At 48.9% G+C, this 67,750-nt stretch overlaps 7 protein-coding genes across 9 annotated transcripts in view; 4 read left to right on the forward strand and 3 right to left on the reverse strand.

Moving 5' to 3' along the window:
- Positions 1-5,986: 5,986 nt before the first annotated feature.
- LOC117796649 (putative hydro-lyase KRH_21160) lies at positions 5,987-20,701 on the reverse strand. Its single transcript, XM_034645051.1, has 4 exons — positions 20,681-20,701; positions 19,534-20,501; positions 18,559-18,633; positions 5,987-8,801 (listed from the first exon to the last, which is right to left on the reverse strand). The coding sequence occupies exons 1-4, from the start codon at positions 20,699-20,701 to the stop codon at positions 8,789-8,791; spliced, it is 1,077 nt and encodes a 358-aa protein (XP_034500942.1). The 3' UTR covers positions 5,987-8,788.
- Positions 18,630-22,453, reverse strand: LOC117796650 (translation initiation factor IF-2-like). Its single transcript, XM_034645053.1, has 4 exons — positions 22,039-22,453; positions 21,860-21,903; positions 20,526-21,774; positions 18,630-19,252 (listed from the first exon to the last, which is right to left on the reverse strand). Exons 1-3 carry the CDS (start codon positions 22,451-22,453, stop codon positions 20,803-20,805), a joined length of 1,431 nt encoding a protein of 476 aa, XP_034500944.1. The 3' UTR covers positions 18,630-19,252; positions 20,526-20,802.
- Positions 21,322-32,902, forward strand: PDIK1L (PDLIM1 interacting kinase 1 like). Of its 2 annotated transcripts, none has more exons than XM_034647087.1 (3): positions 21,322-21,450; positions 23,924-24,225; positions 28,854-32,902. In XM_034647087.1, the coding sequence occupies exons 2-3, from the start codon at positions 23,941-23,943 to the stop codon at positions 29,592-29,594; spliced, it is 1,026 nt and encodes a 341-aa protein (XP_034502978.1). In that variant the 5' UTR covers positions 21,322-21,450; positions 23,924-23,940; the 3' UTR covers positions 29,595-32,902. The 2 variants fall into 2 exon arrangements, with proteins under 2 accessions (XP_034502978.1, XP_034502975.1); XM_034647084.1 differs by lacking the exon at positions 21,322-21,450 and adding an exon at positions 21,519-21,947.
- Positions 32,903-50,910: 18,008 nt separating this feature from the next.
- On the forward strand, positions 50,911-54,048 carry FAM110D (family with sequence similarity 110 member D). Of its 2 annotated transcripts, none has more exons than XM_034647089.1 (2): positions 50,911-51,023; positions 52,800-54,047. In XM_034647089.1, the coding sequence occupies exon 2, from the start codon at positions 52,894-52,896 to the stop codon at positions 53,722-53,724; it is 831 nt and encodes a 276-aa protein (XP_034502980.1). In that variant the 5' UTR covers positions 50,911-51,023; positions 52,800-52,893; the 3' UTR covers positions 53,725-54,047. The 2 variants fall into 2 exon arrangements, with proteins under 2 accessions (XP_034502980.1, XP_019658900.2); XM_019803341.2 differs by having other exon boundaries at positions 50,931-51,037; positions 52,800-54,048.
- Positions 54,049-55,166: 1,118 nt separating this feature from the next.
- C2H1orf232 (chromosome 2 C1orf232 homolog) lies at positions 55,167-58,485 on the reverse strand. The gene is made up of 4 exons (XM_034647104.1): positions 58,402-58,485; positions 57,083-57,166; positions 56,898-56,995; positions 55,167-55,526 (listed from the first exon to the last, which is right to left on the reverse strand). Exons 1-4 carry the CDS (start codon positions 58,483-58,485, stop codon positions 55,223-55,225), a joined length of 570 nt encoding a protein of 189 aa, XP_034502995.1. The 3' UTR covers positions 55,167-55,222.
- Positions 58,486-59,880: 1,395 nt separating this feature from the next.
- ZNF593 (zinc finger protein 593) lies at positions 59,881-60,856 on the forward strand. The gene is made up of 3 exons (XM_002913300.4): positions 59,881-60,173; positions 60,402-60,464; positions 60,559-60,856. The coding sequence occupies exons 1-3, from the start codon at positions 59,974-59,976 to the stop codon at positions 60,698-60,700; spliced, it is 405 nt and encodes a 134-aa protein (XP_002913346.1). The 5' UTR covers positions 59,881-59,973; the 3' UTR covers positions 60,701-60,856.
- Positions 60,857-64,970: 4,114 nt separating this feature from the next.
- Positions 64,971-67,750, forward strand: part of CNKSR1 (connector enhancer of kinase suppressor of Ras 1) — a 9,626-nt gene continuing 6,846 nt past the window's right edge. Inside the window, exons 1-3 of the mRNA XM_034647167.1 lie at positions 64,971-65,190; positions 67,085-67,242; positions 67,347-67,528. Of these exons, the coding sequence (XP_034503058.1) occupies positions 65,139-65,190; positions 67,085-67,242; positions 67,347-67,528 (392 nt within the window). The 5' untranslated portion in view covers positions 64,971-65,138. The remainder of the gene's footprint in view (positions 65,191-67,084; positions 67,243-67,346; positions 67,529-67,750) is intronic.

Raw genomic sequence — 67,750 nt, forward strand, 5'->3', positions numbered from 1 at the left:
AGTCAACATTACTATGATTAATTCAATTATCTGACCAGTGCGAGGTTTCACTCCCCAAGAGTTCCACTTCTCTAGGACTAGGGAAAATTTTTAACCTTCCAGGATCAATCCAAGAGGTCTTCCTGAGAGAAGGGGCATTTTTGTCCCAGTTTACCCCGAGACCATAAGTTCGCTAGGTGTGGGTGTGGTTGTGGGGGGGCTGGGGGTGGGGGGTATTTGGGAGAAGGTGGAACAGCTGAGGTAGAGAGAATTACCTCAGTCTGGTGTGTAGGGGTCAGGTCAGGTCTAAACATGGGCAGGCCACCAGACCTCGTTCTCGGAGGATGTCCCAACAGCCTGCTTGGGCAACTTGGATGATAAACAGGTTGTCACCCTCCGAGCCCCAAGTGAACCTGATAAACCCTGGCAGGGCTGAGGGGAAGAGTGGAGGCCCATCTATAAATATTCCATGACTCAGGCTCAGCGTCCTGTTGAAAGAGCTGCTTGTGTTTATGGCTCTGTTGCTCTGGGGAGGCATTCCAGCACAGGGAGCAAGGTCTAGGCCACCCTGAGGTCTCAGACCACCCATTTTGCTCTGCTGGGGCCGATATGGGTCTGTGGCTTCATGTCCAGTCCATTACGGGATACGGGAAATCTCTCACCTCTGGGCCATCTTTTCTTTTCTCTCCTTTTTTTTTTTTTTAATTTAAGATTTATCTGTTTATTTGAGAGAGAGAGAGAGAGAGAGAGCCAGGGGAAGGGCAGAGGGAGAGGGGGAGAGAGAATCTCAAGCAGAGTCCCCACTGAGCACGAAGCCCAACAACTCGGGGCTTAATCCACGACCTCGAGATCATGACCCGAGCTGAAACCGAGAGTCCGACACCCAACCAACTGAGCCACCCAGGCGCCCCCACCTGTGGCCCTTCTGTCACCTGGAAATGAGACATATCTCTCGACGTTAGACAGATGGGCTCTGAGGCAGGATCGTCTAGTGGTTGGGCACACAGGGTTGGGTTTTTTTTTTCAAATAGTTTATTTTTTGTTAATTTAAGTTCAATTAATTAACACATAATGTATTATCAGTTTCAGAGGTAGAGGTCAGTGATTCATCAGTCTTATATAACACCCAGTGCTCATTACATCACATGCCCTCCTTAATGTCCATCACCCAGCTACCCCATCCCCCCACCCTCCTCCCCTCCAGCCACGCTGTTTCTTTCCTGAGATTATGGGGGGGGTGCTGGGTGGCTCAGTCAGTTAAGCGTCTGCCTTCGACTCAGGTCATGATCCCAAGGTCTTAGGATTGAGCCCCGTTGGGGGCTGGGGGGGGTCCCTGGGGTCCCTGCTCAGTGGGGAGTCTGCTTCTCCCTCTCCCCCTGACTGCCGCTCGGCCAGCTTGTGCTCTCTCTCTCTCTCTGTCAAAAAAAAAAAAAAAGTCTCTAGTGGTTTGTCTCCCTCTCTGATTTCGTCTTGTTTTATTTTTCCTTCTGGTCCCCTATGATCCTCTGTTTTGTTTCTTAAATTCCACATATCGGTGAGATCATACGATAATTGTTTCTCTCTGATTGACTTATTTTGCTTAGCGTAATACCCTCTAGTTCCATCCATGTCGTTGCAAATGGCAAGATTTCATTGTTCTGATGGCGGAGAAGTACTCCATTGTAAATACACACACCACATGTTCTACACTCATTCATCTGTTGATGGACAGCTGGGCTCTTTCCACAGTTTGGCTCTTGTGGACATTGTTGCTATAAACACTGGGGTGCAGGTGCCCCTTCAGATCACTACATCTGTATCTTTGGGGTGAATACCTAGCAGTGCAATTGCTGGGTCGTAGGGTAGCTCTATTTTCAACTTTTTGAGGACCTTCCATACTGTTTTCCAGAGTGGCTGCACCAGCTTGCATTCCCACCAACAGGGACACACAGGTTTTCATGGTGCCAGAAAACCATGGGCTCAAGTCCCAATTTCATCCCTAAACTAGCTATGTGACCTTAAACCAGTGACGTTACCTTTCTGAAATCTCAGTTTCCTGAACTATAAAATGGGCATAGCAATGGAAATTCCTTCATAAGTTTGTCATGAGGATGAGAAAAGAGGGTCTATAAGGCACTTAACACGGTAACCAGCATGTAGCAAACCTTCAGTTAATAGTCGGTATTATCCTGGGGCACCTGGGTGGTGCAGTCAGTTGAGTGTCTGACTCTTGGTTTCGCCTCAGGTGGTGATCTCAAGGTCATGGAATCGAGCCCTAGTTGGGCTCCGAGCTTAGCATGGAGTCTGCTTGGGATTCTCTCCCCTTTTCCTCTGCCCTCTCTCCTTTTCCCTCTGCCCCTCTTCCTCTGCCTCTCCCACTCATGCTCTCTCTCTCTCTGAAATAAGTGGACAAATCCTTTTTTTTTTAAGTAGGTATTATACCTACAAATTAAGCTATCTGTTTAAAATACTTGGCAAAGGGGATACTTGGGGACTTGTTTCCCTCAGAGAGATACTTAGGGAGTCGGTGGTTACCCCAGACTTTTACCATCTCTCTGCTTCCCAAATATGAAGAGCCAAGGTATGCAGAAAACAAGATGGCTCCCAAGACTGGTAGGGAAAGGTCAAAGCACTGTCGTTTATCAAATACCTGCTGTGTGCCAGCGCTGTCACTCACATCATCCTCTTGCTTGACTCCCCAGCCACCAGATAACACCCTGTAAACCACAGCCCAGTAAAATATACTCAGGCAGAGCTGAGATTTGAACCCACATCTTTGTGCCTCCGAAGTGCTTATTGTATGTGGCCCACTGCACGAGAGTACCTGGCTGCTTCCCTGGTCTAGGAAGGCGGCCAAAGAAGGGATGGAAGTGAGAGAATGAGGAAGGAAGAATCAAGAAGCTTGGCAACAGTCTGGGAGAGTGGAGAGAACAAGGACAACTGGAGATGGGAAGCTGGTTGGGGAAGACACATGACTTTGAGGTGACTGCTATGGGGTCAACCAGCAGACAGAGAACTGAACTCAGAAGAAAGATCAGCCTGGGGTGGAGAGAAGAGTCCTTTGTTCAAGACTGTCTGAAATGACTTCTGAATTTACAACTTCTCAAGACCCTCTTGTGCCTGGCGTTGAATGTCCTCTCTGTAGCACCCACCTCAGGGCCTTTGCAGGTGCCGTGTGCCCTGCCTAGGATAGTCCCCCCTTCTCAACTAAGATGTTACCTCTCCAAAGACGCCTTCCTTGACACTCTATTTAAATAAGTCCCCAACCCATTATTCCTGGACTCAGCACCTACTCTTTCCTAATGTTTCTCAAAATCTATAATTGTTTTACTCCGTTTCCTTGTGAATCGTCTGTCCCCACTCCCACCTAATAAAGTACCTGTTGCATGAGTGCAGGGATTGGATGGCCTTGCTCACTGCTGTGTCCACAGCTCCTGGCATACAGTAGAAGCCTAGCAAGTATTTATGGAATGAATGAACGATCCAGCCCCACCTATTTCCTCACAGCCCCTTTTCTCTGATTCTCTGCTCTTTTGAGACTGGTTTCCCCATCACATTCTCCTCATTCTCCCCTCCTGTGTGCCTCTACTTGGAATGCCCTTTCACCTCTGCCTACTCAAACCCTGCTGAAGGTTTAGCTCCTACTGGACCTCCTCTGGGAGGCCCACTTACCCCTGAATCAAGTCCCTTGTGAAGTGAACAACCTATACAACTGTGCACGACCGCCCGACTCCAAGCACCGCTGCTTATCTGTGACCTTGAGCAAGGCACTTCAGTTCTCTGGCCATTTCCCACAGTTAGTTCTATTCTTGGGATTTTATCTAAGGGAAATAATTCAAAAGCAGAAAGAAGCCATAAATGCCTGAAGATATACTCCGAAGCATTATTTAAATTAGAAGAAAAAATTTTAAACAACAAAACTGTGAAATGTTAACAGCAACGCAAGCTAGCGCCGGCTGAGAGTTTGAAAGGGCCCGGCGGTGAGCGCGGCGTTAACCGCTGCGGTCAAGGGCACAGGCCCTGCAGGCCCAGCCGCACCACTTACTCTCCTGTGGTCTTGAGCCAACCACTCACTCTTGGACTTTCCATTTCCTCATCTGTAAGATCAGGAAGGTAACAGCTCCTGCGTCGTAGGCTTTTTTGTTGTTGTTATGCAAGCATTTTATTGACTATAATCCAAGCACAGAAAAGTGTACAAACAAATGTGCAACTCAATGAATTTTCACAAAATAAGTATGGTCGTAACCAGGGCAGTTTCGAGGATTACATGAGACAACACCTGGGGGACTTAGGGGGCGGGTGATGGATGGCCAATGTTCCTCGCTCTGTATTTCCTGTGCATTGTATTTCCATGCATTCTTTTCGTTCAGTCCTCACAGTAACCCTATGAGGTAGGCACTAATCGTACCCTCATTCCCAATAAGGAAACCTAGATTCAGAGAAGTTAAACATACTGGCCAACATCACAAAGTTAGTAAATGACAGAGGTGAGAGAGGAACCCAAAACCCTCCTTTCAAACCCCTCGGAACACTGATTCCCAAAGATCACCTACTAAGCCGACTGATAACTTAAAAAAATTGGAGAGTCAATGACCCACTTGGAAAACCGTGGTCTTCTGAATTCTTGAGTCAATTAAATAAACATTTCTTGATCTACTATGTGCCAGGCACTCTTGTAGACACTGGAGACATGGAGCAAGCAAGATAGAAAAGGTCTCTGTTCTCGCAGAGTTTATATTCTCTGTTGGGAGAAGACAGACACAAAGATAAATAAAGATAATTTCTGATGATAATAAATGCCATCAAGAAAAGAAAACAGGACAACGGGATGGGGAGAGACTCGTAATCAGAGGTGGGGGGTGGGGAGGCTGCTTTCAATAAGATAGTCAAGAAAGGCCTCCTGAGGAGGTGACCAGATTCGTGGGGGAGGAGGAGGCCGCGTGGCAACTGGGCGGAAGCCCATTCCAGAGAGAGCAGCAATGAGCTCGGCATGTTTAAGGAATATTAAGCAGCCATGCAAAATACCATTTTGAAAACTAAAACCTGGGGGGCGCCTGGGTGGCGTAGTCGTTAAGCGTCTGCCTTCAGCTCGGGGCATGATTCCAGAGTTCTGGGATCGAGCCCCGCATCGGGTTCCTCCGCTGGGAGCCTGCTTCTTCCTCTCCCACTCCCCCTGCTTGTGTTCCCTCTCTCGCTGGCTGTCTCTCTCTGTCAAATAAATAAATAAAATCTTAAAAAAAAAAAAAGAAAAAGAAAACTAAAACCTGGAAATAGTAAAATAAAAAAGCAACCAAGATGATCACTATGACAGTTTGTGTGCACACCTCGTCCCAAATTTGCCAGATAGACAAAACTGTTAGAAAAGCGAAACAGCTGATTTATCGAGTGGCATGATTGTGGGTGGCTTTTTAATTTTTTTCTTTTTTGAAAAATACCTGCTGTTGTCACATGACAATTTATCTAATTTTTTTTTAAGTCAAGAAAAAAGCAGCATTCCAGGCGTCTCCCGCAGACCAAATAAGACGGTTCTCTGACTCCTGTGAAGGCTATGCGCATGAGATGGATATGTCGCCCTAGTGAACATGCTGTGCAATCTTAAGGAAGTAACACTCCCTCCCTGGGCCACAATACTGAACATGCAGGATGCTACACTGCCTTGTACATCTGCCAAAAGCGGGGTCCCTCCTAGATGAAGGCACTGGCAAAACCAAGCCACGTGCCAGTCACGTAACACCTATTTATAAGAATACTTTTTTTTTTAAGATTTTATTTATTTATTTGACAGAGAGAGAGAGACAGCCAGCGAGAGAGGGAACACAAGCAGGGGTAGTGGGAGAGGGAGAAGCAGGCTCCCTCCCATTGGAGGAGCCTGATATGGGGCTCGATCCCAGGACCCCGGGATCACGCCCTGAGCTGAAGGCAGACGCTTAACGACTGAGCCACCCAGGCGCCCCAAGAAAACTTTTTTTTAATCACAAGAAAAAAACTGAATCATTCATTAAAGTTAGTCAGGAGAATGAGAAAACAAGTCACAGGTGGGAGGAAATATTTGCAAAAGGCATATTTGATAAAGAACTGTGATCCAACATCTACAAAGGACTTATAAAAGCCAACAACAAGAAAATGAGCAACTCAATTAAAACATGGACAAAAGATCTGAAGAGCTCGGCAAAGTTATCCGAATGGCAAATAAGCATGTGAAAAGATGCTCAACATTATATGCCATCGGGGACTCGCAAATTAAAACAAAAATGAGATACCACGACACACACCGTCAGAATGACCCAAATTCAAAACACTGACAACACCAGATGCCGGCAAGGGTGAAGAGCAATGGGAACTTCCATTCATTCTGCTGGGACGGTAAAATGGCACAGCCACTTGGGAATACAGTCTGGGAATTTCTTACAAACTACACATACTCTTACCACCAGATACAGCAATCACGCTCTTTGGTACTTACCCAAATGAGTTAAAAACTAATGTCTACACAAAAGCCTGCGTGTCGATGGTTAGAGTAGCTTTACTCATAATTGCCAAAACTTGGAAGCAACCAAGATGTCCTTCAGTAAGTGAATGGGTAAGTAAACCATGGTACAGCCGTCCAGTGGAATAGTATCCAGCACAAAAAGTGAGCGAGAGTGAGCGAGCTATCAAGCCGCATGAAGACATGGAAAAAACTTAAAGGCGTATTACTAAGTCAAAGAGCCAATCTCTAAACGCTATTTATTGTAGGATTCCAACCATATGACATTCTGAAAAAGGCAGTATGGAGACAGTAAAAAGTTTAGTGGTTATCTGGGGTTTGGGGAGAGGGAGAGATTAGTAGGTGAAGTACACGGAATTTTTAGGACAGTGAAAATATTCTATATGATACTGTAACAGTAAGATACATGTTATATACATTTGTCAAAACTCATATACAGCAAGAGTGAACTCTAACATAAGCTTTGGACTCTGGGTAATAATGACGTGTCAATGCCGGCTCATTGATCATGACAAATGTACCACACTGGTGCGTCACGCTGATGGTGGGGGATGCTGGGACGCTCTATACAGAGAGTGTACAGAGACTGTCTGTACCTTCTGCTCGATTTTGCTGTGAACATTAAAGTGCTCTAAAAAAAGGTTATTCATTTTTCAAAAATCAGTATAAGAAGACAAAGAAGGCTTCATTGATATAATTGTTAGCTGAGGCGGGGGAACGGGAAATTCCTGAAAGATGTTTGTTCCTTGAGGTCTGCCACCGCTCACTCAGGAAGGAACGAGAAGTCACGTATAAGATGAAGGGACTGGGCTCCCGATATCCGCCCTTTGCTGGACACTTACTGCGCACTAAGCCCTGTGATGACATGAATCATTTCATTTGTTCTTTCAACAGCTAAGAGAAAATGTTTCTATGACGTGAAAGGGTTAAAAATTACTATTATTCCCAGGGAAAGCTGAGGATATAGATTTCCCCCAGCTCTGTCTGAGAGGCTGAGCTCTAAACCAGTAGGGGAGATCAGGGGCACCCTTGGCCCCAACCACCGTCACCATTCCACAATTCCATGAGTTTGGTCTGTCTCTTGTGGGGTCCTGATTGGGGGGCCCTGCTCCCTGAGACATTAGATTCCTGGAAGGACAGTGCTGTGCCCTTAGGGGACTGAGAGTCTGACTGCCCGGAGCTCAGCCTTAGGCAGGAATTTCACACCTTCCCAGACCCTAGACCACAGGTGGAGGGTGTCTGGAGGACGGGCCAAGTCTGCCTGTGAGACTGGGAAGGGTTGTTCCCACAGAGAGAGGGCTCCTTCTCCAGCCCTCAGCCACCTGTTCCCCAGATCCACCCTCCCCACCTCTGTACCCCCTCTTTGGAATGCTAAATCCAAGAGCTGGTGGGGCCGGCAGGGTATTAATAACTGGAGTCTGACGTTTGTGCTGATTAGAGAGGCATTCCCTCCTGGCAGCCAAGATGTCTGAGTGCCTTTCAGCCCATCTCTCCGAGCCCTCCATGACCCTGAGGAGGAGGGTGGCAGGATAATAACAGTAATAACAACAGCCGCCCTGATTTGAATGCCATGCTGCCAAACACGTCACCCAAAGTGTTGCGTTCAATCCCTTCAGGTCCTTCAGTCCCTCCAGTTCCTATACAGAGACACTGAGGCTGGGGAGAGGTCAAGTAACTTGCCCCAGGCCACACAGCAGGGGAGCGGCTGGGCAGGCGCTCAAAGGTGTCTGCCAGCAGCAGCTCTTGTGGGCCGTGGAGCCAAAGACAGGTTCCCGCTCAGGTGCCAGGAAGCATGTGGCCCAGTTCCCTTCCCTTCCAGGAGCAGAGCTGACTGGTACAGGGGAGGGGGGGCAACGAGCTTCCAGGAAGCCACCTTGCTGGTGGACTGCAGGACCAGGCCTGTTGGCCCAGGCCTCAAGACAGCCCCCAAGGGGCAGGGCCAGCCTGCCAGAGGGGACCTCCCCGGGCTTCTGGCACGGGGAGTCAGGTGACGGGAACATCTGCTCCCGCCCTGGGAAAACTCGGCTCTGCTCACCCCCCCTGCTCACCTCTTCTTGCTTCTGGTTCTCTGGCTTGTGCTCACCTCTTCTCTCCTTTGAGGTGTTTTGACCATTTGGGAGAGACGGGCTCAATCACGGGGAGAGGAGAGCAAAGAGGCCCGTTCGTCCTGGGGCTCATAGTCACAGAAGTCTCAGATCTGGGCCTTTGACATTAGCTTTCCAGGGGCAGTGTGACATCGTGGTGGCTTAACCGCTGGAGCCAGACCGCTGCTGGGCCTCCCTCTCCTGGGTCTGCCACTTAGGGCTGTGTAGCTTTGGTAAGGTTCTTGAACTGCGCTGTGCCTCAGTTTCCCCATCTGTGAAATAGGGATAAATAATACCTACTTCATAGGGCTGTTGTAAAAATTAACTGAGTTAATGAATGTGAAGTGTACGTTTCTCGAAGCATAAAAGCCTGGCACAGAATAAGCGCTCAATCAGTGTTAGCGCTCCATCATTTGCTGTTTCCAAACGACGCTCCACGCAGAATAACGGACAGAAGGGAAAAGAGACATCAATCAAGGAAACTTTAAAAAAATCATCTCCCATATCCCGCCGTCCAACACAACCACCAACAGCACTTCACTGCATTTCCTTGCAATTATCTTCCTGTCTGTCGTTCTTACAACACTATAATTACAGTGTACCGAAAAGTTTTGCAACCTTGGGACTTGTTTTTCTTCTTTCTTTTTTTTTTTAAAGACTTTATTTCTTTATTAGCGAGAGAGCACACACAAGCAGGGATAGGGGCAGAGGGAGAGGGGGAAGTAGGCGCCCCGCCGAGCAGGGAGCCAGATGTGGGGCTCGATCCCAGGACCCCCCAAGATCATGACCTGAGCCGAAGACAAATGTTTAACCGACTGAGCCAACCAGGTGCCCTGGGACTTGTTTTCCATTTAACATTTTATTCTAAACATTTACTACAGTCATTCAGTAGGATTTTACTGAGGGCCTGCTCTGTGCTGTGCAGTATTCTGAGCTCTGGGCACACGGCAACCAGCAGGAGCAGACAAACCCCTTCTCTCCAGGAGCTTACATTCTAGCAGCCTACATTGCCTTCAGAATTCACTCTTTTGGGGCACCTGGGTGGCTCAGTCGGTTAAGCGTCTGACTTCAGTTCAGGTCATGATCTCAGGGTCCTGGGATCAAGTCCCACGTCGGGCTCCCCGCTCGGCGGGGAGTCTGCTTCTCCCTCTGCCTCTGCCACTCTCTTGCCCTCTTTGTCTCTCAAATAAATAAAATCTTTAAAAAAAAAAGAATTCATGCTTTTACATGGAGGTATCATCGCGTACAGTAGGGAACACAAATAGGAAGTGTGGAGTTCAATGAATTTTTACACGTATATTCACCCAGATGAAGATCCAGAACACTTCCATCCCCCCGAAGATTCCTTCACCTTCCCCACCAATAACCACCCCACTTCCACATAGATTTGTTTCACCTGTTTAAAAAGAGGGTCCACTCTTTTGAGAATGCCGATTTTCTAATGGCTGCAGAATATTCCATCCTATCGATATATTATTGGACACATATTTTGCTTGTCGTTTCTCACTGTTCTCAGTGCTACAGGGAACACCACATTTTCCTAGACTTTCAGAAGTGGTATTGATTTTTGAAAGGGTGTTTAGTATATGTGGACAGATTGCTTCCCTGGAAGTTGCATGGCTCCCCCAGGAGTGGGAAGAGCAAGGCACCCAGCGTCGGCAGGGTCTAGCTCCATCACCCGCCTTCTCAGTTTGAATCACCTAGAATTTTAGCTAGAATTCTCAGCATATAACACAGAAGGGTGTCTTCATGACAAATCTGACTGGTGAGAAGGACTCACAGGAAGGACTCACAAGACAGGATCTCTCTTGGTCCTGAGTTTGGCGCTGGGCTTTACAATGTCAGAACCCCAACTTCTCACAACATACTAGAAAGGGATTCGGGGGATTCATCTTTTTTTTTTTTTTAGGGGCTTGAACTCAGACCCTGAGATCAGGACCTAAGCTGAGCTGAAGAATAGGACCCTTAACTGACTGAGCCACCCCAGGTGCCCCGGGGATTCATCTTTCATCGATGGATTAACAATAACCAAGCAGCAGAGTCAGAGTCAATCATTAAAGCAGCTATCAATCTAGGAATTTACAAAGATAATGGAACAGTCAAGGAAATCAGAATGTGTGTGCCATCCCTCTGTCAGAAGGCCGCAGGGAAAGCAAATTTTTAAGGAAGATTCTCAGTGGCTCAGTCTGCGTTCCTCAGAAGGCAGAGCTGGTGAGAAGGAATCACGGAGCTGTGAAGACAGGATACCCTCATCTGCAGCTCAGTGGACTCCCTCAGATCTGGGTCCTTCAGGAAGACTGAGGTCAGCCCGCCATCCCTTGATGGTTCCTCCTTCCCATGGCAAAGTTCCAAAGCGCAGATCCTGTGCAATCTCCGACCTGCCCTTAGATCTACTTCTCCCCTCTTTCCTGGTCACAGTCTAGGCCACGCCACCACCATCACCTCTGGCCTAGACCTTTGCAGCTCTTGCCACCCTTGGGCCAACCTTCACCTACCAGCTAAGTGACCTTTTATTTAAAAAAAAAAAATTTTTTTTTTTTTTTAAGCAGGCTCCACAGCCAGCGTGGGGCTTGAACTCACAACCCCGAGATCAAGAGTCCCACGCTCCACAGACTGAACCAGCCAGGCACCCCACCCCCGCAAATGGATGTTTTAAACTGGAAATCTGATCTGGTTTAAAATCTCTACTTAAACCCCTTTGGTGATGGAAAGATGAATGGATAAACAAAATGTGGTGTATACAGACAATGGAAGATGATTCAGCCTTAGAATGAAGAAATGCTGAGGCATGCGACCTGAATTGGAGGCATCGTCCTAAGTGAAAGATAGACACAAAAGGACAAATACTATCGGATACCATACCGTGCTTCTGTGAGGTTCCTGGCGTAGTCAAGTTCAGAGACGGCAAGTAGACTGGCAGTTGCCGGAGGCTGAGGAAAAGAGGGGGTGGGGAGCTGGTGTTTCACGGGGACAGAGTCTCAGTTTGGGAAGATGAGAAAGGTCTGGAAATGGATGGTGGTGATGGTTGCGACTCAGTGCGAGGGGCCTTATGCCACTGAACTGTGCCCTTAGAAATGGTCAACATTATCTTATATATATTTCACCACAATTCAAAAAACAGCTTCGATGACCCTTTACTTATACCTCAAAATCCATAACAGGGTCTACAAGATCCCGCAAGATCTGGCCCTGGCCTTGTGTTGGCCTTTTAAGGCTCATCCTCTGCCCCCTTCCACAGGCGTCGGGCCCTACTGAGAAATAGGAACGGGAATCAGACAGGTGACGTGCTGAAGACCTGAGCTTTGTTACTGATGAAGCTGGGCCAGAGACAGGCTTCTGTCTGTAGCTGCTATGGTGAGCTTCCTTCCTTTGACTCTTGCCCTAACTCCTGGCTTAAACTTCCAACTCAGGGCTTGGAAGAGCCCCGGCGCGTACCTTCCCTCCACTGCTCACTCGGCTAATTGCTTCTCATCAGTCATTTGTTAGCATAAACGTCACACGTTCAGAGAGGCCTTCCACGACCCAAACCACCATCCTACTTCCACTCCCTGCCTACTAACAAGCCTTGGGCCCCTAGAGCTTGTTGGCAGCACTTTCCACAACTGCATTCCTGTGTCTCATTGCACGATCATTTCTGGAAGTAAAGAGGAAGGTGAGCTCCATGAGAGCAGCCCCTGGGCACGTCTTGCCAGCGCCTGGCACAGTGCCTTGACAGTTCTGTATGCCATTGGAAGGAAAACATGGGTAAGACTTTGGGTGGGCGGTCAGGGGCGAGCCCAGGTAACATCCGGTGCTACACTGAGTAGCAGGCTTTTTTGTTTTGTTATATGCCCTTGCAGGTTCGTCCAGCACCCAGTTGCTCAGTACCATCGGGAAGCTAAGTACAGTTCTGCCTTCTCCCCAAACCGCACTCAGCCCCTGCTCTAAATGACCATAGAACAAACATTCAAAGAATGTCAGTTTGAAGGAGTGTCTAAGTATCTCACTTTGGCCCTCAAGTCTCAATTTAAATGCCACCTCCTGTCAAAAGCGCCTATCCTCTTTCATGTAAAACAACATAGGGCCCCCTCCCCTGGCACTAATCACCTTGTACTGTCTTCAGCTGTTTAGGTGTCTGTCACCCCTGCTAGACTATGAGAGCAGGGACCTTGTCCTCTCGTCCACTGCCTTTCCATCGGCATTTAGCATAATTTCTTTCACCTAGCAGGTACTCACTAAATAGCTGTTGGCTTCACGAATGAAAAAAGTGCTCCCCATGTGCCAGGCACGAGTGACTCTACAGGAGGGGTACATGTGGTGACATTTGCTAGCTGCCCCCACCAGTCAGTTAGCCCTGTCCTCCAGGACACAGACCTTGGTCAAGGAAGGCCATCATCCTTAATGAGCCAATCAGGTCCAAAGGCTCAACCCCAGGACTGTCTGAGGAATGGAGTAACTGACTTTCTCATTCCTGTAGGGGCATACTTCTGAGGCTGAATCCCCAGGACTGCTGCCTACGCCTACCACCTGGGTCCATCAGAGAGGCCAGCTTTAAGATGTAGTCAGCAAAGTGGAAGGCAGAACAGAGGAGGCTGAGTCTTTAGGTGATATGTGAGCTGCTGGATCAAACCTTTCCTGAAACCAGAACTCCCATCTCATTTGTTCTCAGACACACATGCCAACCATTCCCTTTAAGCCAGTTTGAATTGGGCTTCTGCACTTGTAACACACAGCATCCAGAAGGGTCAAAGGCAGCCAAAGCTCTAACATCTTAGTATGAGGAGCTTCATGAATCCTCAGTTTGAGATGCTTTGGGGACCTTGTCTTACAGCTCTCAACTCCTCAACCATCATGGCTATCAGATGGGGACACCCCCTAGCAGCAGCTCTTGGCACCAAGGGCCGGGGATGTGGAGCTTGGTTTTAATTACCGGTACTCCAGCTGTTCTCAGTCCTCACTGAGGAGACAGCTAGAACCCATCCAAAGACACAACAGCTAAAGCTGGGACTGGCACAGGACTTTCTTGGGCCCCTAAATCCCCTGTTTGGGTGCTGGATCAGAAATAAACATTTCAGGGGCGCCTGGGTGGCACAGCGGTTAAGCGTCTGCCTTCGGCTCAGGGCGTGATCTCGGCGTTATGGGATCGAGCCCCACATCAGGCTCTTCGGCTATGAGCCTGCTTCTTCCTCTCCCACTCCCCCTGCTTGTGTTCCCTCTCTCGCTGGCTGTCTCTATCTCTGTCAAATAAATAAAATCTTTAAAAAAAAAAAAAAGAAATAAACATTTCAATCTTCTTGGTACAAGCAGAGTGGAGGTGTAGGACTGAAGAATCGGAGTGGCAGAGCTGGAAGGATCTGTAGAGATGAGCTGGTCAGACCCCTCGTTATGCATATGCATATGAGGCACGGAATGGGGAGACATATTCAAGGTCACACAGCATGGCAGTACCAGAGCTGGTGTTCTCCTTAAAGGAGTTTCTCCATCAGCCTCCCCCTGCAGAGCTGGGGCTGGAAGGAGAGGGGAGAGAGCATGGATGGGAATCCTCCCTGCTATGGCAAGATAGGAACTGCTCCCCCAAACAGTCACTGGTACACCTGGTTACTCATCCTTAACAATTTGGCAGCATGTTGATAACACCTTGTGGCGGGCCCAGGATGCGATGACTTCAGGGAGTACTAGGTCTCTGATGAAACATCAGTGATGCCTCCAGAATTTCCACAGAGGAGGAATTTAGGGCCAGTGATCTGGGGGGAAAGGAGATTAAGAGACCTGCCCTGAAGCTATGTTTGCACAGGGAGTCTACTGCTGTCATTTAGATCACGGCTTCTCAGTCTCCACACTATTGACATTTGACGCAGGATAACTCTTTATGGTGGGGGACTGTCCCAGGCCGTGGAGCAGCACCCTCAGTCTCCACCTAGCGGACACCAGCAGCACCTACCCTCCCGGTGTGATAACCGAAAACGCCTCCAGACATTGCCAAATGCACCCTGAAAGGCGAACGGCCCCATTTGAGGTCCACTGACTTAATTATATGTTTAACTGGCTGAGAGGGCATGGTGGAGAGTCTCCTAAAAGAAGAGAGGAAATAAAAATAGGAGCCACCCCTTCCTACATGGAAAAAAAAACATCAGGGGGATGGTTGGTTCTAGGCAGAACTATGAACTTTGACCTTCCCCATGCACCCTTGCTTTCATGACCATTTTCTTCTCTTCCATAGCTCCCATTACTATGTAGAAAAAAATTTAAAAAACTATCCACGAAAATATTAATATTTGTATTCATGCTAAAAGTGAGACAAGCAGGATACAATAGTTATCGGGAGTTAAAAACACAAGCATTATATTCTTAAGATGTGAGCAATTCACTGTATGTAAACCGTATCTCAAAAAAAAATTAAGTAAAAAATACATGAGTGCTGTAGTCAGACCCGGGTTCAAGTCCCAATTCAGATGCTTCCCAGCTATTTGACTTTGTCCTCTTAGAAACTCCGTTTCCTCGGTTGTAAAAGGGGAGTAATAACAGTGCATTCCTCACAGGATAATATGCAGAGTAAGTGAGATCACATATAAACAGCACTTTGCACAGTGCTGGCACGGGGGGGTTCTATGAATATTTCCTACTTTTATTTACATTTATAGTACTTATTTATACTTATCTGTAGTTTATAGGCAAAATTGCTGCCCAATGATCTGCTTCCTGTAGACCTATTCTAATTAGGGGCATCTCCACTTGCCTCTTCTCATGGGACCCCTTTGTTCAGATAGGAAAAGGAAAGTCTGGAGACACAGCAATTTATGGGGCTTGGAACCTGGAGTTTTCGCTCTACGCAGTGACTTACTAGAAACTGAACTTACTGAGTTCCTCTGAATCTCCCTTTCCCCAGCTTTAAAATGGCATACCACCCCCCCACCACCACACCACCCCACCACCCCCACCACCCATTTCCTAGCGTTCCCGTGAGATTTATAACCCAAATTTTGACAGCTCTGGAAATTCAGACCGGCCTTTTAGGGCTGGGGCGGTAGCTGTACTAATGGAACCTACCACAAGGGGGCAGGATCGCTACATCCAAGTTCCACCTATCCCTCACATTTCATTTTTCGAGCATACTTGTCTACTTGTTATCATCAACTTGTATGTGTAACTTGTATATTCCGACATATACATAAATAGAATAGTATAATGAACCCCAATGTACCCAGCACCAGGCTTCAACAACTATCGACATTTGGCCAATCTTCCTCCCTCTTTTTGTCTGCTATACTGCTTGCAGAATAGTAAAGCACTGCCCAGACCTCATTACATTTTATCCATAACTCATCAATGTGCCATTCTAATTGAAAAAGGCTTTTATTTTCACAGGCACTATGTCATTATCGCATCTAACAAAAAAGAATAATAATTCCTTAATCTGTCAGTCCACATTCAAATGTCCCTGATTGAACCACGCATCTTTTGACAGTTGGCGCACTTGAATCAGGATCCAAATAAGGTTATTGCATTTGACGCGTGTCTTGAGTTTTATACTTTAACATTCTATCTTCCTTTTGTAATTTCATGCCATGAATTTGTTGCAAAAACCAGGTCACTCGTCCTGTAGGATGTCGCACATTTTGAATTTGGCTGATCATGGTGTTTGTCTATCCCCCTGATTTCTGGTACACTGGTAATTAGATCTTGGCTTGATTAGGCTTAGACTCTTTTTTTTTTTTTTTTTTTTTCTTTTTAAGGCAACANGTAATTAGTTGATTCCCTATAAAACTCCACTGATAACAAATGTGTTGTTTTCCTTATCATTATTAATTAATGGGCTCTTATATATTTTATGTGTTACGATCAATGGAAGTCATTATTTTTCTTTTAATGCTCAAATTGTTCCATCTTTGGCCAGTAGGGCCCCTTCCTATTGGTTCCTCTGTCATTTTTACATGACTTCAATAGTCTTTGATAGCTTCCTGGCTTCCAGGCACAAGATGACGCAACCTCATCTTTCCTGTTCCAGATCTGGAACCAGCCATTTATCAAAGGAGCCTTGATTTTCTTTGCTTAATTTTTTATTTTTTTACAACTGGAAAACGGTGTTTAGAGACCAACTCTGTGCATTAGGGGTGTTCATTACTACTGGATTGGTGATTGTTTCTAGGCCTTTTCAGCAGAAAGTAGAAAACACATTTTTTAAGAGGAAAATACATCCTTCATTCTGCTATCTAACTCAGATATAAAATTACCCTAGGGTTGTTTAGTATTTTTTAAAGATTTATTTATTTATTCATTTATTTGAGAGAGAGGGAGTGCCGGGGTGGCGGTAGAGGGAGAAGGAGAGAGAGTCTTAACCAGACTCCTTGCTGAATGCAGAGCCTGATGCCGGGTTTGATCTCAAGACCCTGAGATCACGACCTGAGCTGACACCAAGAATCGGATGCTTAACAGACTTTGCCACCCAGGTGCCCCATGCTAGGCTTGTTTTTTTGTTTTTTTAAGATTTTATTTATTTATTTGAGAGAGAGAGAGATAGTGAGAGCATGAGCAGGGGGGAGAGGAAGAAGCAGGCTCCCTGCTGAGCAGGTAGCCGATGTGGGGCTTGATCCCAGGACTGTGGGACCATGACCTCAGCCAAAGGCAGACACTTAACCAACTGAGCCACCCAGGTGCCCCTAGGCTTTTTTTCTCATTTGTTGAAAATCTTGATGCCTAACGTCATTGACGTACTTATTTGCCTTCTCTTTAAATATATCTATCATAGTTTCAAAATAGCAATGTCAATATTATTTTTTTAAGATTTATTTATTTATTTATTTATTTGAGAGAGAGAGCATGCGCAGTCAGGAGGGGCAAAGGGAGAGGGAGAGAGAAACTCAAGCAGACTCCTCGCTGAGCATGGAGCCAGATGTGGGCCTCAATCTCACCACTGGAGCTGAAACCAAGAGTCCCATGCTTAACCAACTGCACCACCCAGGCACCCCAGTAATGTCAATATTACTTCTAACGAGACTAATGAGTGAAATTTAATATTTGTATGCAGTTCTAGCTGTCCTTAGACTATAGCCCATTAGGGAGGGACAGTCAAAATATTTATAAAGCCAATACTTATAAAATACTTATAAAGCCAATTGAAATTTTCTCTGTGTAGTTACGCCACCAATCTGACATGCAGATGGCTCATTTGTTTCCATTTGTTTTTAACTTTTGTGGAGTGTTCTGTTATTTTTATTGAACTTTGTTTTATAAATATGTAAAACATTTACAAGGTTCCAAAATAGTCACTATATAAGGTACATTCACAGAAGTCTCATTTACACCTCTATCCTCTCCATCCCACAAAGGAAACCATTGTTAGAAGACTGGAGTTTATTCTTCTACTGTTTAACTTTCATTTATATCATCCCATCACTAGGTGATATAAACACTATTATGCTTATTTCACTTAACAATATAGATGGACATCACTCCAGATTAGCATGTTTATTAATATATGCAAGAAGGCGTCCACATATCTCTTTATGGCTGCATAGCACTCTATCCTCTATAATTTATTCAGCCAGTTCTTTTTTTAAGATTTTTATTTTTATTTTATTTATTTTATTTATTTATTTATTTATTTTATTTATGTGACAGAGAGACAGCCAGCGAGAGAGGGAACACAGCAGGGGGAGTGGGAGAGGAAGAAGCAGGCTCCCAGCGGAGGAGCCCGATGTGGGACTCGATCCCAAAACACCGAGATCACGCCCTGAGCCGAAGGCAGACGCTTAACGACTGCGCTACCCAGGCGCCCCCAGCCAGTTCTTTATTGACACGTGAGCAGTTTCCAATCTTTTACTATAAAAGTGCCATAATGAATAACTTTGTGCATACAGCTTTTTGTATTTTTGCCACTATATCACTAGGATTGATTCCTAGAAGTTTAGGATTTGACCTAGGATTGCTGGCTGAAATAGTAAATATATATGTAGAGTGGCTACGTGTTGCCAAATTTTCTTAATGAGTTACATCATTTTGCTTTCCCACAAGCAATGTAGAACAATACTACCCTCGGGTGTATTTTGGTACCGTAACAGAGGAGGCTTCAGAGATGAATCATAGACAAGGTTCCTGTCCCCAGGAATTCTCAGTCTCGTAGAAGTCCTACGGGCAAACAAACAATGATGTAAATATAATAAGCAGGGGCCGATTTACCCTGGAGCTAATGAAGCTTAAGCTTGAGGCCCTCCCTTACAGAGACACCTTCTAAGGTGTCAGCAACATGTTTATGGGGCCATTCTGTAATCTTTTTCCTAAAGAAAACACCCACCTCACAATCTTTAGTCAGCCTATCTTTGGGGATTACAGAGCTGGATTTCAAGTCTCAGTTCTGCAGTCAGCTTGAGGAGGGATTCCTATATTTAATGACTGAGACAAACAAAAAGAAAAGGCTCTTCTGACCAAAAGAGATACCCCTCGCCCGATTCTGATCAATCACCCACACGGGTATTAAGGCCTCCTATAGTTTCCCTCTAATTTCAAGGGCAGAAACTAAGCCTTGGATGGCGTCAGTATCCCCAACAGAGAGCTGAAGACTGGTAGATGGCACTCAGAACAAAAGTCTGAGCAAATTACAAAGCAGGGTGTTGTTGGGTTTTTGGCGGGGGAGTCATACCAGGAGAGTGGGTATTCAAGGCAGGTACACACACACACACACACACACACACACACACCCCAAACTACACAACTTTAGGTCAAATAAGGCAGAAGTCTGTTTCTTCACCTGTGAAAACAAAGTCAGCAATAAAGCCTACCCTGTGGGATTTGGTCAGGATTAGAAAAGCTAATTTAAAGACCTAACCCAGTCCCAGACTCTCAGAAGGTCCATAAATAGAGGACGGCAAATAAAATGAGTAAGTGGTTGATCCTTGAGAGCACTGACAGGGATTCTTTGCACATCGTGCCTAATGCAGCACTGGGAGGAAGGACCACCACTTTATTGACAAACAGTAGGAGCAGAATAAATTGGTGAAGAAGGGACGGACGTTTCTGGCGGATGCTTACTGATCTGTGTAACTAACTGAATAACGGGTTGGACCGAGTCTCTGAGTCATTGACAGTCCCGGGCTGGCTGTCAGGCGACTGCCTGCCGGGATCTGACAGACCGCTGTCATTCGGGCCGAGAGAAAACGGCTGTCTTCGCGGTCCATCCCGGCCCCGGCCGCCTTGTACCGCCGGCCGTCGCCGGGCGCAGGCTGGATCCCGACTCCCCGGGGGGCCGCCGCCGGGCAGGGCCTGCGCGGGCGGCAGCGGCCAGGTGCGGGCGCCGCCGCCCCTTCCTCCCCGCGCTGGGCAGGGTGCCCCCGACTCCCGGCGGCCGCGGCCGGGGAACAATGAGGTGCCGGCTTCTTTAAGGGAGATACCACCGCGCCGGCGGGGCAGGGGACGGCGTCCTCCCAGATGATCGCACCCAGTCCCGCGCCGCCGCCGCCTGGGCAACTGCACCGTCCGCAAACATGGCTCAGTGACTCTGACAAAAGGTGCAGCCTCCCTCCCGGCGGGGCGGACGCCAGGCCTCCCAGCTCGGGCCGCGCCTCCCCGCGGACCAGCCGAAGAGCTCCGCGTCCCGCAGGCACCCCAGGCCGGAACCGAAGAAGATGCACCAGGCGTTCCGCCCCAGCGACCCCCTCACACCTGCCCGCAGCTCGGTAGGTGGGAAGGGGGGCGGGGAGGGACCGGGGAGGCCACGCCAGGCGCGCGCACCCCCAGGCCCGGACCTGCTGCCGCAGGCCATCCCCGGGGCCGCGGGCCGTGCGCGCCCGCTGCGGCTGGACGGTGACCGAGCTCCGGCGGGCAGCGGCCTCCCAGTTCCCGGGCCCGGCCACCCCTGCGGAGAGGGGCACTAGTGGTGCGTTCCGGAGCGCGCACACCTTCGGCGACTCCCGGCTCCGGCGAGGCACGGGAGAGGGAGGAGGCTGGCGGAACGCGGGGCGCGCGCCCAATAGGGATGGCGCTCGGCGTCCCGGCTCGCGCTACGGAAAGCCNTGTTTCTTCACCTGTGAAAACAAAGTCAGCAATAAAGCCTACCCTGTGGGATTTGGTCAGGATTAGAAAAGCTAATTTAAAGACCTAACCCAGTCCCAGACTCTCAGAAGGTCCATAAATAGAGGACGGCAAATAAAATGAGTAAGTGGTTGATCCTTGAGAGCACTGACAGGGATTCTTTGCACATCGTGCCTAATGCAGCACTGGGAGGAAGGACCACCACTTTATTGACAAACAGTAGGAGCAGAATAAATTGGTGAAGAAGGGACGGACGTTTCTGGCGGATGCTTACTGATCTGTGTAACTAACTGAATAACGGGTTGGACCGAGTCTCTGAGTCATTGACAGTCCCGGGCTGGCTGTCAGGCGACTGCCTGCCGGGATCTGACAGACCGCTGTCATTCGGGCCGAGAGAAAACGGCTGTCTTCGCGGTCCATCCCGGCCCCGGCCGCCTTGTACCGCCGGCCGTCGCCGGGCGCAGGCTGGATCCCGACTCCCCCGGGGGCCGCCGCCGGGCAGGGCCTGCGCGGGCGGCAGCGGCCAGGTGCGGGCGCCGCCGCCCCTTCCTCCCCGCGCTGGGCAGGGTGCCCCCGACTCCCGGCGGCCGCGGCCGGGGAACAATGAGGTGCCGGCTTCTTTAAGGGAGATACCACCGCGCCGGCGGGGCAGGGGACGGCGTCCTCCCAGATGATCGCACCCAGTCCCGCGCCGCCGCCGCCTGGGCAACTGCACCGTCCGCAAACATGGCTCAGTGACTCTGACAAAAGGTGCAGCCTCCCTCCCGGCGGGGCGGACGCCAGGCCTCCCAGCTCGGGCCGCGCCTCCCCGCGGACCAGCCGAAGAGCTCCGCGTCCCGCAGGCACCCCAGGCCGGAACCGAAGAAGATGCACCAGGCGTTCCGCCCCAGCGACCCCCTCACACCTGCCCGCAGCTCGGTAGGTGGGAAGGGGGGCGGGGAGGGACCGGGGAGGCCACGCCAGGCGCGCGCACCCCCAGGCCCGGACCTGCTGCCGCAGGCCATCCCCGGGGCCGCGGGCCGTGCGCGCCCGCTGCGGCTGGACGGTGACCGAGCTCCGGCGGGCAGCGGCCTCCCAGTTCCCGGGCCCGGCCACCCCTGCGGAGAGGGGCACTAGTGGTGCGTTCCGGAGCGCGCACACCTTCGGCGACTCCCGGCTCCGGCGAGGCACGGGAGAGGGAGGAGGCTGGCGGAACGCGGGGCGCGCGCCCAATAGGGATGGCGCTCGGCGTCCCGGCTCGCGCTACGGAAAGCCGGAGGGGGGCGGGGCCGCGCGGCGTAAGGGGGTGTGTCCGCGCGCACCACGGGGGCGCGCGCCGGTCTCTGACTGGAGGCCGCCGAGCTGAGGCGCGAGCTGCCCGATAATGGCGGCCTGCAGAGCCCGTGAGAGGGAGAAGCGGCGGCGGCTACCCTGAGGTAAATCTGCCCCTTAGGCCTGGCACGGAGGCCCTGCTGCAGAGCCGAGGGCCTTGCATGCGCCTCCCTCCCCGGGAGGCCTGTCACAGACCTGTCAGCGGAGTCATGCTAGGGAAGGCCCCGCGCTCCTCAGGCCTCCGGCCCGCACCCCTCAGGCCACCGGCCCCAGCTGCGGCCTCCTCTTCTGCCCGTGGCCTCCTCCCCAGGCCCCGGGCCTCAGTCACCAGCCCCGAGGAGTTGGGACAGCCGCAGGACTGGCTCCTCGCGGTGAAGGGCCTCGGGAGGATCCCCTCCGGGTTTCGTCTGGACGCCGCCGGGGAGGGGGAGGGCCTGATACTCGGCCAATGAGCGGGGCGCTGCGCCGCCGCGTCGGACAACACCTCTGCCCAGGACTGGCCCTTCCCCGGCCTGGCAGGTGTGTGGCCTGGCTCGCCGGCCGCCGAGCGCTGGCTTAGCGGCGCGGGCGTGAGGGCCCGGGAAGTGCCGCCGGTCGCCTGGGTTCGCATCCAGGGATTTCATAAACGCCCTCCCTCCCCCTTGCTCGGGCGCTCTTTCGTGGGTGGGTGTGGGACAGCTTGCAAGATAGCAGCCACTTAGAGTAATTGGCGAGCCACGGAAAGCAGGAAAGTGTCTACTGTGGACCTGGGGCAAGGATTCCGTGGCAGCATATCAGACACTAGGAGATCCAGTAGGAATTTGAAGGGGGGTTCCAGTTAGAGGAAGTGGGACTAAGAAGTAATTTCAGAAGCTTTCATTTTCCTTATTAAATCTCTCCTATGGATTTAAAGTAGCTGTACCCAATTTTTCAGGCTCAAGAATCAGTAGCTTCTTGTGCCCCCACACTGTACACCATAAAGATTGTACAATCTCTTGCCCATCGTGGCAATCGACAAATAAGAATTTGTTCCTGAAGCTCATTAGAATCTTAACATTCTTTGGAGAGTGGGGTGGCACGCTTTAGACTTTCTTGATTCAACTCATGAGCATTTCTGTGTACACAGGGGCCTTTGCTTCTGCCTTTAAATGATTTATCAAGTTGAATTCGAAAGAACTNAAGAACTCTGTCGGAGAGCCCCTTCATATGGAGGACAGTTTTTGGTAGCAGAAATGGCCTACATCTAAATAGCTGTTGTTTAAATTTAATACCAGAAAGGTATCAATATTCTAAGTAGCTTGCTTTATTTTTAGAGGACCATGTTTCTCCACAGACTTTATTTTCATTTATTCTGCAAGAAATGAGGAAATAACATAAAATTAAAATAGGGACATACACAGTTTGTTTACTTTTATAAAAAACCCACATTCTCAATTCAATATATAATCTGGTTCACTTTCAGTCCCTAAGCACAAGGCAGGTGTTTGTATTTCTAACTTGTGAGGTTTTTTGTTTTTGTTTTGACATTTTTTATGAACTTTTGTGTGTGAGCTTTAAGGAGAAGCTGGAGTTTCTTTTTTCATGATCAGTAAATAAGAATGTTGAATTTTTTGGTTTATTTTTAACAGTAATATTTTGAAGCAGTTTGTGTAAGAGGCAGTATAGTGTAATGGTTATGGTTATGAATGTCAGAGCCAGATGGCCTGGTTTCAAAACCCAGGTCCACCAATTAGTAGCTGTTTGACCTTAGGCATGTTGCTTAAACTCTCCGTGCTTTAGTTTTCTCATCTATAAAATGACCATAATAGTATCTGTTTCATAATATTGTTTGAGGATTAAATGAATTTAGTATTACAAAGTGCTTGGAACAGTTCCTGATGCATGGTAAGTACTACCAAAGTGTTAGCTGCTTTATTATCATTATCATTATTATTATTATTGTTATTATTGTTATTATTCAGATATTTAGATTTGCCCAACTTATAGCAAATACCTTTCAGGCACTGCAAACAGTGAGACAGATAATTAAATAATACATAAGAAGGTATACAAGCCAGTAAGTATACTTAATTTCAACAGAGCACTTTGTTGATTTTTCCAGAAACTTTGACCTTGAAGATGGTGAGTAGCCAGCCAAAGTACGATCTAATACGGGAGGTAGGCCGAGGCAGTTACGGTGTTGTATATGAAGCAGTCATCAGAAAGACCTCTGCACGGGTGGCAGTGAAGAAAATTCGATGCCATGCACCTGAAAATGTTGAACTAGCCCTGCGTGAGTTTTGGGCACTAAGCAGTATCAAGAGCCAACATCCAAATGTGATTCACTTGGAGGAATGCATCCTGCAAAAAGATGGGATGGTGCAAAAAATGTCCCACGGCTCTAATTCTTCCCTTTATTTACAGGTATGTGTGGTTGAATGGGAAATAGAAATAACTTGAACTTAGCATTGGTCAGCAAGAAGAGGAATAAAAGAGTCAGATAACTTCTACTTTTAAATGCAGGTGTTTATATAGTTAGCAGTAGATAAGGGTCTGCCAAGAACCGAGTAGATGTTTGCTTTAAAACAAGGTTTTATTTAAACCTGTGATGCAAATACCTAAAAATAACATAAGCCACCTGTTAGGCCATAGTACTTGCCAGTCTGCATGGGAATGGAGCAACATAGGAGCTAGAGAAGTGATTGAGATAAGAGTCTAGTGAGTTCACTTATTTGAAATCAAGTTTTTTGGAACTGAAGCCAGAAGAAAAGGAAAAACTCCGCAGTCAGTAGCAGCACCCATATAGGTAATTGGGCATTTCTTTATAAATCACTGATTTGAATATAAGCCTTTGCTGTTTCAGAGGGTTGTGTGGTTTCTTAACCATGCAACTCCAGTTAAATTTCATGAAGTATGTGGCATGAAGTGTTTTAAAGGCAGTTGCTCAGAACAATCCTGTGAGGGTAGTACTATTATTATCATCATTACAAATGAAGAAACTGAGGCTTAGAATAGATAATGAATTTATCCAAGTCTCATATCCAGCAAGTGGCAGAATTGGGAACTGAATGTAGGAGACTATCTGACTGCTAAAACTTGTGTTCCCTTAACTTCCAAATTACTCTTGCCTTCAAATTACTTTTTTTGTAGACTTGGGGAAGGCATTAACATAGGAAAACAGAAAAGGTTGGTTTGTTTGTTTACTTGGTTGGTTGGCTAGCTGGCTTCTGGGATAGATCAAAATCTCTAGTAGGCCTATATTTGCTAAAGAGAAAAGATACTTAAGACATAGCTAGTTAAAGGCCAGAGAAAAATTTCTTAAGTCCAGTCATTCTTGGAAAAGGAAACAATTTTCCATGAGTATGTCTAAATTCAGAATTTTACCATCAGGGTGCAGAAGTACAATTTTAAAACAACAAAAGCTTTTGGACCAGGAACAACAAAGAAAACAAACACATTAATCTGTGTAATTAGAAACTTGCGGTTTTCATTATATGGTGAACAAATATCAATCTTTTTTTTTTTTTAAAGATTTTATTTATTTATTTGACAGAGATAGAGACAGCCAGCGAGAGAGGGAACACAAGCAGGGGGAGTGGGAGAGGAAGAAGCAGGCTCATAGCAGAGGAGCCTGATGTGGGGCTCGATCCCATAACGCCGGGATCACGCCCTGAGCCGAAGGCAGATGCTTAACCGCTGTGCCACCCAGGCGCCCCAACAAATATCAATCTTGAGAACCTAATTTATATTGCAGTTTAGCATGCTATATCCTGAAGTTTTACCTTTTAAGACAGTGACTATAAAGCACAACAATTTAGCCTCTATTCCATTTATTGTTTACTTTTCTAAAAGTGCTTCATATGTTAGTTGCACTGATGGAAATATTAGAAACATTCTTACCACACTCCCTCGTAAAAGTGGATAGAACCTTGATGAACTTTGCCATTGAATTGGTCTACAAATAAAAAGACATTTAAATATATGACTTAGTGTTAATGGTATCCTTGAGTCCAGATCAAGCAACCTTTATAGTAATCAGGTATTTTGGTCGTCTTTCAAGGCTTTAAGATGTAAGTATTGGGACACCTGGCTGCTCAGTCAGTAGAGCATGTGACTCTTGATCTTGGGGTTGTACGTTTGAGCCCCATGTTGGGTGTAGAGATTACTTAAAAAAATAAGAAGAAGGAGATGTAAAGTACTTCCAGACTTGACTCAATGATTTTTTTTTTTTAGTCTAAACACCTTTTTATTTAGTACTCCCTTTTATCTTTTAAAGCGTGATAAGCCTGTGTTTGACTTGTATCACTTTTGCTAGCTATATGATCTTGGCTAAATAACTCATCTCTTCCAGCATCTGTATCTTCAGATGTAAAATAGGAATAATCATTTTTACCTTCTGTGGAAGTTGTCAAAATTAGAGATGATACAGGTATAATACTTGGCACATAGGAAGTATTCAGTAATAGGTAGCTCTATTAAAATTGTCTTTTCTATGGATTTATTTTGTTAACAAGACATTGATCAACACACTTAGCAAGTGCCTTCTCTAAATTTACATCTGGTAAAAACAGTTAAATCTATAGTGTGACCACAGAGTCTGATGCATGGCTTTCTCTATTCCCTACACAAATTCTTGTTTTTCTCCATGTTTTCCTAGATGTTTTCCTTGTTCTAAATGATTAAGTCAGTTCCTAATAGCTAAAAAACTTACCTAGAAGAAAATGTAAAACAAATAATTAACAGAGGATATAGTCTCAACATAGGAACTTAGTACCCAGTCTGTATAACTTGTAATAAGTGTCATGAATGAGAGGTATAAAATGATATAGGAGCGTATGATAGAGAATCTGACATAACCTGGGGTTCAGGAATTATGAACTGTTTCAACTGAAACTTGAAGGATAAAGAGGAGTTAGCCAGGTGAGTGAGAAAACTTTCCATCCAGAAAGAACTGTACATACAAATGTCTTGAAGCAAAAAGTACAAAGCATTCTAAGAATTGGAAGAAAATAGTAAGACTGTACTATTCTGGGAGAGTTGTTTTAGGTGAGACTGGGTCAGAGGATCCTCTGAGCGGATCAGAGGATCCCATAGCCCGTGTTAAAGACCTTAGACTGTATCCTAAGAGAACAGGGAAGCTGTTGAAGTGCTGAAAGGAGCCAAGGCATCGAAGGACTTTAGGCAAGAGAACCAATGGCTGATGACATCCTCTACACATGGAAATAAACGGATTGAGCTCTCTCAACCAGCAGCCCTCAAACTATAGCCCTCAGGCAGTTTTTATATGGCCCAGATGCTAAAAAGTTTCTACATTTTTAAAGAGTTTAAGAAAAAGAAAGAAAGAAAATAAAAAAGAATATGGAACAGAGACCTTATGTGGCTTGTCAAGCCTAAAGTATTTACTATCTGGCCTTACTCTAAACCATTCTTTGAATGCTGGGACTCTGCGTTGCTCCAAGCTATTTAGGAAGTTTGCTTTTGAGAGTAAAGACAGAAGAAGAGAGGAAATGAAGTAAGAGTCATGGCACTGGTCTTTAATCTCAGCATATTTAGTAACAGTGCACCTGGTAAATAATTGTGTGATCTGTACCTTTCTAGTCTTTCATTTTCTGGCTCACTGGCAAACACATGCAACAAAGAAAATGCATGCAAGAGACATCTGCAGACCGTTGCAGTTACAGCTGTTTGCCATTGGGGGAGATGGTGTGAAAAGGTGTTCTTTGCTTCTGCCCTCCAAAATGACAAGAGGAAGTACTAGTAGACTTAAATGTAAAATTAGCAGTTCATTCATTCTTCAACAACTCTTCAGCTTCCATACTGAGTTTCTATTCAGTGGGTCTGAAAAGGCACCATGGGACAAATGCTTTCAAAGCACTGTATGCTGTATTTTAGAATGGTAGCTCTTATTCAGTGAAGTAATCAATATTCTTGAATTTCAGGTAATAGAATTATAATTTGATAATGATAACAAATAAAATAGCTACTTATTCTAGGTTTTCAGCTTGCAGCAAAGAAATATACAAACTCTGGGGCGCCTGGGTGGCTCAGTTGGTTAAGCATCTGCCTTTGGCTCAGATCATGATCCTGGGATCAAGTCCTGGGATCGAACCCTCCATTGGGTTCCCTGCTCAGTGGGGAGTCTGCCTCTCCCTCTCCCTCTTCCACTCTCCCTGCTCCTTCTCTCTCTCTCAAATGAATAAATAAAATGTTTTTTAAAAAAAGTTATATACAAACTCAGATTTGAATTTTTATATCAAAGTGTAAATATGTTTTTTGTAAATTGGTTTTTAGAAGCCATACAGTGATAGAGATAGCCAGTATATTTGCATTCTGCCTGTAGAAGTTTATGAAGTAATAATGGCAGTCTTTATTTTTATCATAAGTGACTACAGGAAGCCTTTATTTCCTTAACAACTAGTGTTCCTGACCATTTTTCTCTTAATTTTACAGTTTGTATAATGTTGATAATGTATATCCAATGAATAAGAAACATATTTCAGGCAGTTTAATTGAATAGAACTTCCTAATTGATGTTTATACCCCAGCTGGCAATCTCCCAGGTCTGCTGAAATGTCAATTTTTTCATGAAGCCGTTCGCTAGGTAGGTAGAGTTCAGCTCCATTAACACGTGCAGAAAATGTATAGCCGGTTGGACACTTTTCAAAATAAAGCATTTATTTGTTTAGTTGTTTGTTTGTTTATTTATTTATGATTTAGTAAGCTCTGTGCCCAACGTGGGACTTGAATTCATGACCCTGAGATCAGGAGTCCCATGCTCTACCAACTGCGCCAGCCAGGCGCCCCTAAAGCTATTTTTAAATAAGTTTTTACCTCTCAACTTAGAGATTTGGTGTGTATTCATTAGGGGCAAAGTGACAGTTTGAAGTACTGGAATTTAAAATAAAACGCACATCTGAAAGCACTGACCAAATAAAACATTCATGGGATTTCCACTTAAAATTGGGAGTCCAACTTAACCAGTTATTCTTTTTCTGTAGCTGAATTGTATAAACTGTGCAGATGATTGTAATCTGTTTTTCCCCCTCTCATAGCTTGTAGAGACTTCATTAAAAGGAGAAATTGCCTTTGATCCCAGAAGCGCCTATTACTTGTGGTTTGTGATGGATTTTTGTGACGGCGGAGATATGAATGAATATCTGTTGTCCAGGAAACCCAATCGTAAAACTAACACCAGCTTTATGCTTCAGCTGAGCAGTGCTCTGGCTTTCTTGCATAAAAACCAGATCATACACCGAGATCTTAAGCCTGATAACATCCTGATTTCACAAAGCAGGTTGGATACCAGTGACTTGGAACCCACACTGAAAGTGGCTGATTTTGGTCTCAGTAAAGTTTGTTCAGCCTCTGGGCAGAATCCAGAAGAACCTGTCAGTGTAAACAAGTGTTTTCTTTCCACAGCCTGTGGAACAGATTTCTACATGGCTCCTGAAGTCTGGGAGGGACATTACACAGCAAAAGCTGACATCTTTGCTCTGGGTATTATCATCTGGGCAATGCTGGAAAGGATCACATTCATAGACACAGAGACAAAGAAGGAACTCTTGGGGAGTTACGTAAAACAAGGAACTGAGATTGTGCCTGTTGGAGAGGCGCTTCTGGAAAATCCCAAAATGGAACTTCTCATTCCTGTGAAGAAGAAGTCTATGAATGGGCGAATGAAACAACTGATTAAGGAAATGCTGGCTGCAAACCCTCAGGATCGTCCAGATGCTTTTGAACTAGAACTCAGATTAGTACAAATTGCATTTAAAGATAGCAGCTGGGAAACGTGACACATATATTGTTTGCAAATATCTTGGATGATATGCTGCTTATGTTTTAACAGTGATGCAACAACATAACGTGGCTGAAAAAGAATATAAAAAGCTAAGCTCCACCTTCTAAGGATTTAGATTTTATTGTGGGGTGTTTTTTTTCCTCGTTTTTCTTAAGTCCAAGCTGGCCATTTTGTTAGTATGTTTTAAATGTGTATTACCAATGTGGGTGTACATTTTTTAAAATGATCATTGGTAGAAGTTTGACAGGAAAATTCTCTAAGAGCCAAGAAGAGAAGAAAGTCCAGTTTTCTGGAAGTAAGTCTCTTAAGTATTTTAGACATTCCTTGTCAGTATTAGGAATTTCCATGGAAGAAGAGGTTTGCATGCTGGCAATGCAACCTTTGAAGCTTTGTAAAGGAAACATATATGTATATATTTATGTATATGTAAGTATGTGAATGTGTGCATTTTGCATTCCATGTGAAGAAAATGCCACTTCTGTTTAAATTATTTGATGTAGGTTTGGGTTTTTGAGATTTGCTGGTGAAATCAGTGATGAAAAATAAAAGAACCTTCCCTCATCTTCCTACCCTGTCCCTCCCTCTAATGAAATCATTCTACACTTTTTATTTTTGTAACATTATACAGCTTTTTTTAAGGCATCATTTTTGGAGGGTCTAAAATTACCCGATTAAACATAAACAAAATTAAGTGATCCAAAGCTGCTGAAGTATGTTTGAGCTCTCCAGTGCCCTATAGCTGCAGGAGTTGAATTAGCCATGCAATCACGTGGTAGCAGGCTGGCAAGGACCTTGATGATTCAGTCATACCTTTAGGTAACCAAGCGTTCAATTAACCAATTAAACCATTGCACTGGAACATGTCTGCACTTGACCATCTGCAATCTGATATAAATCTGAACACAGGATTCCTCTGTTTCTGAAAACTTTGCAATATATGAACTATCCTACTAGATATATTAAGTTTTGATTTCAAGACTGTCTAAGCCTTAGCATAAAGTTGAAATCAAATGAGCTCTACCCTCGCATTGCCTACCCTGATACGGTCTCTTGTTTAATCACTGGAATTCCTTTCATTTTGGCACTAATGCTGTTTTCTCTTGCCTAATTTAACACAGTAATGATAGTGATATGGTTGTGTTAAATGTTGATCACCTTTTTCTAAAGTGGGAGATGATACCTATACAGTGTGGCAAATGGATGAAATATCGTGGCATCAACTATGTCTTTCAAGTAGAAACTTTGAAGTTATCGATTGTATACAATCACTTGGTATGGTCTATGTCAAAAACCAATAGACTGTTACTCTAATTGAAGTTAGTTTGATTTTTAACCCTATATGGTTGTCTCCAGTTTGTTTTCCTATAAATGCAAATAATTAAAATCTAAGGAAAGTTTTGCTAAAACAGAATATTAGCCCTTAAGGTTAGATAGACTTTGAGACCATTGTATCTAGGTTAGTCTTTATAAAGCACTAGAATTTTTGGTCAAAGTAAAAAAAAAAAAAGTATTAGAATACTGAAATCGTTAATAGTTTGCATAGTCTCAGCTCTTTTTTACTGAGGTTTTCTTTTTTTTGGGTTTTTTTTTTTTTTTTTAACTAAAGCGTAATTGACACCCAGTGTGTCTCCTCGGCTTTTTTGAACTTCCATAACTTTCGGAATTTTGCTATCATAATTTTTTCCTTACTTAAAATGTGTTTGGGAACTTGAGAAGGTGAAAAAGCACAAAAAATTAGAGTATGTGAAATTTCTGAACTACGCGTTACTTGGTGTGGAAGTTTAAAACTTGGACTGAAAGGTTTTATTGAGATAAAACCTTTTATTTTTTTTTTTAAATAAAACCTTTTAAAATAAAAAAAATTCTATACTTTGAACATCACTTTTGAGCTAATAAATGCGAGGAAATTTTTGGAAATGAGAGGTGGAAATACACTGGAACCTCATGATAATTGACCCTCTGGATCACCAAATTACTGTAACACAAATCTGGCCAAGGGGATTGAGTTAGTATTATAATGTTGCAGCAGTAACATGGCACTTCAGCAGAGATTCATGATGATTCAGGTGATGGTATGCCAGTGCCTCGTTTGCGCTTCAAATATCTATGTGCTTGGAGCCATGGTTTCCGAAGTACAGAGTTTTTGGTCTTGCCTCATTTAAAATAGGTAGCGATTATCATTTATTTTGAAAGATTTCACCTGTGAAGTGAATTCTTTCTTTCATTGGCAGCAAAGGTATGAGGTGATCAGGAAGTTTCTCCTGGAATTTTCTCAAGTCCTTGTATTCTAAAATAGTCAATGATACCAAGCAATGATAGTAAATTCTTTGTCTTTGTTTTTTCAATCAGGAGGTGATTTATTCAGTACCTACTGTGAGCTCAGCACTAAAGGTCAGTTGGTAAAATGACAGTTTAAAAATGGCATATAGCCACAGACCTTTTCCAGCCAGGCGTAAGAAATAAAAGAAGGTTGATGATACTTGGAAATTCCTGGATATTTGCTAGAGGAAAAATGAAAAGCAAAAATTTGTGCACAGTGCCTTGCCCATAATAGGTACTCAATAAACAATTATTCCTCAGAGTCTCTTGCCATGGTTTATAGTGTTTTATGAAATTTGTCTTAATTGAAAAAAAGACCAAATATTTCAAATAAGCTTATAGGCAGCTGTGGCCAGTTAAAATAGGGGTTGTACAGTTAGTTCCTAGAATGTTATTTTGCACTAGTTGTCATTTAGAAAGACGGGGTTCCTGTAGATTTTTGGTGCTAAGGGATACTTTGTCATTACGATGAAGTAAGTGTTAAGTGTCAGATAAATAGCACACTGAATAGTTCTTTCTGCTGGTCTGTTTTTCCTCTTTGTTGTTGTTGTTGTTTTTAATTGTAAAATGTTTATCAATCAAACTATTGTAGCAGCTACAAAATAATTCACCAGCATGACAAAATGGTCAAAAGATAAGTCATCAGCACTTCAAAAATGAAAGCAACTTTTGAGATTTTCTTTTAAAATTGTCAAATATATTTTATGAAGAATTTATAAAAGGGGGAAATGATTGTAATTTATTGTTCATGACTGTTTTTTTTTTAAATAAAGTGAGTTTCAACAAAACCCACCCTGAAAATTTTATATTGTTGATTTGGTGGCTCTGTCTACTTCTGTAGTGTTTTACTTCATGAACATAAAATAGAGGATATAAAATTGGAAACAATGTCATTTTCAGCCTTATCTATTAAGTGAAACTTTCTGTAATAGAAGCTATTACTGAGGAAAAGATTATTGAATTATAGGAATTTCAGCATTTCAAGTTCTCAAATTTTAATGTACTATCTTGCTGTATTTGTCAAAAGAACTTGTATTGCCTGAAATAAATGATTTTTTTTCATTAATCCTTCTATCTCATTAAGATGAGGATGCAACCCAGACTCAGAATGAAGTATAGTAAACGTACCAGGAGGAAGTAATTTTTCAGCCTATAACTTGAAAGCATGGTTTCCTTTCTATAAAGTCATCTGGCCCACTTTTTTTCTTTTATAGGTTTTATTATGGATTCCTGCTCCAGAATAAACAACGTACTGAAGATACAGTACAGTTAATGGTCCAAAGGACCAGCAGAGGGAAAAATGGGAGACAGAAAACATTAATGCTACGTGTAATCTAGTGACAAATAGGAAAACAGGCACAAGGAATTGTGGCTGCTTCTGACTGCCACGTCATCCTGGCATAGCCTTTGTAGACAGGCAGATTTTGCTTTCTATTTAGAGATTAATTTTAATTGCATCTTAAACTATAAATATTTGCATTTACTAGCTTTTTTTAATCCATTGCAGTTTACAAAGAGCCTTCACATGGTTTTTATGTATCTTTTCAGTGGGTTTTCCTTAAAATAGGGACTGGTTTCTTGACAAGGAAATGAATAGTAATACACCAGTTAGTGAGGTAATGGTGTAAGGGTTTTAGTACCTAATCTCAGAAGCCAGTTGGAGTTTTCTCTATGACAATAAAGCTTTATCTTTCTCACTGAAGGAATGACCCCTGGTTGTTTTGGTCTTGTCTTTAAATTCAAATGTTGCTCTCTTAGTCAACCAATCATAGATGTCCTCTAAAATGCAGTGTAATGATAGACAGTTGGTTTGTGGTTAGATAATAACTCCTACTTGAGAAAACCTCCCCAGCACACCTCTTGAGCGCACAGTGCTGTCTTGCGTCTTTTAAAGGCAGTAGTTTCTCTTTTGCAATGATTTCTCATTGGTTAGAGAGAATTGTTTAAAAAAAAAAAAAAGGTGTCTTTGACTTCGCTCTTTCACTTCCTGCTCAGTCCTGATATTTCAAGCTTAGCTTGTTCTGAGAAGTTAGGCAACTTGGTATTATGGAAGGCATCATGGCGTAGCGGCTAAAGGATAGGTTTGCTGTAGTAGATCTCCTATTAAACGCTAGCTTTTGCAAATACCTACATAATTAAGAGGCATTGAGCAAGTCACTTCATTCTGAGCCTTAGTTTCCTTATCTGCAAAATGGAGATGGTACATTGGATGATGATACGTACATTTCAGAATTTTTGTAAGGGTCAGAGATAATACATGTAAAGTGCCTGTCGTAATACCTGGCACATTAAGTTCTCAAATGGTAGCCATTTTTGTTAATTGTGTTCTGATTTTGACAATATGTTGAATGAATGAGTGGATTCTCAGTGAGCCAGGCTTCAGCTGTAGCTTTCATTCTTCTCCCTTTTGGGAAAATCTGGTGAAGGCATTACATCCTCTCCTCAGGAAAATGTTTGCCTGTGATTTCAGGGGAAACTTTGGGGATGATGGGTATGTTCATAGGTTTCATACGTATACCAGAATTCACCAAACTGTACTTAAATTTATGCACTTTATTTTACATCAGTTATACTTCAATACATTTAAATTTTTAAAAAACTGATCCCTAGGATCCATCTCATATTAATAAAGTGAGAATTTCAGTAGGTAATGCACTCACATTAATATTTTTTAAGTATTAGTGATTCTAATGTGAAAACGGTAAAATATTACAGTTGAAACAGTATTGGTCAGACTGTGGGATAGGCAGAAAAAGTCAGAATGTAGTAGTTTTTTTAAATTTGCTTACCTCCTAGCAATCAACAGCATTGACCCGTTTCAGCACCCCACCCCAAACTCAAGTCCCTATCTTCACTTTCAGACTCTGTCTGCCTCATAGCAGAATACAGCTGTGTTTCTGAGAAACAGAAGACGTAATGTATTAAATCACTATCAGGTACATTATTCTAGGACAGGACTTCTTAAGCAGGAATCCAACAAGGGAATCCAGCCTTGTCAGTGGACCCACTAGAATTATAAGCAAAATTTTATGTGAATATGCATTTTTCCTTGGGGACAGTTCATAATTTCTAGCAAGTTCTTAAGTCCAAAAGACTAAGAACCACTATGCTAGTCACATGAGGAACCATTGCATGAGAACTCTGGGTGCAGGGGACATGGAGTGGATGGACATTGAAAAGAAAATAATGGACACCAAGGAGATTGGAAAGCTAAGTCACAGATCGGCCTACTGCAGGCTGGCGTTGACTGACTGACAACGGCAACCACTCTTGTCTAGGTCTACTTGTCAGAACACTGCTCTGCAGGGGCTCTGGGCCTGCTCCAGCTGGCTCACAAACTAATCGGCCTGCCCCAGAGGCTTGTCTTGGGTCCCGCCTTGTTCAGTTTAGCAGGCAGGACTTCCTGAGGCTGAAGAGATCTGGTGGGCCCTCAACCCCTCTGCTCGAATCATATCAATACCAGTGGTTCTTCTAGTCTTTCCCAGAGGAGAGTCAGTGCCTGTGGGCTACAATGGGCTATGGAGAAGAAAATGTTCTTTGAGGATAAATTACATGTTTATCTGGGCTCACTTTCGGCCTAGGCCCTGTCCTTAGAGAAGAAACTTCCTGATTTTAGGATTTCTTTTAGGGACATGGGACCAAAAGGATCCAATAGAGTGGTGTCTCCCACCTTCATAATATTAATTACTGTCCACACTATCTAGGAATAATTTCTAAGAGCCCTTCCAGTTCTAAGATTCAATGAGTCTATTCAACATGGAAACTTACTAATGAAAGGATTATGAGATTTACAAAGGTAGGTCACACATCCCTGCCCTCAGTTCAGAAAACAAAACACACAATGTATCACTATAAATTTCCTCAAAGACACCAAGAGATAAGAAGCATCACATTCTTCCATCTTTCTAGAACAGCCAAGATTAGAAGGAACTTCTCCTGAATCATCTACCAGCCTTGCAGAAAGTCCTCTGGTCCGCACTCTGTCCACTGAGATGCTTTCTAACCAAATCCCTAGGCCAGCCCTACTCAGACACTGGCGCCATAGGCCCGTTCCATCCCGTCAGAAATCTCGCTGCCATGGGCACTACTGGAGCTCAGTTCTCACAGAAATCAGCCATACGTCCATCTCTTCAGTCTCAGGAGATCCCACCTTTGCCGAGGTGGGTAGGGTTGCTTGTTCCCCTGTCTTTCATTCAACACTTTGAGCCATTTCATTGCCCTTGAGATTTGAAAAGCAAAGCTCTTGCCTCTCCACTGGGACAAGCGAAGCCCTAGGCCTCGAGGACAGAAAGCGCTATTGCCCTCCTAAAATGGCAAAAGGTAAATTGCCTTTCAAGACATTAGCACCACTGTGTGGTGCTAATTTTCAGACACTTTTCAAAACTATTGAATTTATGTATGTTAACTAACTGGAGTTTAAATAAAAACTTGAAACTACAAAAAAAAAGGGACAATGTTTGGTTTCAAAAAAATAATAACAAAACTATTTTATTTACAAGAATCCTCTCCTGGTTTGCCGGTGAGCTGTAGGAAGTTAATAATGAGCCACTCTGTAGGGGGAACAGGAGTCCCACCTCAAATGCATCCGCAGTTACTGTGAGCCACGCACTTCTTTAAGTGCTTGACGTGGATTGACTCGTTGAATCCCCACAGCCCTGCAAAGCACCTACCGTTGTTCACCATTTTACACGTAGAGAAACAGAGGCACAGGGAGGGTAGATAACCCACCCTTGTCTACAGTTTGCTCAGGATCTGAACCCAGGCTGGAGAGCCCATGATCTTCGTCACTGCTCACTGCACAGAGCCCAGCCACGAACTGAAGAGAGACCATGCAGATGCCCAGAAGGACTATTCCAGGGAATGCATGTCAGGAAAACGAGAGTGGATGAAGACAGTGGGATCAGAATATGAAGGGTCTTCGAAGACAGGCAGGAGAATATGAACTGGTGATCAAAGCTAAAAAACGGATGTGTCTTTTTGCTCCAGCATCTGCTGTCAACATTATAACACGCACAGCTTCTTTATAGTAGGATCCATGCATGGATTTCACAGGATCTCAACCCCCCTGTAATTTTAGTGTATTTGTATCAATGTACATGTTTTTGGGAAGAGGATCTAGAGATTTCATTGGATTCTTAAGGGGGGTCCATGTCTTCCAAAGGTTAAGGACCCCTTGGAGGGTGAATACCAATGGCTAAGTCCCTGTTCAGCCGTAGAATTGGTGTAACCTTGGGCAAAGCTCAGAGCCTATATTTCCTCATCTGTAAAATAGAGATAATAATGTCTACCTCTCCGTAGTAAATATGGGAGTGTTGGGTCACTATATTGTACAGCTGAAACTAATATAGCACTGCATGTTAACCATACCGGAATTAAAATAAAATAAGATGAAATAATATCTACCTCCCTGGGTGAGTTAAATGTGAGTTAAATGAAATCATTATATATAATAATATACACAGTCATACCATATAAAACTCATAACATTAAAATGTATAAAAAGACTATAAAAATGTCATTAAATAAATAGGAGTTGTGATCATGAAATCCATGTTTTAAACTTTTTTCCAACAATATGGTGAATTAGAGACCTAAGTGACCCTCCTGATGAAAAAAATTAAAATGTTGTATAAAGGAGGTTTGGGGTTTTTTTTTAATTCTTTTTTACTATGCCGCTGAGCTGCCATGAAAGTTAGGAGCACGCCCAGCCCCAAAATGAGATGAAGAAAGTAAAACCCAAATTGTTTTTAACCCTCAGGGTGCCTGCCCACTCCTGGACACCATAACATCCTCCATCCTGTCCCGTCTGTAGGACATAGCAGACAGAAATCCCAGGGCCTCTCCAAGATGGGCACGCTAATAGGAGACCCCAGAGGGTTTAAACCACAGCACAAGGGCCGATATGAAGCAAACACTGGCACCCAGAAGGAAAGACAGTTAAAACTTCCTTATATCACCTTTGGCCCTGGGGAAAGGGGTAAATAAAATTTCCTTTAAGAATTCATAATTTGCAGGGCGCCTGGGTGGCTCAGTCAGTTAAGCGTCTGCCTTCAGGTCAGGTCATGATCCCAGGGTCTTGGGATGGGTAGAGCCCCGCTTGCATCAGGCTCCCTCTGCTGCTCCCCCTGCTTGTGCCCCCTCTCTCTGTCAAATAAATGAATAAAATCTTTTAAAAAAAGAATTCATAATTTGTAAGCCAGCTCCCTCATGAAATCTGAAGTCAAATCACAGTATTTATGTGATCCTAAAATCCTTAAGCAAAGAATTTAATTTAAAGTGGTGGGGGTTGGTAGTACCAGCACATTACTGACCGAAAGAAATGCAAATTGTCTTTGGAGGAACTTGATGCCAACACAGGCCTCAAATAATTCCTATAAATTTCTAGGCAATGTGAGCAGCTCACGGTAGAAAAGAACACACAAGGTAACAAGGCACCATGAGGGAGAACAGATAGAATTGAGAGATGGTGGAAACAGACCTTCAGAGATATTGGAATCGCCAGACACACAATATAAAATAACCTTAATGTGTTCAAAAAATAAAAGAGAAGCTTGATAGTATGTGGGAACTAGTAAACTTGAAAAAAAATACAATTTCAGAAAATGAAAAAACATGTTAATTGAAACTGAAAACTCAGCAGACTAATCATTCGGTTAGAGTGGCCAATAGAGCAGTTGAAAGACACACAGCCTACAACTATCTAAATGAACAGAGGCAAGGGTTGGGATCGATCCCAAAAATGGCTTTAAAAAAATAGAGAGGGGGTAGTGCTGGGTGGCTTAGTCGGTTGAGCACCCAACTCTTGGTTTCAGCAGTCCTGAGGGGTCCTGGGATCAAGCTCTGTCAGGCTCAGGCTCAGCAGGGAATCTGCTTGAGGTTCTCTCCCTCTGCCCCTCCCCCTGCTCACACACACTCTATCAAATAAATAAACAAATCTTTTAAAAATTTTTAGAAAAAAAAAGAGAGGGAAAAAGTACAAAACTACAATGTACATTACAAGATGAGGAAAGTAAATAAAAATAAATCTCAATGAATGAGTTCAGAGATAAAGGATGTCAGACAAAGGAACAACATCCAATGATGTTCTGTTTACAAAAGGCAGATCTAAACATCAGAACACAGATTGACAAAGTCGGAGAAAAGAAATACTAGGCTAAATAAATAAATGCAAGAGATATTAAGGCAAAAAGCATCACTAGAGTTAAGGAGGGGCAATACATAATGATAAAGTTCAGTTCACCAGAGGGGGAGGCAGAGAACATTTCTAAATTGGTACGCACCTAATAACATAGCCTCAAAACACTACAGAGAGAACTGGACAAAGCCACCATCCCGTCATGGGCTATATTCACACACCAATCTCAGTAATTGATGGATAAGTAAACAAACAAAAATTCAGTAAGAACATGGGAGATTTGAACCGTATAATTAATAAGCTCTATATGTTCCAGTCATCTGCTTGTCTATCCCTCCTCCATACCTCATGGTCGTAATTACTGCAGAATTAAACAAATTACAAGCCAGCTTGTACGTCAGCCATGGCATACAGCAAGTACCTAATAGACGTCAGTGATAGCCGCACCAGAAACTCGCTATAGGACTTTAACAAGTGTAGCCCCTTTCCCTCTGGCAGCTTCAGTTACCTCGTCTAAAAAGTGGTTATAGAATACATTATTTTTCCAAGTTGCTTTATAAACAAAATGAGAATAACGTATGCGATATTTCATAAACAGCAGGAACAAATATAAATGTAGGAATTACTGCTCTTACCGGTTAACTGGAATTACAAAGCACCAAGCATTAAGGTAATAACTATCGGAGTGGGCAGCAGCGAGAAGAGCGGCGCTACGGGTGTCCAGGGAGTGCAGAGTAATGCCAGGCAGCCGCGTCGACCCTGGGGCTATTGGAGCTTGGAAAAGAGAGTCCCGAGGTGAAGGCGAATCAGGAAGGCTTCTTGAGGGGTGAGGCCTGCCCTCTAGTGGAAACGCCTGGGATACTCGGCTCAAACGCCAGGTGCCCTGTGCGGGTCGCTGGGAAACCTCTCCCCAGTCTGAGCCTTTACATGCCGTCGACCCAACCGACGGGCTTCCTGTAGACATTGGAGGGTAGAGTGGGACAATTTGGAAACAAAACTCTCACTGTGGCCTGTGTCTCACAGTGCCGAGCTCGCCTATCTCAGAGGCTTTTTGGGTCCGTCTCTAAGAAGTAAGCCACTAACCACAGTTCCCACGGAGGGGGCTTGGCCTAGGCTCCTGACCACCAATCGCTTTCAGATCACTAGGGCCGCAGGAACGGCCTCTCCACCCGTGACTGGACCTCAGGAGGCCGAGGGGAGCAGACCACTCAGGGTCTAGGGCCTTTATGGAGAAAAGATTTACTCCCACTCTCTCTGGAAGGCATTTAAAAATTATCAGGGCTCTGGGGCGCCTGGGTGGCACAGCGGTTAACCGTCTGCCTTCCGCTCAGGGCATGCTTCCGGCGTCATGGGATCGAGCCCTGCATCAGGCTCCTCCGCTATGAGCCTGCTTCTTCCTCTCCTACTCCCCCTGCTTGTGTTCCCTCTCTCGCTGGCTGTCTCTATCTCTGTCAAATAAATAAATCTTTAAAAAAATTATCAAGGCTTTGGAACTGGTCGGTGCTTAATATTTGTTTGCAGAGCAAATGGCGAAGGGAGCAGGTGGGAAAGTGTGTCTAAATCTCAAATAGAGTAGAAATCTGTGTTGGAAGAGCTGCTCAGAAGCCCCCTTCAGATGGCCTTGGGGTCTCTGGAAGGAAGCTGGAAAGAGAGGCAAACTGTTCCTGGGGGCTGGTTCTGTTCCAAGCGTAATACGTCGCTGGTGCCACAGCTGAGTTCTCTGAAAGCAGACCCCAAGACAGAGTTTGGGCAAAAGACGTTTATTAGGGCAACAACCCCTATGAGAGAAGGGGCAGGACCCAGGCTGAGGCAGGGGAAGAAGTTGAACTATGACTCAGAGGACCTGGCCCACAGCTCTGTCACGAGCACAGTCAGTCGGCTGGGATCCTGCATCGGGCTGGAAAGGCCAGATCTTTCCACCCCACTTCCTCCCGTCAGCAGATCCAGGCTGCCCTGGGAAGGGCATGACCCTGTATGAGGGGGCGCTCAGCAGGCGAGGCCCACCCTCAAGGAGGTGACAGCTTAGGCAGACTGCCCTTGCCACACACCGGCAGCAAGCCCTTTCCTGAAAGTCAGTGTCTCCCACAGACCACCCGTACTGCTTGAATCCACTTCCCCACCAACATTCAAAGAGCAGCTCCTTCAGGAGTCCATGGGCCAAGGAGTCCAAGGAGGAGAAACTTGGAAGAGGAATGTTATTGGGACAAACCAGATCTCCCACCACGGCATATGGTCCCGGGGCCACAACTGATACTCATCATGTCCCTTCTCTATCCATTCTAGACTTCCCCCTACTGTCAGCTGCCACTTCTGTTGGCCTCGGCGCACCTGGTGGCATGAGCCAGCCCCACCTCCTCAAGGAGCCTGAGCCCCTGGTCACCAGGGCCTTCTCAGGCCAGGATTGCATTACCTGGCCATTTATAGTCACAACTGGGCCAGGGAGTACCAAGAAGCATCCAAGTAGATCACCTGGAATTGATTATCCCAATTGTGTAACAGCAGCTTTATTCCTCTTTATAAGCAGGGTCAACCCCCCCCCCCAATGCCATGACCCCTTTTCTGCCCGCTGGTCCCTGGATACAAGGAGCTCAGAACACCCAGGAGGCAGACGTAGCTTATAATTCAATGCAACTCCTTTAGGCAAAAGGGTGCCCTTCTTGAGAACCAGGACCTCTTACCCCACAGAGCTCAGAGTGGCAGGGCTGGGAAGAACAAGGTCTCCAAGAGTTGTTAGTAATCGTAAGTGGGGTCACTCCTTGGTTCCTGTACTCCTGTGTTCTTGCTATGGGGACACAGTGCCACATAACGTTCTGAGGTAAATGCTTTGGAATAAGTATTGCCCATCAGTGTCCCACTTTGGGCCAAAAAGGCTAGACCTTTATACTCTCACCTGCCTCAAACGCCAGATGTGGGCCACCCTGGGAAGGGGTGACCTTGGGTAAAGGGGCGCTTAGCAGCTGAGACAGACCCTGAAGGAGGTGACAAGCACAGGCAGTGGCTGACTGCACTGCCCACCGATGGGGACAGCAAGCCATTCCTCGAGCGCGCATTGTGAGTAGAGGACCCAGATAAGCCACACACACACACACACACACACACACACACACACACCCGCTTTCTCCCCCTGCTTCTTCGTGGTCCGCAGATGGCCGGAATCGTTCTAAGAATCACATCCAGGCAACTCATCCAGAGGAAAGGGCCCATTTCTTCCTGTGTGTCCCTGAGAGCAGGGAAACCTTCCCTCAGATCCTGCAGCACTTTCCCTCGTGTCTCACTGGCCGGAAAAGCCCCCCCCTTTGGGGGCCTGAAGCTTGCATCACTCTGGTCCCAAGACCCTCGAGAGCCCCTCTCGAGCCACTCCCCCCAACAGTCTCTCCATGGTTTCTTCAAAATCCATTCACGAAACAAGTATATTGAGCACCCACTAAGCGCCAGGCACCATGCGAGGCGCTATGTATCTGTGAACAAAACAAAGGCCCCTGCCCTCACTGAACTTACATTCTAGTGGGGGAGGCATATATGAGCCAAAATAAAGAGTCGTTTAGTATGATAGAATGTGCTAAGTTAAAATGAGCAAGAAGATGCAAAGAAAAAGCAGAGCGGGGCAGAACGTGTTGGGAATGCTGCAGAAAGACGCTGGCTGAATTATTAGGTGAAGTGCTCACAGGAGATGTCATTGGGGCAAGAGTTGAAGGAAGTCTTAAAGCAGGAGAAGGAGTTAGCAAAGCCGAGAGCTGAAGGAAAGGCATTCCAGGCAGAGGGTCAAAGCCCTAAGGTAGACATGGCCGTGGGTTCAAGGAACAGGTCAGGAGGCCAGAGTACCTGGGGCAGGGTGGGTGAGGGGAAGGATAGCCAGAGGTGAGATCCGGGTCATGAAAACCTTGGTAGCCTTTGAGTGCTTTGGCTCTCGCTCCAGCGAAAACAGGAGGAGCCTTTTTCAGGAATTTGAGTGGAAAGGGACAAGGTGATTAACTTCCACCTTGAAAGATTGATCTAGCTGCTGGGGGTGCTGAGGTTGGGAGGGAGCCCTGGAGGCTATGGCAGCAATCCAGGCAAGACAGGATGGCATTTGGCCCAAGGTGGTAGGAGTGGGGTGGGACAGAGGTGACCTAAATCAGGGTGTGTTCTGAAGATAGAGGCAAATAGATGTGGCTGATGGGTTAGATGTGGAATATAAAGGAAAGACTTGTGTCCAAGATGACTCCAAGCTCTTGGCCTGAGCAATTGGAAGGATGCTGAGATGGATCTGGTGGGATAAGAGATAGATCAGTAGTTTAGTTTCAGACATGTTGAATCGTGGTTTCGCAGGTATCAGCATCAATTCAAAGTCAATGTCTAGTAATGCCTAACAGGTCTGATTTTTCCCCTCCCCCTTCCTTGGAGGAAGACTACACTCTACACTAGCTATTTGCGGCAGTGCCCCAGGGTCCTGCCTTAAGGGACCTGGCCTCCTATTCAGTGGGGACATCAGCTCTGTGAACTGGCTTGGGTGTGGACAATAGCTACGAGACCAAGACGTTCCATTGTGACAACAATTCACATTAGGCTTCTAGCCACAAAATATGGAGGTTTTTCTGTTACATAACTCAAGGATATCTAATAAGCGGCTCATCTGTTTTATTCCCAGGACACTGATCAAAGCTCCCTGCAAGTGTGAACATACCAGTGATCACCTCATCCTGCAGGGAAAGCGCTCACCTTGACTCTGGCGGTTCAGCCAAGTTCAGCCTGGCTTCTACTCCTTCAGGACCCCATCACCCCTAATGAAATCAGGGAGCCCATCCCAGCGGTACCTCTCCCAATATACCCAAACTGCGGAGGACAGCCGCCATAGAATTTTTCAAGGATACTGGTGTTGTTTTCACTTAACACTTATCTTAACACGTAGGTGAAGAACTACCCTCTGAGCCCTCTTGGGGGACGTGCTAGGTGGGATTAGGGAATATATGCAATTTCATGTGATAAAGCTCCAACATTCCTATCTTAATCTTAGACGTTAGACAAGTTAACCAGAGAAATGCTGACATCTCAACCTCAGAGAATACGGGCCATGTTGAATACCAGTTTCGGTCAACTAAACAAGCAATGTTAGAGCTACTTTCAGCTGCAAGAGATAACACATTAAATCTAGAATGTCTAGTAAGGGCATTCATATCAATAAAATCAGTCTGAGCCACTGTTATGTTCTTTCCTTCTTGACTCCCCAGCAGACCTACTAAATGAGGTTCTCTGAGGGCAGAGGTCTGGCATCTGTCTTGTTAGCAAGTTCTGCAGGTAAATTTTATGTAGCCAATTGGAATCTACGAAGGAATAGCACTGGGGAACCACGGGTCAAATCCACTTTCTTCCTTTTAAAGGATCAGAACCTGAGGTGCGAGAGAGAGCGACTTGCTGAAGACCAAGACTGGGTTTGCGTCAAAGTCAGGACCAGAATTTGGTGTCCTGACTCCTTATGAGAACTGCGACTGCTCTTTCAAGTCAGCTATCCCACAAACCTGGAGGCATTCGTTCAGCATTCCTGAGAAATCAGTGCGGAGATGGGTTGGGATGGTAAAGCAAGGGAAGGCTGCTCATGGCCAATGCTACATGCACCGTGATGCAGGTGACCCTAGTTTTGGAGAGAAGGATGTTTCCTTCCGGTTTATTTTGATCATAAGTAACTGAAAAACCAACCCGGCAGGGTTAAGCCGAAAGGAAAGGTATTGGCTTCCCCAGCTGTAGGGATCCCTACAGGTTTGTTTCAGACACAACCACATACAGAAGCCCAGCTCCTCAGGGTCAGTTTTCACTGGCTCTGACCCAGTGCTGCTCCTTCTCCGCTGACTGTCTTCAGGCAGGCTGGACCCCCTGGGCCCTCTCTGCCCAGGTTCTTGCATGGCAGGGAAGAGAGAGATTTATCGCCGCAGTCTCAGCAAAAGTCCCCTTGGCTGTAATTGAGTTACATGTCCATCTTTAAATGAAGTCGTGGGGCCAGAGAAACCCAACAGGCTTTTTGACCCAAACCTAGGTCAAGCACCCTACTCCGACTCCAGTTACGCCACTGTGAGAGCACAGGTGGCCAAGGTCAGGGTAGGACAAGACAATTACTAAAAGGCAAAAAGCACAGATGTTCACAGTGCTAGGAACCATGGAGAAGCTAACAATGACTGTGAAGGAGGGGGCCATTATAATCCAGCGGTAACACTAAGGCCTTAGTTACAATGCTATGGTGATATTAGGGGTGATGGTCATAACACTCACCTTTGTGGGTATCTACCCCGCTCTCAACCTCCACCTTCTCTGGGAATTACCCTCCTCACATACAGAAAGGTAGGTCCCCACCATCGGGTGTGTTCAATGTGACACAGCACCTTCCTGGCCATAGTTCAGTGCCACCCGTAGAACTAGCTAGAGGGATCCATGCCCTTCAAAGGGGCCCGGTATCAAAATTGCCCCAAAAGTCATTTATTCAAGCATCTCATACAAGCATCTCAGGACCATACAGCGTAAGCTGTAATCCTCAACGTCTGCTCTCGTACCTAACACCCCTCAGCCCTGGGGAGACAAACGCTCCTCCACACCTCTTGCTCTACGTCCTTGAAACAAAAGACCACTGCATCCATCAACATTTGCTGCAACACAGATGGCACTGGAGGAGATAATGCTAAGCAAAATAAGTCAAGCAGAGAAAGACAATTATCGTATGGTTTCACTCATTTATGGAGCATAAGAACTAGGAAGATTGGTAGGAGAAGAAAGGGAAGAAGAAGGGGGGTAAACAGAAGAGGGGAATGAACCATGAGAGACTATGGATTCTGGGAAACAAACTGAGGGCTTCAGAAGGGAGGGGTGGGGGAATGGGATAGGCTGGTGATGGATGTTAAGGAGGGCATGTATTGCATGGTGCACTGGGTGTTATATGCAAGTAATGAATCATGGAACTTTACATCAAAAACTAGGGATATACTGTATGGTGACTAACATATTATAATAAAAAATATTATTTAAAAAAAAAAGACCACTGCATCCAAACACCATGAAGCTTTGCTCCGCTGCTGACATCACAGACAGCCACGGTTTGGGGTGTGGAGAACACTGAGTGGTGAGGGACCTTAAGTGAGACAAATGAATTCTCTTGTCGAATCCTTCCTCTCAGAGAGCAGGAATGCTGCAGCAAGAATGTATTATTTCCGCCAAGTGCTGAGCATCCATTTTCTTGCTCCACTTCAAGCTTTCCAACGTGTAGATGGTTTTTGCAATAGTAACATATGATGGCTGAGGAATATCTTGCAATGTTAAACAATGTATTTTACTCTTTAATTTGTTTTTTGTCCTTTTAAGTAAACTCTACATTTGGGGCTTGAGCTCACAATACTGAGATCAAGAGTCACGTGCTCTAATGACTGAGCAGCCAGCATCCCTGAAACTTTTCATTATAGCAGCGTACTTAGTAGTATTGCTCAAATCAAGGCAAGACAAATAGATTTTATGGACTAAAGATGGAACGATTTGTGAATTATGCATATCTTTATTTTCTTACTCATCCAGTATTGCTGGCCCTTGTCCAAAATACCTATATATGTTCAATAATAGTTAAATTCGGTCATGTTTGATAGTTTTATGACTTTCTCTGTGTAAACAAAAAATCAAAACATATTTTCCAACATGTCACTATGAGCGTATAGTTGTCAATATTGGCAGGAAGATAGATTTCTTGCCGCTGCACTCCATGAGAATCCCGTTTCTTGCCCATGTGTTCCCTACTGCACTAGGTCGGGATTGGATGGTTTTTGTTCCTGGTACCGGATGTGGAGGCGCCTTGCAGAGGACAGCATTGGGAGCTGGGGATGATGGAGGTGCTGATGAAGATGCGGCAGGGAGGCGGTGAGCACTGCAGCTGGGGCAGCTCTCCTTCCCCCCCTTTCCTGGGGCAGCTCTCCTTCCCCCCCTTTCCCCAGTTCTCTGCCTCTGCGTGCAGAAGACTCCACCTCAAGTCTGGTGGGCAGCGGGTAGGGGGGAGCAGAGGAGCGCAGGACCAGAAGCCCCAGGTACCCAGGTACTGCTGTGGGGGTGGGGGGGGTGGGAGCTCTCTCTGCAGACCCCACTCTCCGGCTGCCAGCTGTGTGACCCCAGCTGAATTAATTCTCCTGCCTGGGCCGCTCCCTCACCCCGCTCACGTGGGGCTGCGTGAGAGGCAGGTGGCTACTGAGCAGAGCGCTGGGCATACGGTGCCCTGTATGTGGACTTGGCTTCCTCATTCTAACACCAGGCTGTAGGCGCTTTGAGAGCAGAAATCCGATCTCTTATTCACCGCATTTGCTGCCATCACGGAGGTGCTCCACAAACAACGTTTAACGACACCTTCCTCTCCACGCCCCAAGGTCCCCCCCTTCCCGCCATGGGTGCGGGGTGTCGGCTCTGTCCTGAGGCCGCACCCCTTACCGGGAGAACGGGAGCCAGGCTATTGTTGTGGCTGAGATTCTTTCCTAAACGGAAGGCCCCGAATTACAGAATAGCTGCTCTAATCTCTGTGGGGGCCCACACGGCCAGTGGAGGGGCCCCTCCCGTGGTGCCCGGCCACACTGACGCCAGTGTGAGCCCCTCCTGCTCCCTGAGCCAGACCCCACCGGGAGCCCCATCTCTCCTCTGAGCTGCCTTTTCTCAGGACCCCCACCACTTCACACATCTCCTCACAGAACTCCTCCCTTCTCTGCACCCCATCTTCCCTCTCAGCCCCCTTGAACCTCTCCTCCCTCCCTCTTCCTCTCCTCCTTCTCTCTCCCTCTGTCTCTGTCTCTCTCTCCCTTTCCTTCACTCTCTCCCCCCTCCCCCACACCCCAGNCACCTCCCACCTCACCCTAGCCAGAAATCCCTTCCCTGTCCCCACCCCCTTCTCTGGCAGAACAAATGACCTCCCCTGTCCCCTGCTTTGTTGGCCTCTGTCACAGAAGCACTGCCCTGGCTGGCATTGTGATCAGTCTGTCATGCCTCTGCCACACACCCCCCCCCCAAGCAGGCTGAGCTCCCTGAGAGCAGCAACCATGTCTGACCTATCTGCTGACCTCACAGCACACAGCAGTGTCCAGAATGATTTGTTGACAGCAGCTGAGACTGTGGGGTTGGAGAAACGACTCAGGCCGGAGGTGTCAGGAAGGTGTCCGCGCTGGACGAGAGCTAAAAGGCAGATTCACCTAACATTTATGAGCAGCTTAAGGCACCAGAGGCTTCTCAGTTGCCACAGCCGCTACTTCTCCATGCCACTCAAGAGCTGGGTCTTACTATTCCCATTTTACACAGAAGGAAACTCAGAGAGGTTAAGCTCATGCTCCAGGCCATACAGCCCCCCAGTGGCTACACCAAGGTGAGCCTCAGAGCAGGGCTGAGGTGTGGGTGGCTGTGGTGAGGGGGCTGTAGCTGGCTGCTAAGGGAGGAAACGACGTGGGTCTGGGGTCTGAGGCTGGATCTGAAGGCCTCCCTGAGTCATCTCATTATTCCCGACACTGACCAGAGCAGCTCCCCCAGCAACACCCCCCCACCCCCGCCTTCCCCCACTCTCTCCTCCGGAAGGAGCCAGTTCTGACTCAGACCCATTCCAATCCATCATCAAGGTGATCCGGGAATGAGCTTGGAAAGAGGAAGGAAACAGCTCTCAGATTCGGCCTCCCACTGGCCCAAGGTCCTGGCAGGACCGGAAGGAGCCACTTTAAGGATCTCCCTAGGGATCCATGACCAGAAAGACAGATGATCCGTTCATGGCAAGTGTGACCAAGAGAGCGGCAGGGCAGGCGGCTGCAGTTCCACCTCACGATCTCCCCCTCCTGATGACTCTTGGTGGGGGGGGGTTCTTTCACCCAGAAAGCCAAGCCGGTTTGACCTCTCCTCCATGAGTGCACTCTGCTAGCACGGTAGAGGGTCTGTGTCCATTGGCACCCTGGGACAGGGGACTGTCACCCGTCGTACTGGGAGCTCCTGAGAGCAAGGCTCCTTGACCACCCCCCACCGTGGACTCCTGAAGGCAGAGCTGTGTCTCCCCTCTCTGACTGGGCGCTCTGAGGTCTGGAGCTGTCTCCCCGCTCTGACTCTGACTGACTGACTGACTGCTGATTGACTGGGTGCTCCTGCCAGGAGGCGGGGTCATTTCTGGTCACCCTTGTCAGACCAGAGGCTGCTGCAGGTGCGTTACACTCTGAATCCCTTCTTTCCATCGCCCAGCATCTGTCTTGGACTCTAGAAAAGACCTGAGAAGCCCACCCCCCACCTCCCACCCCTACTCTGCCTGCCCTTCCACCCAACCCGGATACTCCTTTAAGACCAAAGGGATGGGGGTTGTATCAAGTCAGACACAACAGCCCCATCCTCCCCCTCCTTCACAGGCCAGGTTTCCTGCCATTGACAGCATCCCAGCTGGGCCCTGCCCAGCCTCCACGCTTAACCCCTTCATGACCAGATCTCAGTGCTAGGGGCCTGAACCCCAACCTGCATCTATAAGATTAGGAGAATAAAAGTACCCCTTTCACTGGGTTGTTTTGAGGATTAAATGTGTTAGTCACAGAACACTGCCTAGCATATATTAATCCCCCAATAAAAGTTAGCTCCCAGTCTCATTGTGTGAGCTTGGATGGATCATTTCACATTTCTAAGCCTCAGTATTCTCAGCTGTTAAATGGGGAAGTAAAACACACTATTCCCCAAAGACTGTCCTAGGGATGAATTGTGATCATGTAGATAAAAGTATTTTGCAAAGAAACATAACAATACAATATGGAGCTATCATGGACCAATAAACAAAACAAAAATAAAAACAAAAACGAAAAAACCTACCTTTAACTAGGTGATAAAAATCTCTTACCGGCCAATGGGCCTCCGGTTTTTCAGACTTGTTACCTTATTTGAAAAGCAGAGGGTACAGCAGAAAGAGTGGTTTTGGAGTTGGGTTTCGGCAAGATCCCATTTCCTCATCCATCAAGTGGGGTGGTCCCCTACTGGGCCCCCTCTAGAGTTCTTAGGAGAGCCAAAGGAGATCCGAGAGCACAGGTGTGAATGTGCTTTGCACACATTAACAGTTCTGCAATGCAAGGAAAGGGGCCAGCTGGAGGGGGGCAGGGTGCCTTGGCAAAGGTGTTTTTTGAGCTCTGGGTGCTGCAGTTTACTGGGGAGAGGGGGGGAGATCTCCTGGCACCAGCACTGTGGGGACAGGGCTCCCCCTTGAGACATGAGATGTCAGCTCGAGAAGTCGCCAGTGGGGCAAAGCAGAAAGGAGGCCGAAGACACCGGCTTGGCCCTGGAATCATCCCTTCAACACCCTCTTCCCAGCCAATCCCATTGGCCATCAGAGGAGCTTGGACAGAGTCACCTCCAGTGGGCTCTGAGGTGACTGTCAAGCCCAGACTTGCTAGGACAGGCTCACCCTGCACGTCAGCAGCGCCAAGGCCCCCACCCTTAGGCTGCAGATTCCTGGCCTCACCCCTAGGGAGAGTAGGCCTGCCCCACCACCCAGGACAGGCCTAAACCTGCTACAGGGAGACAAACACAGTCAGCTAGAACCCGGCTCTGCCTTCTCCCGCTAACGGAGAGACTCTGCCAAGGCCTAGCAGATGGGGCTGACCCGCATGCATAGCCTATCCCTACCCCAGGCCTCTGGAGGAAGTTAGGGAATCAGGAGACCTTGTTTGGGTCCTGGCTGTACCCCAAGCTCACTGTACCTCCATGCAAATCACTTAACCTGTCAGGGCCTGTGTGACCATCTGTAAAATAAAGGGTCTGGATCTGGTCCAAATGTCCTCTCCAGTACTGAGACTGTGACCAGGAAGGAGTTAACTGGAGACCAGGCTCCAGGTCAGGAAGGCAAGGGTTAATCTGGGGGGGGGGTGGAGGCTCTCTCTCCTTTTCCTGTGGAGAGTGAGGTTTGGCTGCCACCAAAGTTACTTCCAGTCCTTGCTGTCCCTCCTGCCCTTGTCTGGTCCTGCCAACGGACCCCTGCAACGAGCTTCGGTGAGTGCACAGAGGTGAGGGCATCCTGAGCCCAGGGCTGGGGTGGGAAGGCACTCAGGGACCCAAGGGCAGGGACACTGGCACCAAACCAGTGAACAAGTCCCCCCATCTCGCCAGCCCATGTCCAGAGCTGAAGCCGTGGGCAAAGTTCAGACCACTAACCACAGGACTGGGAGAAGGTGGGCAAAGGGACGGAGGGCACAAGGATGTCTGCCAGGCTTCTAGGGTGGAACATTTGTGGTCAAGCATCAGGGCCAACCCAGGAGGCAGGGGAGAGACTGTGGATGGCAGAGTATTTTGGTCCCTGTGTTTAGGGACTTTTTATAGCCTTGCTGCTCAGGGCTGGGAAGAGGAGACAGAGATGGGAGGATACTCATAAGGTCAGACAAGCACAGTGCCCTCCTGGGACCTTGGAATCCGACCCATTGCCTGTTATAGTTCTTGAGAGCCAGGCTCACAGTCACCAACTACCTATGGACTGACTTGACACTAGATAGGGGTGTGTGTGTGTGTGTGTGTGTGTGTGTGTGTGTGTGTGCTGGGGTGGGGGGTTTGGCAGGGTCTCTGTTCCAAGGCTTCTTGGGGCGGCCTCCCCCCATTCCTGGCAAGTTCTGTTCTTTTGTTGCCTCCTGACTGAAGGTCCCCTCAGCCCCCAGAACTTATGTGTCCCTTTCAGTTGAATGGAGGATTCAGGGAGGAGGGAGCAGGGGTCGTATGGGGTGTGCTGAGCTGTGTGGGTGGCCCATTCTGTTACTGCCAACAGCACTGTCAGCTCTTAATTACAGCCCCTCCTGGTCCCCTCCCTAGTGGCAGAGGGGAGGTGGCAGACAAGGGTCACAGGGTCTCAGGATGAGAAGAGGGCAGGGACCCTGAGGGCAGGTTTCTGGGAGTGCTGCTTATTGGGAAGAATTTGTGGAAGGAACTTCTTAGTGCGGCAAAGGGCCCATGTCTAATGGAAATTGCTTGGTATTATGGCAGCGAAAAGAGAAGCAAAACGTAAGAGGGAAGCTCTGATGGGCCATGAGACAGGCCATCTTAACTAGTTCTGCACCGCAAGGCTAGAGACCTGGGTTTCAATCCCAGCCCCTAACTCTCAGTAAGACCTGAGCAAGCCCCTTCCTCTCTACCAGTTTCCTTTTCTGTAAATGGAAATGCAGAGGTAGGCAAGGTGGTTATTTTACAGGCAGGCATTGTGGGATTCCCTTGGCAGGGGTACAGAGGTGGTAGGTAGAAGGCTGGCATGACCTGGTGGCCACCTCTCTCTCTCTCCTCATGGCCCCGCTGGGACTGGGCAGGGTAGTTGGCTGCAATTACTGGAGGCTCCTACCCTGTGGTTATATCCCTGACCTCGGGTGCATGGAGGCGGGAAGGGTGGGCCCTCCTGGAGCCAGCCTGTGGCTGGGGAGCCTTCTTGTCTTGGACTCAAAGTTGCTGGGTTGGGAAGAGGTATTTTTTCCGGTTGAGGCCACTTTCGGGAACTGTGCCGGGACCAGCCCCATTTCCTTTTCCAAGTGTCCCACTTGCTGATGCTTAGCTCTGTGGCCAGACTGGGGCACCCTCAAAGGGGCATGTTTCTGGGTGGCCAGGATGCCCCTGCTCAGTGTCTTTGAGGGATAGGGGAGGGGGTAAGCGGTAGCCGGAGCCTCTGCCCCTCAGGCATGGTACCAGCTGATTTGGATGGGGGAGAGGTGGCTGGCTGGTCCTATTCCCAGGAATGCCTGCAGGAGAAGTACAGGGACATCTACTCTCTCCCTGATCGTTCCTCTTTCCGTTTAGGCACCAGGGAGCCCCGGCCAATTGCTCATAGCTCCTCAACTGGCTGCTTACTTCCAGTGGCTTATGGGGTACAATCCTGCCCAGTCCCGCTGAGATGATCCTGGCTTCTCCCTCCACCCCGTCCAAGGGACGGACCCCCAGCGCCGTGGAGAGGCTGGAGGCCGACAAAGCCAAGTATGTCAAGACACACCAAGTGATAGCACGACGCCAGGAGCCAGCTCTGCGTGGGGGTCCCGGACCACTCACCCCGCACCCCTGCAACGAGCTGGGACCCCCTGCATCGCCCAGGACGCCCAGGCCCGCCCGCCGGAGCAGTGGCAGGCGGCTGCCAAGGCCTGACTCGCTCATCTTCTACCGCCAGAAGCGGGACTGCAAGGCTTCGGTGAACAAAGAGAACGCCAAGGGCCAGGGGCTGGTGCGGCGCCTCTTCCTGGGCGTCCCCCGAGACGCCGCCTCGAGCAGTCCCGGCCCACCCGAGCGACCAGCGGCTCCTGGGGTTTGGGCCGCGCCCCAAGATGCCCCGGAAGAGGCAGGAAAGCGGGCGCTGTGCCCCACCTGCTCACTACCCCTGTCGGAGAAGGAGCGCTTCTTCAACTACTGCGGTCTGGAGCGCGCGCTGGTGGAGGTGCTAGGCGCCGAGCGCTTCTCTCCGCAGAGCTGGGGCGCCGACGCCAGCCCCCAGCCCGGAACGTCGCCGCCGCTGGGCTCTGGGGACACCAGCGACTGGACGTCCAGCGACGGCGACGCGGATCGCCCGGACGGTGCTGGCGGCGACGGCGGCGGCTGCGGCGGCGGCTCAGAGGCGGCGGGCTCGGCGCGGGACGGGCGCCCCCCGGTGTCGGTGGTGGAGCGCAATGCGCGCGTCATCCAGTGGTTGTACGGCTGCCAGCGCGCCCGCGGCCCGCCGCGCGAGTCCGAGGTGTGATTGCGGCCGCTGGGCAGCAGGCTCCGGGGGAGTCCGGGGTCCGGGGAGGGCGAAGGGGTGGGCCCAGGGCTGGACCCGGGCACGGGCAGGGATGCCCTGCCTCTGACGCCGCGCCGGGTGCCTTTAGGCGAGGCCCTCGCTCTGCATTCTTGGTTTTCCCCTGTGAACCTTGGGAGGATGGGACAAAATGATTCCGCAGGCCCTTCCCAGAGCCGACGACGGAGGGGGAGGGGGCAGCTACATGGCCCCTGTGGAGGCCTGGGGTGGGAGATCAGAGAATCTGCAGAATAAAGCCAAAATGTTATTTAAAGGGGTCGTGATGTTGGATTAGAGAGCAGATATTGAGGAAGGGGAAGGGGCGGGCTGGCGGGGTTATGCGCGTTGGTTTTGGAGTGCGGGTTCCGGAGTGCGGGTTCCAGGCTCACTGTGTGACTCTGGGCAAGCACTTAACCTCCCCGAATCACAGCTGCACCCCTCGGTGATCGAAGTATTTTTGAAATGGTCACAAAGCGCATGGCAAAGTGCCCGGCATACAGGAAGTGTTCAATAAGCGACAGCCACTAAGACCACCACGGAATTAGTACGAACTCTGTTATGATTATTTCCTCCACCGACCCCGAAGTCGGTCCACACTAGATCTGGGAGCCAGGAATAGCGTGTTTAGGGAGTTCTGGGGAGGGGTCGGCTGCAGAAATCTGGGGTCCGCCGCCGAAAAGGCCCCCATTCCTGGAGATTTGCTGCCCCCTTTTGGTTACCAGCTGTGAATGGGCTGAGATACGAAGAATCCAGAATTGAGGACAGTAAAGGAAGGGACCCTTCAAACCAGGATTTTGCTAACCCGCAGCTTCACATCGGGCCACTGTCTTCCTTTCCCTCAAAGACACACAAGGTCACTTGTTTGCCTCACACGTCCACACCTCCAAGTCCTTGCTTACTGTCCTCCTCCCTTTGCCTGGGCTACCTTCCCCTTTCTTTCCATTCATCCTTCTAAGATTACATGTATTCGTTCTCCCTCAGAAATTCCTGAATTCCCAGTCGGCCTCATCTCCGAGCTCCCAAGTACAGCCTTATTTTTGTGCCTCAAGTTGTCACCTCCTGTGGGACCCGCTGGTCGTCTGAGTTCTCTCCCTCGTCTCTGACCTTCCCTTGGTACAGGGACGGTGCACAGAGCAGAGCCACAGGCAAGGTTTCTCGAATTAAAAGAGGCTGAACAGGGCGATGGGGCCTGTCCTCTGGGATTCCCCAGTTTCCTGAAAAGTTGTACCCTAAATTGGACACAATCTATCCTGACACCAGGGCTGGTTGGTCATTTTCTCCCTGTACGTCTGTGGGGGAAGGGAGGGAAGACGCTTTGAGCTGGACCCTGCCTTGAGGTTGCCCACCCAAAAGCAGTCATCCCCGCTGTCCGGACAAAGGCACGCAGTCACACGGGGTGTCGGGTCAGGGGTTTTATGGGGGTGGGGGAAGGAAGGAGCGGGGTCCCGGCTGGGCCTGCCAGCTAGTCGCCCTTGGGCGCAGCCTTCACCCTCATCTCGGCCAGTTTGTGGGTGAGGAATCCCCATTTGAAGCCGGCCACGGCGTCGGCCTCCCCCGGCTCGGGGCGCTCGGTAGTCTCCTCCGCGGCCTCGTCCCCGGCTTCGGGGTCTGGCTCCGGGTTGGGTTCGGCGCCGCGCAGTATGGACGCCGCTGCCGTCTGCTGCTGCTGCTGCCACCTGCTGGCGAACGCGTCCCAGAATCCAGGCCCTCGCGGCTCCGCCTCTGTCGCGGTCACCGCCTGCGAGGGGCGCCGCGCAGCCAGCGGGCTGCCGGAGAAGGACGGGCGTCACTGGCCGAGAGGCCCAAGGAGGCAACGAAGAGGGGAGACGGGGTGCAGGCGCCAGTAGTGGGGCAGGAGGGACCCGAGGGAGGTCAGGTGACTAGGGGGGCAAGAACTGGGAGACTGGAGACCAGGGGAGGGCTCAGAGGCACCGGGAAAGGGGGCTGGGGTGGGCCAGGGTCAGGGGATTAGGTGAGGGGTCTGGGAAGAGGGGGCCGAGACCAGGATTTCTGGGTAGAGAGTCGGGGCCAGGGGTTTAGGAAACACTCGAGGAGAGAAGTACGGCCAGAGGAGGAAAGCCTGAGGTGCGGAGCCTGGAAAGCTGTGGAGGAGCCCGGCCGGAGGGGCGGGGCCCAGCGAGGCTTGGGGCGGAGTCAGACTCTGGGAGCAGGGGTCCGGGAAGCCAGGGTTGCAGCCCTGGGGCAAGAGGCAGGGCGGGGAGAGGGGTGAGGTTCTGGGATGGAGGGAAAGGGGGACTGGGGAAATGAGGGAACACTGGAGAGAAGGACGGGTGGAGCGACCCAAGGAAATGAGAAAGGCCTAGATGAGGGCTTAGTGGGGCGGAGGACTGGGGAGGTGGCAGGGTGTGTGGGGGGAAGGGCAGTGATGGAGCGGTGATGAGTCTTGAGGTGGGAGCCTCAGATCTGAGGAATCGGCCTTGGAGCTCTGGGAGGGACAGGTGATGAGCGCCAGGAGGGAGAAAGGAAGCCCTGAGGCTGACGAGATGGGTGGGTTGGGGGACCCCAGGGAAGAAAGGAATAGGGGAGTGTCAAAGAAAGGGGTGTGACTAGGCTGGAGGAAAGGACAAGAGGGAGTGTGTGCTAGGATAGAGCTAGGAGAAAGGAGCTGCCCTGGGTCCCACCCCCCACCCCCCAGCATCAAAGCCCTTCTAAGTCAGTGGTTCCTAACTAAGCTAGTGTGCCTCAGGTCCTCAGGAGCAAGCTGCAAATACAGATCCCAGGCCTCAGCCCACATGCCCAACTCTCTAGGAGGACGAGGGTTTATACCAGCATTGGGAACCACTGACCTGGACCACCTCTGTTCCGAACACCTAAATGTTCTCTCTTCTGTTCTCTGATTGTAGGGAGATGACCCCTCCCATGCGGATGGGGAGGAGAGAGACAGAGCCTGAAGTACCTTCTAGCACCTCAATCCCAACAGCCCTTCAAGTCCTCCTAAGATCTAATCTCCAGATATGTTGATTTGGCCTCCTTCCTGATGAGAGAAATGGAAACAGCCGGGGACTGGCCCTCCCCCTCCCTCCTTGGTCAGAAAGATAGACAAATAGACCAGAAGGAAAGGACATGGGAGAAGGGGGACCCCAGGCCCATCCCAGCCCCCACCAACACACACGTACTGGTCAGCACTGGGCTCCGGTGGCAGCAGCTTGTCCTCATCTTCTTTGTTAAACAGAGACGACATTGTCAGCCAACCTTTCACCCCGACCCCCTGAACCTGGGAGGAAGGCGCTGGGAGTCAGGGAGAGGTCACAGCAGCCTCTGCCAGGCTCCCCCATGCTGGGATGAAGAAGGGAGGACTCACCCGGCGGGCCAGCTGTGACATGGAGTGGAAAGCCTCTTCTGCAGGGTCTGCTGGCTCGGGCTCCACTAATGCTGGGTTCCCTCTCTGGGACACAAGACCCCTCCCAGCATGAGAGAGGCCCCAGAGGAATAGGACCTCCCTCCCCGACTGCTAGCCTGGTATGCACACCCTGGCACCCCCAAACCCTCACACCTAAACACCCATCTTGTCCCCTCACGCCCTCCGTAAATACAGACAGGTATACCTGTATTATACGCACCCGCAGACATAGCCACATGCACCCAAAAATGCGTGGACAGGGGCATGCCTGCTGGTGTAGACACACACCTGTGCATGAGCGTGCCTCCACAGCACTCTAGCTCTTCACCTGTGCATAGGTGTACGTGCTGGGGGCACCCCTTCAAGGACACGTACAGTTACCCCATTCACACCTGCGATCTTACACGAAGGCAGACAGCTGCACGGAGGCCCGCCTACAGCACACTACACCTCTCTGCCCATCCACAGACATGAAGGCAGAGACGTACACACACACCGTACAAACAAAACACCCGCCAACGCCTTCACAGAGGCACTCAGGAACAAACTTAGGCCCCAAATACACACCTGAAAATACCTATCTCCAGTTCACACCTCCCCGTACGACTTCAGGGGGCCAGTCTTCATACTGACCCACAGATACTTCTACACAAGCCCACCCAGGGGCACCGAACTGTCTAGACAGATACTTACTCACACACATACACACACACCCTACAGAAATATATCCTGCCCCTGCGATTTCTGTGTGCACAACTGCCACGTATCACAGCCTCTAGATGTAAGACTGTTCCCAGTTTCAGGGCTTTTTTGATCTTTAACGTCAGGACAAACCTGGCGCAAGTCTGGCTCTGACCTGCTGTTGCGACAGTGATTCTCTACGTCAAGCCCCACTTCCCCTACTTCCAGTCCCGCAGGGCTCACTTCCTCTCAAGGCAAGCCAGCCCGATTCTGCTCAGCCCTGCCCACTAGAAAGTGTGTCAAGCTCCATGTACCCTGGGTGGCTACAGCCCACTGGTCCTGGAAGGATCTCTTCCATGTAGTGGCCCTTGAGATCTTCAGAGACAACAACCATTCATCGGGTGGCCCCCAAATCTTCTTCCTCAGTTTTCTTAAATACCCTGGCTTTCTGCACCATCCCATTTGTTACCCCTGAATGTGCCAGTGGCTTCTACACAAATATGCGCTCCCCCCAGAACCTGTCCCTTGCCCTTCCTTGTACCTCTCACTCCTGCCGCCCCTCTGCCATGACCCACCCAGCAAGCGTGGATGGTACCCACCTCCTCTGCCAGGTCCTCCTCAGATTCCCCACTTAGGGTCTGTAACACTTTGGACTTGTAGGTTTTCCAGAAGGCCTGGGTCATGGCTGCAGGGAGACAGACCTGGCATCCACGCTCAGGAAGGCAGTGAGTCAGTGGGCACCCAGTGGGTCTGGCTCCAGGAACTTGGCGAGGCCGAGAGCCTGTCCCAGGGATCAGGTGACTTCATTAAAGATGCACCAGCCTTCCCAGATGGCACAGTGCCCAGCAGGTGAACCTGACCCAGAGGAGTCTGGGGTGGGGACAGAACAGAGCTAGCTTCTGTGGCCTCAGCCCCTTGTCTTGACCCATATCGGCCAAGAATAAAGAAGACATCTCCTTGGAGGCCTCCTTCCTGCCCCTAGGGGTACTTGAATTTGATCCCTTGGAATGGCTTCAGAAAAATCTCTTTTCATTCACGAAGTCCGTTTATAAAGTCCTTGGGCCCAAGACCCACACTGGAGCCCCTGTGACTGTAGCCATACCAGTTGTGCCCTCAGCAGGGCCTGCCCTCTATCCCCATTCATCTGTGGACTGAATTGAGGAGCTCCCAAGGCCCCCAGTTGGCACCCTGGGCTTACATTTCACTGCTTTGTCTGGGCTGGAAACTGATTCCTTTCCCCAGGGATGCACGTGCACGTCTCCCTGTTTCCTGGCAACAGGTTCCAAAGAGCTGGAGTCCCTGAATTATTGCTGAGCTCCTCTGGTCAGCCAGGAAGGCACCAGGTTCCGATGAATGGGGAAAGGCTCTCGGGCCCTCTCCCCACTCTGAGCACACAACACCTAGGCTGTACCTCTGCCTTTGCCTGGGAGTCCACGGCTCAGAGAAAGGGGAAAAGATGAGAGGTCCTTCTCTGAGTACTTCCTCTTCTTGTGAGAGGAGCTGACCCCAGTTCAGTCTGAGCGGATGCCCGAGCACTGTGCTCCCTGAGGAGGAACACTCCTTGCTCAAGGATTTGGTTAGGGGTGGATGAAGGCTGGAGATCCAAGGGAATAAGTGGGGAACGGTGAGAAGTGGTGAGGGCTTTGTCAGGAACTGGAGGTATCTCAGGAATCCTTGTGGGGGCCGGGATCGCAAACTTAGTCACTCTTACTCATTAACTCATTTATTCACATCACAGCCATTTTTCAGTGCCTCCCAGAGATGCTCAAAGCATTTTCCCTCTCCCCTCTGACCGCGGAGTCTAAGATCTGGGAACTAGCAAGGGGTGATAGTGCCCGGGGATGGCGCAGAGATAGGCGGGGCGAGGCCGGACGGGAGGGCAGAGGCCGGAATCCCCCGGGGGTACGCACCACCGAGCCGCCCCCCAGCGAGAGCCTCGCCCGCCCGTGGCGGGTGACGCTGCTCTGGGCCGCGCCCGGCGCTCCGTCACTGATGTCGACGGCCGCCTGGGGGCGCTCAAGACTCGAACCGCGCGAGTGACGTCATCTGAGGCGGTCTGGAGGAGCGGGCTCTGCCCCCGGGCGTCACGTGACGTCATCCAACAATCCGGAAGCTCCCACACGTGTGCGCCGCACCCGGTTCTGGGCGCCCCGGCCCCGCGGTCACTGGCCATGGGTCGGTCCCGCCGGACGGGTGCGCACCGAGCCCACTCTCTGGCCCGCCAGATGAAGGCGAAGCGGCGGCGGCCGGACCTGGATGAGATTCACCGCGAGCTGCGGCCCCAGGTTCCCGCACGGTCTCGGCCAGACGCGGGCTCTGAGCCCGACCCCGACCTGCCGGGGGGCGGCCTGCATCGCTGTCTGGCCTGCGCGTGAGTCCCGGCCGGGTCTGGCCTGGGTTGGAGAAGGGTAGGCGGGACGCGACGGGGGCGTGAGGTCCAGGTCCCGGGACGCTCTGGGTCTCCTCTCGTGGGACCCGTGGGTCTGCTGGTCTCCCATCCCTTCAGGCTCACTGCCAGGCGTGAAGAGCTAGGTTCAGGGAGATAGGCGTACCTGAGAGCCATCACCTCACTCTTCTTACCCACCTTCCATCCCTACAGGAGATACTTCATCGATTCCGCCACCCTGAAGATCCACTTCCGATCCAAAGACCACAAGAAAAGGTATGAAGGAGTAAAGAGACGATTGATGGATGAGTGCTGGGCAGACAGGGCTTGCATCTGGTCAGCTCCCAACTCTCACTCTTCTTTCTCCCAGGCTAAAGCAGCTGAGCGTGGAGCCCTACAGTCAGGAAGAGGCCGAAAGGGCAGCGGGAATGGGCTCTTATGTGACCCCCCAGCGACTGGCAGTGCCCACGGAAGTATCCACTGAGGTCCCTGAGATGGACACAACTCCCTGACGTGACCTGAGGATGCAAGGCAGGGGGGCTGCCCATGGACAGTGAGGCAAGGGCGAGGCTGGGAGAGACTGTGCCAACATCTTTTGGCCCTGGGTTTCGGGAGTGGATGGCCTCTTCTGGGTGCCCTCACCCCCAATAAAGGAACTGGATAGAGAAGACTTGCCTCTGACTCTCTAACCTCCAGGCCACTCCCCCCAGCTCCTGCCCTGTGGGGTTTTCTGCTAGTCTTGTTTACAGGGCCTAGGGTGTCTATTCCTCACTTGGTCTAGCTTTGGAACCTACAGCCTTGCCTTCCCTCGGGGGTCCTGGCATCTGACCTGGAGCCCCCAGATGGAGCCCAGGTCAGTGAAGGGGAGGGGGAGGATCAGGTTCATACTGTCCTGCTCCCCGTGAGACCAGGGACTGGCCCGCAGAAAAGAAATGGGCTCCCAAGATTGCAGCCCCTGCTGAGTCACCTCCCCGGGACCCCGGTGAGAGGCCGCCTACTTTATCCTCAGGCCCGCGGTGGCCGCCGCTGCCCCACCATCTTCCACACGGCATAGCAGGAGCCCCCCAGTCCGAGGACAGCCAGCAGTGTAGCCACAACCCCAGCCAGTGGACTCCGGGGCTCTGCTTTCAGCTCCCCAGCTATCTGCATCTGGAGGTACACAGAGGGTCCATCTGAGGGGTCAGTTGAGACTTCCAGGCAAGTAGAGGGTGGGAAGGAGCTAGAAGGTACAGCTGAGTGAAGGAGATGCCATTGCTGCCCCAGGGAGATTCCACCCCAATCCCTCTCGCTTCACTGCCCATCTGGGCCCTGGCTGCTGCTCAGGCGGCAGGAAACGTGACAGCCTGGCTGCTGGGGGTGTCAGCCCAGCTATGGTAGGGGAAAAGTAGGGGGTCGGTGGCAGAAGCCATCAGCGAGAGGTACTTACCTGTAGTACCCGGAAGTAGCCAGGGGTCAGGCGTCGGAATCTCATGGTGGATGCCACTAGTCTCCCTGGCGGCCTGTGGGGTGGAAGCAGGAATGAGGAGTAGTGGTGTTCATGATAGGAGCGGAAATGAGCACATAGAGGTTTCTGACCTCCCATGTACGTGAGAGCCATGCCTCAGAGGATGCTCACCAGCGTCCGCTCTCCCAGGTCTGGCAGGGGGCGGGGCAGCTGGACCTTTAAATCTGGTCCCTTCCCCCGCCTGCCCATCCTGCCAGCCTCAGGAGCAGCTGTCAAGAGAGATCAGCATCAGGCCTGAGCAGCACCTCCCCCACTCACCAGGGAGGCCAGGCTAGGTAGGCAGGAGAGGCCTTGCCTGGCAGCGCTCAGGAGTCTGAGACCTGGACCAGGTATGAGGAGGGTCTCCCCAGCCCTGGTCCCGGCTCTGCCCCTACCCCTCAGATGGTTGGATATCACCAGTAAGTCCTCAGCAAAGAAGGAGCAGGATGCCTTATTAACCCCCCATCTTCCCAGACATTGGTAAGCCTTTTCACTTGGTTTCTGTTGGATCAACAGCCCCTACCTTGGGAAAAGGCACATATCACTTCTTTCTCCAAGATGAAGTTCCTGCAGGGACTTTCCTATTCTTGGCTTGGGGACAGTAATAATAGATTAGTATATACTGATTAAGAAAATTGTCCATGGCATGCTAAAATACAGTAGCCACCTGTGCCAGGCAGTATTCTAAGAAGTGAACGTGTATTATTTAATTTGATATTAACTCTCTCATAAAGTGAAAAAAAATAAAAAAGAAAGCACATTTTCAGAATAGCATGTGGAGTATCTGCCTACGTAGAGAATGGAAACTTTACAGTGGTCCCCACTTGGGAATGGAATAGAGATATAATGACCTACTGTTAACATTTGAATGTTTTACAACAAACGTGCAGAAGTAACTTCTATAAACTCATAAATCTACCTTTAAGATAGAAGCTACCATTTAATCTACCCTTACCTGCCTAGCCCTGCCAGGTGCTGGGGCACAAAATAAAGGCCATGCCATGGATGTGAGGCCCCCAGCCCTTTTAGGGGAGCACATGAGTACAGCGGTGAGTTCCTGTCTGTTTGTCCCATGCAGGACTGCGTGTTCAGGGAGGACAGGGGCTGGCTGGCTCAGGGTAGGTGTTTGATGAAATCAGGAAGGTGGAGATAGGTCTGTGTTTATTGGGCTTCCCCAGAGTGCCACAGGGGGGCTGTTGAAGCAAAAACGTGAAAGGGGAACGCAGCACGGGGGAGTGAGGGAGGGACACATGCTGCGCAGGGTGTGAGGAGGCATGAGGCAAAGGAGGAAGCCAGAGAGGTGAGGGCTGTGTTGCACATTTGGAGCCTACTGGGTCACCAGTGAGGGAGTGAGGCCTGCAGGGACCTGCGGGGACCTTGAAAGAAGAGGCCAACAATTTGCATTTATGTCTGATGCCACATGTCAGCAGCGCTGGCCAAGTTCCAGAGAACTGGATATGTATATGAAATCATTAAATGAGGACAACCGAAACACACACACTATGTGAGCCGTCCATAGGCCAAGTGCAGAATTTGGATTTTAGGGCAAGATCATGACAGGCTTTGAAGGCTGGATATTGGGGCACTGGTAGGGATTCCAAAGTGACAGTTGGAAGGCCAGGCCCCTCTCCACAAAATTAAAGCAATGATACCTCAGATCTATCCCATGTGATGGATTTCGAAGTACTTCAAGCAAATCTTCACAGCACTAAGGTCTAGGTGTCCCTGTTTTAGACAGGAGGAAACAGGTTCAGAAAGGTATTGAGGTGAGGCTCCATCACACAGCAAATGGCACTGATTCTGTCTGATTTCTGGGAGTCACCTGGCCTGGGATGGTGATGATGACGGTGATGATGGTATGTTTCAGACTTGTTCTAAGTGAAAGGCTCCTAACTGGGATTCAGAATTTAGGGGCCCTATGAACTTGGATGGGAAAAAATAATATATTTTCACTAACCTGTAACCAAAACTTACCATTTCCTTCTATATGGATTGAAGTATCAGCAGTATCTATGGCTTTGTCACCTATTGAAATCACAGATATTTTTATATCAAAGTTACTCAACTATCTCAATATTATATATGCTCACGAGTATTTCAAAATTGTGATGGCTATTAACCCACTACTAAAAATCGCGCTCTTTCAGACACTCCTGCTATGTAGCTGCCATTCATTGGGCACCTCTAGGCCTAGTCAAGGATCAGTGACCACATGGCAAATGTACCTATTCCCACCCTGGTGGCCCGGGCTTCTCCATTACGCTCCTGCATTCCTTATGTTTAGCTGTTAATTGGTAAATGTGTGCAAAGGGGTGAGTCAAAGACCACCCCACAGTTTAGTGTTCTTCAAGTTGAACAACAACACGCTGATACTGTAGAAAAGGAAAATTTAAGTCTTATTTAATGCTGATAAACACATTACTATGTCATAAATTCATGGTGTAATTTTTTTTTAAAGATTTTATTTTTTTAAGTACTCTCTACACCCAGTGAATGTGGGGTTTGAACCCGAGATCAAAAGTTGCACACTCTACTGACTGAGCCAGCCAGGCCCCCCAATCATAAATTTGTGGGGTTTGGTTTTTTTTTTTTTTTTTTAAGATTTTATGTATTTGCCAGAGAGAGAGAGGGAGAGCACAAGCAGGGGGAGCAGCAGGCTCCCCGCTGAGCAGGGAGCCTGGTGCAGGGACTGGATCCCAGGACCCTGGAATCATGACCCAAGCTGAAAGGCAAAGCTTAACCCCTGAGCAACCCAGGCGTCCCATAAATTTGTGTTTTAAATATATTTTGATTATAATTCCCACCTTCAGCATTTTTTTAACGCTTCCAAAAGCACTATTCTGAGAAAGGGTCCATAGGTTTCACCAGACTGCCAGAGGGTCTGTGTGCCAAAAAAGACGGAGGCTAAAAACCCCTATTCCAAAAAGTTTTAGGGCTATTAATGCAGGTACTATGCACAGCAGCCCATTTTGTAGACGAACTGACGCTGGGTGGGTAGGGGCGCGGAGCTAACAGGGCGCGGAGCTAACATGCCGCGGAGCTGATGTTTGCAGCCAGGGCTCTGGCTCCCTAACCTCTGCTTTGCGGCTGCACTCCCTGCTCACCTTTATGACTTCTTTCTTTTTTCTTTCTTTTTTTTTTTTTTTTTGGAGGAGCCTAAAGGTCAAAGTGCAGTTCGGGGCGGGATCCCGGCCCGCCCCAAGTAGCCTAGGTCGCACACCCGTGGCACCGCCTCGGGTCAGGCCTCCCAGCAGCCCAAGGACGCCTGAAGGGCGGGGCAGGAAGCGGGCAGGGGGCGGGCCGAGGGCGGTCGCAGCGCCTCACCTGGCTGTCTAAGTTGGACGCAGGTATGCCGGTGGCTCCGCCCAGCGCCCGGCCCCGGTCCCTCCCCAGGCCGCACTCCGGGAGCGGAAATTCCTGCGCGGGCGGGACCCGGCGGGAGCGGTTCCCGGCGGGCGGTCTCGGCCATGGAGCCAGTAGCGACCTGGACCCCGGGGAAGGTGGCATCTTGGCTGAGAGGTGGGCCTGGGCAGAGTCGGGCTGGAGGGGCACTGCGACGGGGAGAGGGAAAGGGGAGAAGGACGAGCCAGGTCTGCCAGTTGGTTAGTCAACAAGTAATTTATAGAGCGTCTGCCAGGTACCCGGTACTGTGCTAGGCAGAAGGATTGCCGGGATCACCCCGGGGGGCCTGAGAACTCCGAGGGGTCTCCCATCGCCCCAGCATCGCCAGGGGCTGCCAGGGTGGCGGCGGGGAGGTGGTGGTTGTGACATGAAAACCGAGGGACGGCCCTACTGCGCCCACGCCCAGTCAATCTCCTTTATCTTCCCTCCGCCCCAGGGCTCAGTGGGCTGTTTTTAAACCCATTTTTCAGAAGCGGCAACTGACGCACTGAGCCAGGAAGTGATTTGCTTGGGCTTTGGAATAGGGCCGGTCCTCCTGTCTTTTCCCTTCTCCTCACCTTGAGATTCCCAGTGAGAGAAACAGAAGGCCCAGTCAGACCGAAGGGCTTGGCACAGCCCCACCCTGGGGGACTCAGGGGGAGGACGTGAGCCCTATTGGGTGGGAAACGGCCCAGACTGAAGCTAGGAGAGGGGAGGTGAGTCCCCACAGCCTTCCTGGTGGGGGAAGCTCCCAAAGGAGTGGAGGGAAACGGACGACGCTGCTGGCAGGCTCAGGGTGATCAGCCCTGGAAAAGCAGGGATTCAGGGCTGGAGTCCATTCCCAGGCTGAGTTCCAGGCCCCGCCCCTCCGCTCACCAGCTCTGCGACCAGAGGTCTGTTTCTCTATCCATAAGATGAGAAAGTCACCAATGGTCTCAGGAGGTAGACAAAATGAGACCATCATGGCAGGTGCCTAGCCTGTGTGGCTCAGTGTAGGACACTTTGGGGAGGAAGGCAGCGCAACAGGGTCACTGTACATGGCAAAGGAGCTGCTCTGGGGCTGTAGCCACGGTGTCACAGGTCCAGGAACTCCCAGTCCAGTGTTCTTGATGTCACATGGGGAATGAGGGAGAGCTATTAATGACACTCACATTCCCTGACGATGGAGCCTGCCATGGAATGGAAGGGATTCCTTCAAAGAGAGAGCAAGCTACTTAATCTCTGTTTGTACCAATTTTCCCATCTATTAAATGGGGATAACAATAGTCATTACCGTCTACATTCAGTGAGCACCAAATGTGTTAATATGTAGAAAGCCCTTAAAATTTTGCCTAGCACATAATAAGCTTTCGATAGATATTATTCCTATTTTTGGTCTGCCTTGTCTACCCTGTGCCAGGCATGGGCTAGAATTAGAGATGGACAGTTATTTATGGCCCAGAGCTTGAGGGGCAGTGGGAGCAGGAGAGCCCCCGACCCACCCTGGGGAGTTATGGAAGGCTTCCTGGAGGGAGTTAGATTAAAAAGGGGAGTAAAGGAGCTAGAACAATCCAGGCAGAAGAAATAGCCCATAGAAGACCTTGAGGCAAAAGGGCATTCCAGGAGCTACAGGGAGTTAGTGCTCTGGACCTCAAGTATTGGGTTTGAGGGGCTGTGCCGGGGATGAGGCTGGAGAGGCAGGTGGCGGCCTGATCATACAGGGCCTTGTAGATCAGGTTAAAGAGTCTGGTGATGATACGATGGCCGCTCTTACTGACTACCGTGAACCAGGGAATGGGCCAAGCGCTTGACATGCCTCGTGTCATCTGATACCCACATGATCAGAAAGTAGGTGCTTTTATTATTGCCATTTCACAGGTAAGGAAACTGAGGCACAGAGCAATTAACTTACTTGCTGAGTAGTCTCATCTGTGAAATGGGCAGAACACAGCGTGGTCCCAGGACTGTGGTTAGGAACAGATGGGAGGGAAAAGGGCTTTGTGTGAGTGAAGAAGTGGCCTAAAAGGCCACGGCACCCCTGTTCTCCCTCCAGGCCTCGATGACTCCCTGCAGGACTATTGCTTTGAGGACTGGGAGCTGTCTGGCAAGTACCTGCTGCAGCTCTGTCCCCAAAGCCTTGAGGCTCTGACCGTGTGGCCTCTGGGCCACCAGGAGCTCATCCTGGAAGGGGTGGAACAGCTCCGGGCCCTGGTGAGTGAATGGTGGCCACGCTGACTGCGGCTTCCACCCGCCTGGGGGTTGTGGATGGGGGGCTGGCCACTACCAGGAGACAGCCTGCCTTTTTTCTGGTACAGAGCTCTGGGCTACAGACAGAGAACCTTCAGAGCCTGACAGAGGGGTTGCTCGAGGGGACCTATGCTTTCCAGAGCTTGGTCCAAGGCCACCTGGAAGGCTGTGCCGAGCCCCCTGCTGATGTCCTCAGTGCAGCGGTGCGGCTGGTGCATGAGGCCCGAGTCCTCCTCTTCTGGCTCAACAGGTACCTTGGGCTCCTCCTAAGCCCCTCATTGGGCTGGCTGGTGAGGGGACCCTCCTCATCCTTGGCCTCCTCCCGGGACCTGGGAGAGAAGAACAGAGCTTGGCTGTTGCTCAGATGTCGTAGAGCTGGCAAAGAGGTTATCTGTGCAGGGGCACTGGGGTGCCTGGGTTCCCACCCACCCCCAGAGTGTAATCGTAACCGTCCTAACACTGCACAGAGAGC

The sequence above is a fragment of the Ailuropoda melanoleuca genome, chromosome 2, assembly GCF_002007445.2.
Source record: "Ailuropoda melanoleuca isolate Jingjing chromosome 2, ASM200744v2, whole genome shotgun sequence".
Taxonomy (NCBI): Eukaryota; Metazoa; Chordata; class Mammalia; order Carnivora; family Ursidae; genus Ailuropoda; species Ailuropoda melanoleuca.

Excerpts from the sequence above, each read along its gene's own strand:
- LOC117796649 (XM_034645051.1), bottom strand. The coding sequence starts at position 20,701 with ATGTGCAAAGAATCCCTGTCA. Across the intron at positions 20,502-20,680 it reads TGTGCAAAGAATCCCTGTCA|CGCGAGCCGGGACGCCGAGC; the intron begins GTGCTCTCAAGG and ends GGCTTTCCGTAG. Across the intron at positions 18,634-19,533 it reads TCAGTTAGTTACACAGATCA|GACTTCTACGAGACTGAGAA; the intron begins GTAAGCATCCGC and ends GTTTGCCCGTAG.
- LOC117796650 (XM_034645053.1), bottom strand. The coding sequence starts at position 22,453 with ATGCGAACCCAGGCGACCGGCGGCACTTCCCGGGCCCTCACGCCCGCG. Across the intron at positions 21,904-22,038 it reads TAGCATGACTCCGCTGACAG|GCCGCCATTATCGGGCAGCT; the intron begins GTCTGTGACAGG and ends CGGGCTCTGCAG. Across the intron at positions 21,775-21,859 it reads CCTCAGCTCGGCGGCCTCCA|CGCGAGCCGGGACGCCGAGC; the intron begins GTCAGAGACCGG and ends GGCTTTCCGTAG.
- PDIK1L (XM_034647087.1), top strand. The coding sequence starts at position 23,941 with ATGGTGAGTAGCCAGCCAAAGTACGATCTAATACGGGAGGTAGGCCGA. Across the intron at positions 24,226-28,853 it reads ATTCTTCCCTTTATTTACAG|CTTGTAGAGACTTCATTAAA; the intron begins GTATGTGTGGTT and ends CCCCTCTCATAG.
- FAM110D (XM_034647089.1), top strand. The coding sequence starts at position 52,894 with ATGATCCTGGCTTCTCCCTCCACCCCGTCCAAGGGACGGACCCCCAGC.
- C2H1orf232 (XM_034647104.1), bottom strand. The coding sequence starts at position 58,485 with ATGACCCAGGCCTTCTGGAAAACCTACAAGTCCAAAGTGTTACAGACC. Across the intron at positions 57,167-58,401 it reads AGGAGGACCTGGCAGAGGAG|AGAGGGAACCCAGCATTAGT; the intron begins GTGGGTACCATC and ends CTTGTGTCCCAG. Across the intron at positions 55,527-56,897 it reads CCGGAGCCCAGTGCTGACCA|CCCGCTGGCTGCGCGGCGCC; the intron begins GTACGTGTGTGT and ends CTTCTCCGGCAG.
- ZNF593 (XM_002913300.4), top strand. The coding sequence starts at position 59,974 with ATGGGTCGGTCCCGCCGGACGGGTGCGCACCGAGCCCACTCTCTGGCC. Across the intron at positions 60,174-60,401 it reads CATCGCTGTCTGGCCTGCGC|GAGATACTTCATCGATTCCG; the intron begins GTGAGTCCCGGC and ends CCATCCCTACAG. Across the intron at positions 60,465-60,558 it reads TCCAAAGACCACAAGAAAAG|GCTAAAGCAGCTGAGCGTGG; the intron begins GTATGAAGGAGT and ends TCTTTCTCCCAG.